Source organism: Xiphophorus maculatus, chromosome 20, assembly GCF_002775205.1.
Source record: "Xiphophorus maculatus strain JP 163 A chromosome 20, X_maculatus-5.0-male, whole genome shotgun sequence".
Classification (NCBI taxonomy): Eukaryota; Metazoa; Chordata; class Actinopteri; order Cyprinodontiformes; family Poeciliidae; genus Xiphophorus; species Xiphophorus maculatus.
In genome coordinates, this window is record NC_036462.1 from 8,966 (window position 1) to 81,054 (window position 72,089).

A 72,089-nucleotide genomic window follows, 5' to 3' on the forward strand; every position below is an offset into this window, starting at 1 on the left:
GAAGCATGGTGGTGGAAGCAACATGCTTTGGGGGTGTTTTTCTGCAGATGGGACAGGACGACTGCGCTCTATTGACCAGGACCATGTATTGTGAGATTTTGGGGAACAACCTTCTTCCTCATCTTTCTTAGGATCATTGATACATCATACTGTGAGATCTTATGCATATTTACGTGTGGCAGGACCAGTGCGATGAAAAATGGGCAACTAAAATTTAAAACCACTATTTTAATGTAGGTAGAATAAATTGCAACAACACCATTTTTAAAGTTACCTTGAAGGAACACAGATCCGCTACAGATGAGGCTCAAGAAAATTTCACTCAATTTAATAATTTTAATTACAATGTATCCATGCTTTAGTCAGTATGAAAACACTTAAGACAACTCACATTAAAGATAGACAATTTACAGCTCAGCTCGGGATGGCAGCACAGATCAGGATAGTGACCTAAACGAAAGAAAACACAGCAAACAAGACAGCAATAAAAATAAAGTTGTGCACCAAACCAGAAAATAAACCACCACCCGGAAAGTCCACCACCAAACACAGAGAGCTGGCTTTTTTCTGACAAATATAAAAGAAATAGGAACCACAACCTTCAATTTATGTAAATGAATTAAATCACAACAATTACAATATATTCCAGTCCAAACCACGATAAATAGTCAAGCAGCTATAGTGTGTATTAAATAATGGTCTGTCCGTAAGCTGGGACGAACCACCAAGGCCGCAGCAGAAGATGACCCACACTGAGCAGCACTAGTGTCTAATCAAAAATAAATGTTAGAAACAGGCACTGGTGTGGTGCATTCACAACCTACAAGGCATACACACAGTGGAAATTGAGCTAGGATATGTAGTCTTCCTTATCTCTGCTACAGGGTAGCTAATCCGCGACAAAGCAAAATAAATGGTGCTTCTGGATTGCCTGCTTTGCAAACACCAGCAAACAGCATGCTAAATAGCCTTTTAGGCTATGCCAGCTTCCCAAACTCTATCTTACTTCAAATATTTTAGATATATTGTCCAAAAAGAGTAGCTGAATATTCTGCAAATGACCTGGAGTTAGGGCTTTGCAGAAGAAATCTACAGAAAAATCTACAAAGAGGTGAATCCAGACTAAATAGATGTAGATCCTCTATCTCTAAAGCAGAGAACCTTGACTTCTGTTTTACCATACGGAGGTAAATACTCAAGACTGTATGTCTTGAGTATTTTATTTGCTTTTTGTTACAGTGATTATTGTGTTTATCTTTTAGTGTTTTCTATGCATTTATGACATCCCACTCATCTTGAACACGATACAGGATGAATAAAATAATGTAACTTCTATAGCTATACAATGTGGCTAATCAGCTATGCAAAAGGACGAAAGCCCAATGATGTTTTAAAGATGTTGTGAACTCGCTATGTATGTGGGATCATCAAAACTAGTGTAATGATGATTGGGACCGGATGCCTGGGGTGAAAAAACATTTCTGAGTGTCTTCTTTGCTTGTATGTATTAGAAGTAGAAAAAAATAGTAAGCAATATCATAGAATCAGTTGTACCTTAAAAGCTTTCCATCCATGATCTGAACACGCTGATCCTTGCAGAGTGGTGAGGGGGCTGGTGGTGCCCATCTCCAGCAGTCATCAGATGAGAGGCGGGGTTCACCCTGGACAGGTCACCAGTCCATCACAGGGACCTGAAAGCTGACAACGAATAAAATGTCTGAAAGAGAAATGGTAGATTAACAATTCTGTTAAATTATTTTTAAATCAAAAACATGTTTATTAAGCATGATGAACATGGTATATCATGTTTATCATGCTGGAGACGCTGCGAAGTACACAAAGGTTACATCATGGCTGATGACCCTCAGAGGAACTTTCGTTCTGCGTGTGTGTTACCATCATAAAATTTGTGATGGTAACAAGTTTTGGGTGTTGTTAAAAATGTAGCCAGCTGCTCAGTGTAAAAAAAAAAACAACCTTATACCATGAAGATGATGTGGGGGTTCATCCTCCGAACTGGTTGGTGTTCTGGTGGAGCCAGTCCTCTTCTGAGACAATAAAGACTTTAGGTTTTCTAAGTCTGGGTCCCTGTCTTCCTCTTTCATCTTAATTTGCTTAGACTGCAAAAATATGTTGAAGATAAAAACAAGGATGAATGAGTAACAGCCTCACAATATCAAAGTCTCTTTGACATACTGAGCTTAATTAAAACCAGGTTACATTTATGAAGAAAACTATATCAAATTGCAACAAACAGAGCCTTCATGCAGTTATAACATGAAGTTAATATTAATAAAAATCACAATAAAAATGATAAAATAACTATTTATGAAACCAATGTAAGTTTGTTTATATATGTACTGCACTGTTTATAACTAAATGAAGAATAATTAGCATTTTGAAGCAAACTTACCACCAGCTAGCAACACGTTAGCTGCCTTCCTGCCTTCAGTCTCCTTTCGTGACCCACATTTCATTTCCATCTGTTGAGTTGTCGTCTAACTCGGACTAGAACATCCATCCATCCATCTTCTTCCACTTATCCAGGGTCGGGTCGCGGGGGTAGCAGCTTCAGAAGGGACGCCCAGACTTCCCTCTCCCCGACCACTTCTGCCAGCTTTTCCGGGGGAATCCCAAAGCATTCCCAGGCCAGCTGAGAGACATAGTCCCTCCAGCGTGTCCTGGGTCTTCCCCGGGGCCTCCTCCCGGTGGGACGTGCCCGGAATACCTCACCAGGAAGGCGTCCAGGAGGCATCCTGACCAGATGCCCGAGCCACCTCAACTGGCTCCTCTTGATGTGAAGGAGCAGCGGCTCTACTCTGAGTCCCTCCCGGATGACTAAGCTTCTCACCCTATCTCTAAGGGAGAGCCCAGACACCCTACGGAGAAAACCCATTTCGGCCGCTTGTATCCGTGATCTCGTTCTTTCGGTCATGACCCAAAGCTCATGACCATAGATGAGGGTGGGAACGTAGATCGACCGGTAAATCGAGAGCTTCGCTTTTTGGCTCAGCTCTCTCTTCACCACGACGGACCGGTACAGCGCCCGCTTGACGGCAGACACTGCGCCAATCCGCCTGTCGATCTCCCGCTCCCTTCTTCCCTCATTCATGAACAAGATCCCGAGATACTTGAACTCCTCCATTTGGGGCAAGACATCCCCCCGACCCGAAGAAGGCACTCTACCCTTTTCCAGCTCAAGACCATGGCCTCGTATTTGGAGGCACTGATCCCCATCCCGGCCACTTCACACTCAGCTGCGAACTGCTCCAGCGAGAGCTGCAGATCACGACCTGATGAAGCCAAAAGGACCACATTGTCTACAAAAAGGAGAGATAAAATCTGTTCATTACTATGCAATAGTCAGCCCCGCCCACTCCTCACAACTCCTCTGGGCTGACTACCGACCAGTTCTCTGTCTAACAGGTCCAGAATATCTCTAAGACCTGGGTCTTACCCTAAAGGAGGTCTATGAGAGATAATCTGTTTAAACTGGTGGCGAGAGAGGCTCGTCTAGCTCTAACTACCTTCGATCCAGAAGTTACGACCCTCTACAGTTAAGGAACAGTCAACTAAGTAGCCCTCACAGCTGCGTAGCCCCAATAATCACTTCTGTTAATGGTAGCCCTCCCTCTAAAATAACCTGCACTTGGAAACGGCTAGATTAGATTTAGTGACTTAGATTCAAGTCCCAGGGTCGTTATTTTTATACTCACTAAAGGAAAGCCTAAAGCCACCACATTACCAGAATCATGTACACCAGGGGTTTTCAAAGTATGAAAGGGTGAGCCCCCCTCCAAGGAGCACAATGCCTGCTGTGCCCCCCCAATAATCAACCCACACACAAACAAATGCCACTACAGAACACCTTCTAATTGCTTTTATTTTAGAACCATCTCATCTTTTAAAATGACACTTTATCTGAATGAAATTTAACACATTTTTTAAAACATTTCCTCCCATTTTAATTATTTTATCAGGGCCTTTGTATGGCAAATACGCCCTTTTTTCATTTTTCAAATGATAAGAACAACCCCAAACTCATTTTTCAACCGTTTTCTCAAACAAACGTTACATCTGAGATTCTGGGTTTAATGTTTGAGATACCAACAGTGTTTTCACATCTTAACAAAACATTATGATCAGATCTTTGGAACACATCTGTAAATGTTGCACATTTCCTGGAAATTAAAAAAATAAATCAAAAACCTAAACAGTTGCAAAATCGTGGAGCTCTTGTTGTGGCTCATCTAAACAATTTATCTCAAGCTAATAGAGCGTGCTGTATGAAAGAGCGGGCATACAAAGGAAAAAAACAATTACGCACGCTATGCGCACCCTTTCGTTTTCTATCACGGTCCTGAATCATGTGTAACTCATTTTATTTATGATTTTAACTAAATTGGCAACATTACTGTTCAGCTCACCTTAGTTTTAGTGGGAACAATGTGCTTGTGCTTTTGATGCGCGAATCCGGTTAAGCTTCTTTTCCGGTTTATTCTTTCCCTCGCATCGCGCCTCCCCTAAAGCGCTCTGGCGCCCCCTAGGGGAGGTGCGCCTCACATGTTGAAAACCGCCGATGTACACTAACTTTACTTTAATTGGAGAAACTAAAATAATCAATGACTCAATTAATTTCAATGTCCACCAACCTCTACAGAATTTTAAAAAGATATATTTATTGAGCAAGCTTTAGCAGGGATAAGTGACATACAGATTAATTATTAGAGATTACAGTACTAATTTAGAATAATAAAATCACCATAAACCAAACATTCTATCCTAACTCCTTTCCCTGACCTTTTGTTTTTGCTCTGTTTTTGGGCTGCACAGTGGCGCAGTTGGTAGCACTGTTGCCTTGCAGCAAGAAGGTCCTGGGTTCGATTCCCGGCCGGGGTCTTTCTGCATGGAGTTTGCATGTTCTCCCTGTGCATGCGTGGGTTCTCTCCGGGTACTCCGGCTTCCTCCCACAGTCCAAAAACATGACTGTCAGGTCAATTGGTTTCTCTAAATTCTCCCTAGGTGTGAGTGTGTGTGTGCATGGTTGTTTGTCCTGTATGTCTCTGTGTTGCCCTGCGACAGACTGGCGACCTGTCCAGGGTGAACCCCGCCTCTCGCCCGGAACGTAGCTGGAGATGGGCACCAGCAACCCTCCCGACCCCATTAGGGACAAGGGTGAACAGAAAATGGATGGATGGATGGATGCTCTGTTTTCTGCATGTACCTGGAAAGATCTCACAACCCTACGCCAGTTTTCACGACAGATCCTAAGGCAACCAAAACAGATCCCCTCAACACCTTGGCTGTGCCTAGAAATTCTGTCCATAAAAGTAATGAACAGAATCGGTGACAAAGCGCAGCCCTGGCGGAGTCCAATTCTCATGGGAAACGAGCCCGACTTACTGCTGGCAATGTGGACCAGGCTCTGACACCGGGCATACAGGGACCTGACAGCCTGTATCAAAGGGCCCGGTACTCCCAGAGAACCCCCCACAGGGCTCCCCGAGGGACAGGGTTGAATGCCTTCTCCAAGTCCACAAAACACATGTAGACCGGTTGGGCGAACTCCCATGCACCCTCCAGGACCCTGCTGAGGGTGTAGAGCTGGTCCAGTGTTCCACGACCAGGACGAAAACCACACTGCTCTTCCTGAATTCGAGGTTTGACTACCCGACGGACCCTCCTCTCCAGGACCCCTGAATAGACCTTGCCAGGGAGGCTTAAGAGTGTGACCCCTCTATAATTGGAGTACACCCTCCGGTCCCCCTTTTTGAACAGGGGGACCACCACCCCAGTCTGCCAATCCAGGGGAACTGCCCCGATGTCCATGCGATATTGCAGAGTCGCGTCAGCCAACACAACCCTACAACATCCAGAGCCTTAAGGAACTCCGGGCGGATCTCATCCACCCCCGGGGTCTTGCCACTGAGGAGCTTTTTAACCACCTCGGCAACCTCGTCCCCAGAAATTGGAGAGCCCAAACCCAGAGTCCCCAGGCTCAGCTTTCTCAATGGAAGGCATGTTGGTGGGATTGAGGAGGTCTTCGAAGTATTCTGCCCACCGGCCCACAACGTCCCGAGTAGAGGTCAGCAGCACACCATCCCCACTATGGAAGGAAGAGGAAGGAAGCCACACAGAGATAAATTAACCCCCGATAAACTCCCGCTTTCTGTGAGGTAAAAATATTTGTCGAGGGAGTCCGGCGGCTTTGGAGAGAGCATAGATGGAGGCAGTAACCTCGGTCAGTTCTCCGTCGGTAAATCCCACATAGTGTTGGTGCCGTACTGTTTCCCACCCCTGAGACGCCAGATGGTGGACCAGAATCGCCTTGAAGCCGTACGGAAGTCTTTCTCCATGGCCTCTCCAAACTCCTCCCACGCCCGAGTGTTTGCCTCAGCAACCACCCGAGCCGCATGCCGCTTCGCCCGCCGGTACCCATCAGCTGCTTCCGGAGTCCCACAGGCCAAAAAGGCCCGATAGGACTCCTTCTTCAGCCTGACGGCACCCCTCACCGAAGGTGTCCACCAATGTGTTCGAGGGTTGCCGCTGCTACAGGCACCGACAACCTTGTGGCCACAGCTCCGATCGGCCGCCTCGACAATGGAGGCACGGAATATGGTCCATTCAGACTCCATGTCCTCCACCTCCCCCGGGACGTGTTTGAAGTTTTGCCGGGGATGGGAGTTAAAGCTCCGTCTCACAGGGGATTCCGCCTGAACATCATCAGCTTGAATTTACCAAAACTACTAACTATTATCAAGGCCTTCTTTACTTTTAAGGCAATATTATGCAAGTAAAAATGGTGAATTTGAACAACATCTGTTATCTTCACCGGCTTGCTATTCTTCTTTTTAGATAAGATAAGATAAGATTTATTTGTCATTGTCATCAACAGATTACAACGAGATTGAGATTTGCTCGACTCGAGTTAAGATGCAGGTTATGTGTATATACATAATATACCAAGATAAAGAAATGAATAGTACAAAAAGAGAAATAAACTTAGACATCAGAAGATGGTTGAAGCGCCTGGAGGTGTCGCAACAGAATTTACATTTATAACAAAGTGGTGTCAAGATCAGAAGTTCTTTTTCTAGCGCTTTTCAAAAAACTGAAAGTGTGCATTACAGCCACAATCTGGTCTAGAGTGTGAACTGGAGCTAATGCCGTTCACTAATAGATCTTATATCATACACTCGGATGTCATTTAAAACATACTAAAAGTATATTTAGTAGTTTATTTTTCAAGTAAGTGTTAAGTGAATTTTAAAAAATTCTATTTTGAGCATATATTTTAAAATATACACAAAATTTCTTTTAAAGCATATTATTTCATTGGTACACTTGAGCATACATAATTTGTTCACTTGAAGTATACTTTTATTTAATATATTTCTTAAAAGTGTATTTTGGTACAATTACATTTAAGTGTTTAAAGTTATAATGTTCAAAATTGGTACAAGCATGCTTTTAGTTTACTATGTATATATTTATAGGTACTACACTTAATACACTGCTCAAAAAAATAAAGGGAACACTCAAATAACACATCCTAGATCTGAATGAAAGAAATATTCTCATTGAATACTTTGTTCTGTACAAAGTTGAATGTGCTGACAACAAAATCACACAAAAATCATCAATGGAAATCAAATTTATTAACCAATGGAGGCCTGGATTTGGAGCCACACACAAAATTAAAGTGAAATAACACTACACGATGATCCAACTTTAATATAATGTCCTTAAAACAAGTCAAAATGAGGCTCAGTATTGTGTGTGGCCTCCACGTGCCTGTATGACCTCCCTACAACGCCTGGGCATGCTCCTGATGAGGTGGCGGATGGTCTCCTGAGGGATCTCCTCCCAGACCTGGACTAAAGCATCTGCCAACTCCTGGACAGTCTGTGGTGCAATGTGACGTTGGTGGATGGAGCGAGACATGATGTCCCAGATGTGCTCAATCGGATTCAGGTCTGGGGAACGGGCTGGCCAGTCCATAGCTTCAATGCCTTCATCTTGCAGGAACTGCTGACACACTCCAGCCACATGAGGTCTAGCATTGTCCTGCATTAGGAGGAACCCAGGGCCAACCGCACCAGCATATGGTCTCACAAGGGGTCTGAGGATCTCATCTCGGTACCTAATGGCAGTCAGGCTACCTCTGGTGAGCACATGGAGGGCTGTGCGGCCCTCCAAAGAAATGCCACCCCACACCATTACTGACCCACTGCCAAACCGGTCATGCTGAAGGACGTTGCAGGCAGCAGACCGCTCTCCATGGCGTCTCCAGACTCTGTCACATCTGTCACATGTGCTCAGTGTGAACCTGCTTTCATCTGTGAAGAGCACAAGGCGCCAGTGGCGAATTTGCCAATCCTGGTGTTCTCTGGCAAATGCCAAGCGTCCTGCACGGTGTTGGGCTGTGAGCACAACCCCCATCTGTGGACGTCGGGCCCTCATACCATCCTCATGGAGTCGGTTTCTAACCGTTTGTGCAGACACATGCACATTTGTGGCCTGCTGGAGGTCATTTTGCAGGGCTCTGGCAGTCGGAGGTAGCAGTCCTGCTGCTGGGTTGTTGCCCTCCTACGGCCTCCTCCATGTCTCCTGGTGTACTGGCCTGTCTCCTGGTAGCGCCTCCAGCCTCTGGACACTACGCTGACAGACACAGCAAACCTTCTTGTCACAGCTCGCATTGATGTGCCATTCTGGATGAGCTGCACTACCTGAGCCACTTGTGTGGGTTGTGGAGTCCGTCTCATGCTACCACGAGTGTGAAAGCACCACCAACATTCAAAACTGACCAAAACATCAGCCAGACAGCATAGGTACCGAGAAGTGGTCTGTGGTCCCAACTGCAGAACCACTCCTTTATTGAGTGTGTCTTGCTAATTGCCAATAATTTCCACCTGTTGTCTATTCCATTTGCACAACAGCAGGTGAAATTGATTGTCAATCAGTGTTGCTTCCTAAGTGGACGGTTTGATTTCACAGAAGTTTGATTTACTTGGAGTTATATTGTGTTGTTTAAGTGTTCCCTTTATTTTTTTGAGCAGTGTACTTAGTATACTCAAAATGTATACTACACATTTGTGAAATATACTCATGTTTCACAAATGTGAGTGTATTTGAAATATACTAAAGTAGCCTATATTTCTTTTTTTCCACTAGGGTCTTCACCAGTGTTATGCCGAGAAACGCATGCCTGCCGAGAATTGCCTGCCCTGTCGCGGGAGCGCGCATCGCTCTAAACTCTCGCATATTGATGAGAAAACGGACTGAAATATGACCGAAGAGGAAACTATTGCGAAAGATATTCGTAATATTATCACGTTTCTTAGCCCTAAAACGGTGGGTTTTATTTCGCAGATTAACTGTGACTACGTAGAAAAAGTTATTTCAATCGTAACTGTTTGTTTCTTCAAGTTTGGAGGGGAGGCACTTTTTTGGCAAAGCCTATTATTAGCCTTCCGATATCTGCATGTCCTCTCTATTTTCCTCAGTTATTATCCTATTGATGTGAAACTCATACCAGTAGCTCAGTGGATAAGTGGAATTATGTAGAAAAGATTATGTCACTCTTAACTCTTTATTTCTTCAAGCTAGGAAAGGGATGCATATTTTGACAATATGGATTTTGAGCCTGCCGATATATGCATGCCCAGTCTATTTTCCCCAAATATCATCCTTTTGATTGAAACAGTACCAGTAGCTCAGAGAACAGAAATTATTATGTAGAGAAGTGAAATCCTTCCTAACTCTGTTTAGCTGAGTTAGCAGGGCATACATGTTTTGGCACAGCAAATTGTGAGCTGCCGATATTTGCATGCCCTGTTTTTCAGTTGAAAATGTTGTACAGATATGAAAGTCACTCTATTAGCTCAGAGGATATGTGTCATCCTCTAGAATATTTCATATAATACATTACTATCCAAAATCTTCAAATTGCAGGAAAAGCATTTTCTGGCAAGGGGCATTTGGAGGCCTCTGGTGACCTTCTTCACCTGTCAATGGACTATTTGATCTTATGCATTCATTATTTCACAACACAGTAAGAAATATTCATAAAGAACCCACTTTACTCAAATCTAACTCTTAAGTAATTCACATTCATCAATCTGTGTCAACTGGGCGTTTCTTGACACAATGATGGTGGTACCACTCTTACAAAAAAATCCCATGAAATTCACATGTGACCACATGTGGTTCCCATTTTCCACATGTGATAAAGTATTTTCTTCATGTGATCCATGGTTTATTCAACATGGGATCACATGTGATCACATATTTCTCACGTGTGCCTTAGTTCATGTGCCTCTGGCATAACTTAAATGAATGTTAAGTTATGCCATAGGCATAAACTTCAACTTTAAAACAAAGTGACACTTATATTTATGTGTTAATAGAAATATTTGATAATAATATAGTGTATATAGTTAACTAAAAAAAATAACCAACTGGTGTGAAATAAAAGTATAAAATGCTTTATAAAATAAAATAATACAAAATAAAGGGTTTAAGCCTGAGCTATTATATATATTTATGGATAAAGTGGACTTGAAGAGTTGGCTTTTTTTTCCTGAACAAAAGGTAAGAAATGTTTTAGTTGATTTGAATCTCAAGGTATATCAAAAATGTTTGCACAGAAATACAAATCTGGAAAGTAATGCGTACTGATAGTGATGTACCGGTGAACTTTTCCTTAGTGCTAAAGTCATGCTAAGCTAGCTAAACGTTAACTGAATGCTGGCCCATTTTACAGTTTGAAGGCATTATCTTGAGTCCTACAGGTCCCAAAACAAATTAGTGTGGATTTGATGGTTTGATGCTTCACCACTTAAACTTTACCCCGACTATTTTTTTAATGGAGGGCACAACAGACGGCAGCTGTTTTTTCAGTCAAAATTAAAGTTGAGGACCGTTATAATAAAACTGTCATTTCTCCACCCTCCCTCCATGTCTGGAGCGCGTGCAGATGTGTGAGCTCGCTATTATGATGACATTCTTCCAGTAGAAAAATAGAAATTGACCTGTTACTGTTTGTAACACTGCATGATTTTTCTTTTAATTGCAAAGAGAATCATAGTTTATCAACTGAAGTGTTTTTTTTAGCCTGACACAGGATAGTCACCAAACAACGTCACGTTATGCTGCTTTAATAATAATAATTTCCCTACTGGGATGAATAAAGTAATTCTATTCTATTCTATTCTATTCTATTCTATTTACTTAGCAGATCAGAGCACCCCATGTCATTCTGGTAAATTACATACTGATGTAAAAGTAGGACTTTGCTGTGTGTGTGTGTGTTGGTGTGCGTGCGTGTGTGTGTGCACATAAAATGTAGTCAAGATCATAGGAGCTTTCTTTTATTTTACATTTTGTTCAAGGCCAGTGAAGCTCAGGTGAGGAATGAATGAGGCAACACATCAGAACAGCCAAAGGACCTCATCACCTTCAGCACTGGAGTAGGAAAACTCCCCACCTGAGCATCACCACCCTTGTGCCAGTAACCACAGCACCTTCACCTGTGGTTACTGGCACATATAAGAAGACCCCTATACAAGCCACCAATGCCAACATGTGTGTGTTCTAACCACCCTTGAAGACATTAAGGAGACTCAGAGGGTTCACAGTCGAATGCTACAGTCTCTCCTGAAGCAACGTGAAGGACCAGTCGCTGAGGTTTTACCCAAGGTTTTGTTTTCCTCTCTGGACTGGCACTGATGATATTAAACCCGTTTCTAGACATCTGATTTTGACACGTTTATTGTCTGGGCCTAATTTTGGGCAAATCTGTATGGAGTCATACTCAGAAGTTAGAAGTTGTTTCTGGTTCTCAACAGTGTCAAACAGAAGTAAATAACATCACATCTTTCACACATCATTCACGTGTAAAAAGTTGTGTGAACCACATGTGACTTTCACATGTGATTTTCATGGGATTTTTTTGTAAGGGCACTTATTGCTGTCTTGCCCTTTGTTGTGACATAATGAATTCATAAGATCAAGTAAAAACAGGGCATGCAAATATTGGCAGCTCATAATTTGGTGTGCCAAAATATGCATCCCCTGCTAATTGAAGAAACAAACAGTTAAGAGTGAAATAACTTTTTCTACATAATCACATGAACTGCTGGTATAAGCTTTATATCAATAGAATAAAATATATAGGGTCTGCATGTATTGGCAAGCTAATAATTTGCTATGCCAAAAAATGCACCCCCCTGCTAACTTGAAGAAATTAAGAGTTAAGAGGGATTTCACATTTTCTATGTAATGACACTTGTTCTCTGAGCTAAAGCTATAAGTTTCATATCAACAGGACAATAGACAGGGGATGCAAATATTGGCAGGCTCAGAAATTAAAATGCATCCCCCCTACATTAATAGACTAGACAACTAAGGATGCTATAAAATGTTCTACATAATGGGCTTTTGTTTTGTAATGCTTTAAGCTATTATGGTGTTTAAAAAATCGGGGAATTTGAAACCATCTGCCAATAACATTTTCATCACACACTGACTGAAAAACGTTCGACTCATAAAGGTGTAAAAACCGTATTTATTTAAATTAATCTGCAAAATAAAACCCTCCGTTTTAGGGCTTACATTGTTAAGAAACGTGATAGTGTTACGAATATCTTTAAAAGTTTCTTCTTCGGTAATATTTTCTTTCTCATCGTTTTCTCATCAATATGCGAGAGTTTAGAGCGATGCGCGCTCCCGCGACAGGGCATGCAATTCTCGGCAGGTATGCGTTTCTCGGCATAACAGGATTGTCGCCGAGATTCGCTGTGGCCGTGGAGGATCAGTCGGCCGGCGACGGGAAGGACTGAGCGGCGGAGAGGAGAGGTTTTGGGGGGCCAAAGGGGCCCCCCAAAACCCCTTTGGGCTAGCTAAGAGTCCATTCTTCCTTATACAGACTTATGCATTGACTCTGCTGCTCATTACTGCCCCACATCTTTTTTTTTTTAGTGATTCATCTTTTGTAATAAATTATTGTTAACTTTTATTGGCTCGTTTTTAAAACCCTGCCCACAGTTCCTGCAGTTTTTATTTATCAAATCTACCACTCGGGTCCCACATTAGCATGAAAGTCCCACGACATTAACTTTATCTTTTCTGTCTGTGACTCGGCACTGAGCTAGTTGCTAACAACATTAGCACTCTGAGGACAACCACGCTTAGGGGATAAAAATAATATATCTTACCTTACAAATGAATGCTTGGCTTTCTAAGTAACTGTCCAATAAAATATCTGAAAATACAATTTAAACAGTGGATCTTATCTGTTAGAAAATGGCGCTGCAAACTCTGGCGTTGTTAGTTTCCGCACCTCCTGTTTTTAGCTGTAGATTGTTGATCCACTTTTCTCCTCTTTTTTCTGTACATTTTTTAAAATTAACTCCCTTGTGACCAACTACCTTCGAAACACGAAAATAACATTTATTTTTCTTTCAGAACGGTTGGAACAACCATACAAGCCACAGACTTTAGACATTTTGATGCTGGATCAACAGAAATAAATGGGCTGCATTTACTTCCTGCCCTCCATCTGCATTGGGTGACATCGTGCTACCTCATCTGAAACCCAGCAGTTACTGACAATTAAACAGACATCATCTCCCGCTCAGAGAAAACCACTGTGCATGGGGAAGGCGATGGGTGACAACAGACACATGGAATTACTAAGTCGCGTTAATGGCTAGGATTTGATAGCGCCACGTCAAGTCCCTGAACTTCACATTTTAACGGGAAAAAAAGCGTAATATGACTTGGATGTAACGAGTAACGCTATGGTTTTGTAAAAATGTTGTGAAGTATAAAGTACAGATACTTACTCTAAAATGTAGTGGAGTAAAAATCGAAAGTATCCATTATTAAATCTACATAAGTAAAGTACAGATATACGAAAATTGTACTTAAGTACACTAACAAAGTACTTGTACTTCGTTGCTTCCCACCACTGCGTTTGTGATTGCTCTCGCACATGAAACACGTTACACACATAGTTGGTGACAAAAAACACTATACATTATATACATAAGCTAAATATTGGAAAATCAGTTCATATTTTTAATGTCTTTAACCATTTTATTGGATACGTACAGACAGGAGGAACATGCTCTCATCAAATATCAGCCAGCTCAGTTACAGAGATTACGCAATTGAAGGTGAGGCTCAGCTCGCTACTGCCTCACCAGATGCGCTTCCGAGCATTTGAATGGGAAATTGTGAAAATTTAGCATTTTCAAGAAAACATAAACAAAATTGGTTAAGCTAAATGAAAAATACTTTATTGTACAAACCACAGGTTGAAAGTACCAATATAAATGATCTTATTATTATTCTTCCATGATGACAGGTGAGACTCTGCCTCACCTTCCTCCCCTGACTGCACATCACTGACATACAAAAACTTGCATTTTTAATGTTTTCTTTATGGAAATAGTGTTGTTTATTCAACAGTTGCCCAGACAGGAGTAAAGGCAGAGATAGAAGGGGAAGACATACACCAAATTTTTGACAGCTGTTGTTCTCTATATATTAGTAGAGCTTAAACGTCTACAAATGTCTCTTTTACGGTTGTTTGCTCTTTAAACTTTAAACTTTTAATCGAATATGCTTAAATAATATCAATCGAGTTGTTACAAAAGCACCTGAGACTCTTGAGGGTTTCGGAGCTCTATCTCACAAACTCTGGTTGCATTCAGCCGCTCCCATCGTCCCCCACCCCCGGTAGAGAAAACTGGCTATCTTCCACGAGCGCAACCGTCACGTGCCACACTGAGTTGGATAATGGCGCTGTTCACGTGTTGGGTAACAGATTCAAGCTGTCACTCCTCCTCCCCTCTGTGGGTTACATGATATAACCGAAACCTCTGGACCTCCAGCAGCCCGTAAACCCTCCGTGGTTGTCAGCTGCAGAAACCGACGTCCCGCCCATAAACGGTAAATATGCTGCCTGACAAAGGTAAGTTCGTTACTTAATTTTTTTGTACCGATAGGTTAGAGTGGTTAAAGGAGATAGCGAGAGAATCTCAGTACTCTTTACTCTCTTTACCAGTCCAGATAGAATCCAGGCTGTGTTCAAGTAGAAAACTTCTGTCTCATCTCAGGGAGCTTCTTATGATGAGTAAAACTTCAATAACAGTTGCACACTCACCGTAAACTTGGCTGATCACTTGCAATGCAATATTTACATTTGCATTTCAATATTTTTGTTTATTGTGCTGATGAGTATGTGTATAGACTCACTAATCACCCTGGTATTTATATCACTTAAATAGATGTTTATACTTCTTTTGTAACTTCAACATTCATTGAAGCATTTTAGAAAATCATTTAACCTTTTTAAATGATCACAATGCTTTCATGTTTTAAATTAGAATATCTTGTTTTGCATTTGTCTACATGGGTTTGACTTTTTTTTTTACATTAACCATCTCGTTCTAATATTCAATTTCTGTAACTTGTTGTAAATTATGTTTTATATGTTAATTGTTTTTTTATTTTTACCATCAACCTGCCAGAGGACTATAAATGAAAATTAACCCTGGTGGTTAAATCTGGGATATTTACGTGGTTGATTTAATGTACACCTGTTGATTATTATGCACTGTTTATTACTGAATAAGTTCAAATCAAAACAGTTTGATGCTTGGCTGCAGAAATGAATTGCAGAATGGAGCAGAAGTAATTTCCTGGTAGTTGATATATTTAATTTCCCGTTGGGATCAATAAAGTATTTTTGAATTGAATTGACATGCTCTTGTGATTGTCCCAGTTCCTGACACCCCTGTGGAGGTCATAGTGGATCTGTTGACAAAGGCTAAGGGCATAGCTTCAGCATGTGCCACCGTTCCAGAGGAACTGAAAAGCCACCTGCAGAAGGCTCTCGACATTGCCAGTGGACTGGATAACTACCTGGAGAAAATTACCACCAAAGAGAGCGAACCTCTGGCGGAGCTGTATAAGTATGACTTTGCTTTTTATTCTCTCCACGAAATCATCTGATAATAAAAGTGTTTTACTGTGTGAAATGCAGTCCCTTGTTGAAGCGTTCATACTAGAGGTGTGCCAATTGATCGGCCACAGATCATAATCGTCCGATTTCCGTAAAAAAGTGTATGATCGGTGATCGCCGATCACTGTCTCTTGTTGCCAATCACCTGCATCTCACTTCGCAGCCTGCCCGTACAGCTCATCTCCTCTTTCCTTCACACTGTGCAAGCGCGCAGCAACAAATCCTAAGCAATGTCGCGAGGAACTATAACGTTCTGAGAGTGAATGGGGAAGTTTGCGTGTTCCGCTGAACCTCGGAGGTGAAGCACATCAAAATGGATCAACACAACAAATATAATATGACGTTTAAATAAACAAACACTTGAGGGAGTTTGGCTACATTGGCTACAGGAAAAAAAAGGGACATCCGGAGCAATCCGGTAGCAGGTAAAGCAGTGCACAGCTACCAATACTCACCCGGAAGAGCATAATTTTCAAAAAGCTAAAAAATTACCCGAAAAATACTTTATGTCAGTGAGCTAATGTTGTAAGATGCTGGTTCTGCTCCCGCTTCACAGACGAAGCTTCGCTTCTGCTCCACACGCAGTGAACTCTTACACCAAACATCTGCTTAAAGCTGCAGCTTGTAACTTAAATAAACAAACAAAAAAAAGATTTTACATATGTATTAAAACTTTCGCTATGTAATAACATCAACTAGATAATCTCTGAAAAGAAAATTGATCTCCTCCCTGTGTTCTGCAGAATTACTCCGCTCAGTCAGAACCAGCCAATCAGAACCAACATTATAATCAGCTAGACATGCTGTCAGGAAGTTTTGATTCAGAAACTCGGGATTCTTTATTTTGATGCAACCTACATTTGACTCTGAATTAATATTTCTTTTTTATTTTATATAGGCAGTGTTGTGAGATTTATTTGACTCATGTATAATTTATGGTACAGAGAACCTGACTGTTAAATATGTATTGTTTTACTGATTGTAGGTTTTTCCATTGTCGTTTTGACTGAATAGCTGCTGTATTCTGCCTGAAAATATTCTGCATGTTTATGTCCAAATCAGGTGAATTTATTGCCAGATTATTTTTCCATTTTGTCAGATTACATAGCAGCATTTATGCCTAAAGCAAAAAATTAACAGCCAATCCAGGTGATAGGCAGAGAACGGTGATCGGCAAAGATCTTCCTCCTGGGTGACCGGTATCGGAATCGGCAGCAAAAAACCTGATCAGAGCATCCCTAGTTCATATCCCTGAAACTAGTTCTTTACATTATTATCACAAACGTTTGTGTATTTTAATGGAAACAGAATCAACTTATATGTTATTGATCCCCAAGGGGAAACTGCTAATTTGTTGACAAACTACTCCCAGTTTCAATCAATCAATCAATCAAATTTTATTTACATAGGAAATTTCAGCAACAAGGCATTTCAAAGTACTTTACATCATAAAAACACAAACTTATGCATAGAATCAACAATTGAAACACTGCATTTAGTCAAGTGCCATTGTTAAATTCTTAATCGATTATGCTTAAGGCAACTCGAAACAGGTTGGTTTTTAGTCTACATTTAAAGGAGCCCAGTGTTAAAGATTAGCAAATATAAATTAAATAATTAGTGACATAAAATTTATAACACATGTTAAATTATAAGTAATTTAAATATAACTGAAATATTAAATGAATTAAAGAAATAAAATCAAAGGATAATAAACAAGTATGTATATGAAAATATGTAAATCTATAAATGTAATGTGCAAGATCAACATAGATTTTTTTTAACATAGAACACATGTCACATGTAAAAAAAAAAGTGTTTCACCAAGACAGAACAGAAAAATTAAACAACAAAAACAAGTGAAAAGGCACATTTAATTAAACACAATAGTATGAAAATAGAATAAGTTGTAGATAATCAAAGTGGTACATAGTTTACAAAAGTTTCTACAAAAGTTTTTATAAATAAAATCTGAAAAGTCTTGCATTCATCTGTATTCAGACTATCTATGTTAATAAAACCTCATTCAGGATTTCCCTGGTGTTTAGCTCCACCAATCTTTAGCTTTGACCACCTTCCATGTTTCCCCCTTCTAGGGGCACTCTGAACTAATTTGTCTGGCTTTTGTTTAGAGGTGTTAAAGAGGACTGGATGCAAATGCATAACACATATTTCAGATTTTGTTTTGCTGAAAACCATGTGTACATTTCCATGCAGCACAAAATGATGCACTGCTTTGTGTTTGTCTGTTTCATAAAATACATTGATATTTGTAGTTGTAAGATGATATAATGTTTAAATGTCCCAGGGGTGTGAATATCTTTACTCAGCAGTGTCCCAAGATGTAAAAACAGTCATGCGTACTTATTGGTAGGAAGACCATGTCTCACAACTGGGACCAAGTGTTTGAGGAGGGCAAGACTAAGTTCCGGCTTCCAAAGGAGTGCATCACTGGCCATGTTGAGGGTGGGACATTTATATGCACCTTTTATTATTATTACATTTCCTTTGTTATGTGTTTCATTATGATATGTTATTGGGCGTGCTTTTTGGCAGGTCAGACCCTTCAGATGCTGATCCACATGAGTCAAGCCAAGAGGGTCCTGGAGATTGGGATGTTCACCGGTTATGGAGCTCTGTCCATGGCAGAGGGGCTTCCAGAAGATGGCTGCCTGGTGGCCTGTGAGCTAGAACCGTACCTTAAAGAGTTCTCTCAGCCCATCTTTGAAAAGTCTCCACATGGTAAAAAGATAACTGTCAAGATTGGATCTGCCATGGAGACCCTTAAGGTGAGAGACAGTTGGTGTCAGAGTGATCTAAGTAACATCTCGCATTGACTTCCTGAAGGATAGCATTAATATACTACAGACCTTAAAGGGGTCCCACTGGTCTGCATGCAGATGACTCTATTTGCGATTTGTATGATTTGTGGACACAACAATGTTTCTATCACTGGTCATGTGAAGGAAAAGTTAAGTACGTTGCTGGTACCATACAATGATTGTGGTAGGGGTTTGTTCCACAATCAGCGGTGTCTTGAGCAAGACACTTCACCTGCCTTACCTGCTGGTGGTGGTCAGAAGGCCCAGTGGCACCAGTGCTCTGTCAGACTGCCCCTACAATGTAATACTCACCACTGTCTGTGTGAATGTCTGCATGGATGTGTGAATGACTGAATGTAGTGTGAAGCACTTTGGTGTCCTCTGGACTTGGTAAACGCAACACAAGTACAGGCTATTTACCATAGGACTTAACAGGAAAAGTAGCATCCAAGTGTTCATCAACACACATGACCACCTTTATAAAAAGGGGGAAGTATTGACAGTTGGCTGCTTTAGAGCAAACAAGTCTATGTTAACATATTGCCAGGGATGAGAGAGATCACCTTAGAGAATCAATTGTTGATGGCTAATAAACCTGGACCTAAAGAAGCTTTCCAAACAATTTGAAGCCCATCATTCTGCATCGACAAAGATTATTGCATGAAGCAGTCTTTCTCAAACAGCAGTCTGACGGTTGCAGGGAGGAAACTGTTTTTCAGCCTGTTGGTCTTGCTCTGGATGCTCCCCAGCCTCCTGTCTGAGGGAAGGAGATGGAACAGACTGTGTGCAGGATGGATGGAGTCTTTCATGATGTGCATTGTAATGTGTAGAGGTCCATGATGGAGTTTTTGTTTCATTATTACGGTACACAGGCATGCAGATCTTGGTCTTGGTCTGCGGCTGTGCTGAATGCAATATGCCAGTGAAGAGGGGATGAACAGTGTTGCGCCCCACACTGACTAACTGCATCTTAACACTTAAAATAAAATTATTTTACTGACCAGTGGCTGAAAGAAAATGTTTGTTTTTGTCCATGCAATTTAAGTCAATTTGTCTTTTATTCTTCTAAATTTCAAATATCCCTAAACTGTTGAAATTTTACACACTTAAGGACTTTTTGATATCCATGTGTTTTCCATATGTTTTCTACTTCAAGTTGTGGGGACAACTTGAATTTGGGTGGTCTGTGAGTTTTTGTTAAATGGTAAAAGTTACGGTGGCCCTGAGGTGCAAACCACTTCAACAAATTCAAAAACACAACAACATTAACGAAGCACAATTACAAATTCAAAAGCACAACAACAATAATGGGACACAATTACAAATTACAAAAACACAACAACATTAACGAAGCACAATTACAAATGACAAAAACACAACATTAACGAAGCACAATTACAAATTACAAAACACAACAACATTAATGAAGCACAATTACAACTTACAAAAACGCCACAACAATAACAAAACGGAAGAGGTATGTCCCAGTGTGAGACCTGAGAGATCGCTGATTGGACAATAGGCATGAATATGTATACGCTGAATCCTACTTACGTCACCGCCATCTTGAAAGTGGCAGTAGAGAGAACGTGCTGCATGGACTAATTTCAACCGTTTTACAGTACAGTGTGGACCCACTGCCTTTACCTTTCACAGGTAAGAATTAAAGATAATAATAACTTAAATTTACGAGGAGAATTTCTTGATTTTGTGGCCAGTACTGTGCATTTTCGTGGTGAAACAAGCTTCTAAACAACAGAGAAATATTTCCTTTGTAACTAAATTGCCCCAGTTAACTACTCTGATTATTTTCTTAGCTTAGCTAACTTTTTTTTTATAATGTGTTTTTCTAAAGAGGGAGAAGCAATGAGAAACCTGTAACAGGCGCTTTTGCCGTTTATTTATTGTTGCCATGGTTACCTAAAAGGTCACAAGACAAGTCGCTGTTTGTGGTCAAACATGGTTACTTTAAGGTACGTCAGTTGTCTGTAAGATGTTTCTTATAATTTATGTAGATTAAAATAATTTGTTTGATATAACAGCGAACCTGAAGTGTACTGAAAGTACATTAATCCAGAAAGCAGCGTGGAGACCGGAGGATTTCATCAGGACAGGTCCATAAAGATCAGACCTGGAGCTGTTTTTCTTCAGACTTCTGTTTTCCAGCTCATCTCCACAATGTCTGTGTTTAAATGCTAAGTCAATATGGTGAAGATATGTTTTTTTTTCCTGAATGTGAATGAATCAGGGATGTATTTTCTATTACACTGTTAATTTTTATCATTAAGATAATTTTTATCATTTGTTTTAACCTGTGACTAGCCAGATGTCTCAGAAGGCCCGGTCACCAAACTGCTCCCAGCTTGACCAGCAGACTGAACCCCTGCCTGTGCTCTGTGTTGCCAGTATTACTATACTGGCAACAGTATAATATACACAGTATAATTACACTTTTTTCTTTCACTTTTTGTGTATTTTAAGTGAAATACATCAATTTGAATTACTAGGGTATTATGACAGTTTATGTCAAGAAATTAAAAATAATTTAATCTGTTAGATTTTGTTCACATTGCTGACTATAGCACAGTCAACATATTTAAAGTAAAATTATGTAGCTAAAGTTTGACAACTATTATCAAAGTTTGTCTTTACAATAAAATGCCTAAAAATGTTAATGAAGTTACGGTTTTTATTCATATCTTGAAATAGCAAATGCCCATTGAATTATGGAATTGTGTTAATATGTTCATGAATACACCACTGTAAGGGTGTGTGTGGGGGTGTGCGTGTGTGTGGGGTTGTGCGTGTTCATCAACAAAAACGATTTATCAGAATCAGCTGTATCAAATGTAATTATTGTACCCCAAAACAATTAAAAAATCACATCAAAAAGTTTGAAACATTATTTTTTTTTGTTTGTTTTTTTCCATTCCTAAATATAATAGTGTGTGAGAGATTGTGTCAGTGACATTCATTAACATAAAATACTTTGCAGAACGGCACTTTACGAAGTTTGGCCATTCACTTGTATTAGCTTGCTGGTAGATAAGCCACTAACAATATGGCGGAGGCTATAGCGTATTGACATCGGGGGCAGTTCCCCTGGACTGGCAGACCGGGGTGGTGGTCCCCCTGTTCAAAAAGGGGGACCGGAGGGTGTGCTCCAATTATAGAGGGGTCACACTCTTAAGCCTCCCTGGCAAGGTCTATTCAGGGGTCCTGGAGAGGAGGGTCCGTCGGATAGTCGAACCTCGGATCCAGGAAGAGCAGTGTGGTTTTCGTCCTGGTCGTGGAACACTGGACCAGCTCTACACCCTCGGCAGGGTCCTGGAGGGTGCATGGGAGTTCGCCCAACCAGTCTACATGTGTTTTGTGGACTTGGAGAAGGCGTTCGACCCTGTCCCTCGGGGAGCCCTGTGGGGGGTTCTCCGGGAGTATGGGGTACCGGGCCCTTTGATACGGGCTGTCAGGTCCCTGTATGACCGGTGTCAGAGTCTGGTCCGCATTGCCGGCAGTAAGTCGGGCTCGTTTCCGGTGAGAGTTGGACTCCGCCAGGGCTGCCCTTTGTCACCGATTCTGTTCATTAATGGGGCGACTGTGGCTCTTTGGTAGAGTAGTCGTCTTGCGATCGGAAGGTTGTAGGTTCGATTCCAGCTTCCTCCTGCCACATGTCGATGTGCCTCTGGGCAAGGCACGTAACCCCAAATTGCCTACCGATCTGCGTATCGGTGTATAAATGTGTGCGTGTTTGTGAGTGTGACTGGGTGAATGTGACTCTAGTGTAAAGCACTTTGAGTGGTCAAAAATGACTGGAAAAGCGCTGTATAAGTTCAGTCCATTTACCATTCATTACTTTCATGGACAGAATTTCTAGGCGCAGCCAAGGTGTTGAGGGGATCCGATTTGGTGGCCTTAGGATCTCGTCTCTGCTTTTTGCAGACGATGTGGTCCTACTGGCCTCATCAGGTCATGATCTGCAGCTCTCGCTGGAGCGGTTCGCAACAGAGTGTGAAGCGGCCGGGATGGGGATCAGTGCCTCCAAATCCGAGGCCATGGTCTTGAGCCGGAAAAGGGTAGAGTGCCTTCTCCGGGTCAAGGGGGGTGTCCTGCCCCAGGTGGAGGAGTTCAAGTATCTCGGGATCTTGTTCACGAATGAGGGAAGAAGGGAGCGGGAGATCGACAGGCGGATTGGCGCAGCGTCTGCTGTCAAGCGGGCGCTGTACCGGTCCGTCGTGGTGAAGAGAGAGCTGAGCCAAAAAGCGAAGCTCTCGATTTACCGGTCGATCTACGTTCCCACCCTCATCTATGGTCATGAGCTTTGGGTCATGACCGAAAGAACGAGATCGCGATACAAGCGGCCGAAATGGGTTTTCTCCGTAGGGTGGCTGGGCTCTCCCTTAGAGATAGGGTGAGAAGCTCAGTCATCCGGGAGGGACTCAGCGTAGAGCCGCTGCTCCTTCACATCGAGAGGAGCCAGTTGAGGTGGCTAGGGCATCTGGTCAGGATGCCTCCTGGACGCCTCCCTGGTGAGGTGTTCCGGGCACGTCCCACCGGGAGGAGGCCCCGGGGAAGACCCAGGACACGCTGGAGGGACTATGTCTCTCGGCTGGCCTGGGAACGCCTCGGGGTTCCCCCGGAAGAGCTAGAAGAAGTGGCTGGGGAGAGGGAAGTCTGGGCCTCCCTTCTGAAGCTGCTACCCCCGCGACCCGACCTCGGATAAGCGGAAGAAGATGGATGGATGGATGGATGGATGGATGGATGGACGTACAGATAGGAGGAGCATGCTCTCATAGAATGGCAGCCAGCGCAGATAGCGAGAGGTTGCGCAATCGAAGGTGAAGCTCAGCTCGCTGCTGCTTCACCAACTTCACTTCCAAGCATTTGAATGGGAAAATGCGAAGATTCAGCAATTTTTAAGAAAAAATAATCAGAACTGGTTAAGCTAAATGAAAAATAGGTACTTTATAGTACAAACTACAGGGTGAAAATAGCAATATAAATTATTTTATCATTGTATGTTATCTTTCCTTTTCCTCTGTGTTCTGGACTTTTGGATTTTGGATTTGCATCTTATTAAATCATCTAGTTTATCGCTACCTGGGTTTGCTGCCTCTGCCTCACCACCACTCACACCGCAAAACCTGACAGGTGGGCTGTAAAAAACGCCTCATGATCCCTTGATGAGGGACAGCATTGATAAACTAGAAAGGAAAAGGACAGAGAAATGATCTGTAATCACCACCTGCAAAATCACGCTTTTATAGGTGTTGTCTTGCGAATTGCCTCTCATCAGCAGCAGGTGAAATTGATTCACAATAAGTGTTACTAACTGGTGGCATTGATTCTACAAAGGTGTGACTGCATTACATTGTTTTTTTAAGTGTTCCCTTTATTTTTTGAGCTGTGTATTTCTCTAATATCATGGACATACTTTTATTTTTTGTTTAAGATCATGTCCTTATTTAGCCCTGAATTTATGTAGAGAACTGGTCTTATTTAGCCTCCATGTCCTTTCTAAAATTATCTTAAATAAAGACATTGATAGTTAACTTTAACAACATTTAGCTATAGATGAACATGTTCATCTGGATGGTGTGACATCCTCACAATTACAGGTGACTTATTAAATTCAATTAAGCAATTAGAATACATTCTTCAGATATCCTTTTTGTAGAGTAAAGCTGCCCTGATACGTGGAGATAATGTCATGATAACCAAGTTCTCCATACTGTATATATGAAATGCCTGAATAGAACATAAGTGGAAAAACTCAACTTACCTTAATATAAAATTCACTTACTCTACTGACTTGAGAAATATTGCACCCCTGGTTAACATCTGCATTTTCTATTTGTTAATTAGTTTGATTTGTTTTCACCCAGTTGACAGGCCTATTTACAGACTGGCAGTGTGCATGTTGTAAAGATCACTTCAGCTCCCATATTGCCAATTAGTTCACGCACATCGGCAATGTGTTGCATAATATTTATTTGCAGTTGCAAATATATTAATGTGAATACACACATGGCACTGCATTGCATCAGCTAAAATACACTAACTCTGTGTTGGCAAAGACGTTTGTGACATCACGTTTTTAGTCAGATGTACTACATTCAAGTTTGGGTTCAAAAACCATTCGACTCAGAGGTTGTGTTTGTCTTTGGTACACATTCTATGGCTGCAATGTATAAATACCATGAGAAGCCTACAAAGGTATCCAACAGATATGCAGAAACCTAAGATCAACATTTTACAATGAAAAGCAAAATGTGATTTCAAAACCTAGGAAATTAAGCAACTTCAGTGTACAAACAGCCTTGATAAAATGACCCCTCATATGTGGTTCATGCTTTTTACCTCTAGACTCTAGAGGCAGTGGCTGGTGTGTAGATTCAGCACAATCTGTGGCAAAGGTTCATCCGCTGCCAGTTGACTATACACACAACTGCTGCCAAATTAAAGAAATTAGTGTGTTTGCAAGAAATCTGTGCTTAAACTAAGAAGTTGTGGAGTTGTAAGTAATTCTTAAATGAGAAATAATTACTCTGTGTTCTTGTCAGCGACAGTCCAGTGAGACAAAAAAACATATGTTTTACATATTTCAAAAAATCTTCTTATTTGAATATTCTGGAAGGTGACCTGGTACAGATTGACCTGCTGCACTTCTTCACCTCTTTACTTTTCCTGTCACTGTTTGTGTCAGTTTGTTTTCATAACCAGACTGGTCAGTTATTAACTGACATTTTAGTGCACACTTGCAAGTTTTGTAATTATGTCACGTCCCTTTTCTTTTTTTTCCCAGGAATTAGCCGCCACCGGTGACCAATTCGACATGGTCTTCATTGATGCAGACAAGAGTAATTATATCAATTACTACAACTTTATTATGGACAATAACTTGTTGACATTGCAAGGGGTTATATGTGTAGATAACTCACTCTTCAAAGCAAGGGTTTATCTTAAAGACACTACGGATATCAACGGCCTGGCTCTTCGAGATTTCAACCAGTTTATTGCGAATGATCCCCGGGTAGAGCAGGTACTTCTCTGACTTCATTTGGGTTTTTGATTCCTATTCCCTTTTAATGTTAATGTCACCCTTTGTGTTTGAAAGGTCATCATCCCTCTCAGAGATGGCATCAGTCTTATAAGGCGTGTCTCTCTGACCTCAGCATATTTGCTCTCTCAGGTACAGTTGAAACTTGCTGACACTTTCCTCTTGGTATGGTTATCTCTGAATAAGCCTTAAACAAAGACATTGATAGTTAGATCTTGTCCATTAGGATGACATTACGGACGATGAAGTCTTTCGAGGTGTCAAGGGGCGTTTCATCCTGGATCGGATGCGTCTGGATGGGAAGGTGGCCTATGTGACAGGTGGCGGGCAGGGCATTGGCCGGGGGTTTGCTCATGCCCTGGGTGAGGCTGGTGCCAAGGTGGCTGTGGTGGACATAGACCAGACCAAAGCTGAGGCAGTGGTTAAGGAGCTCCTCCTCAAAGGTGAGATACATGGTCGCAAAAAGGAACTGTCTTGCATAAATAAAGAACTTTTTTACGTTTAGTCACATTTAGCTAAATTTATTAACATTTAGTCATGTTTAGTGACATTTGGCCACATTTATTAAAATTTAGCCAGATTTAGCCATTTTTAACATTTACAGTGAACCCTCGCTATATTGCGTTTCACCTTTCACGGTCTCGCTGCTTCACGGATTTGCATCGTGCATTGTGTTCTGCATTCTGATTGGCTAAACAGTCTCTCCGCTTCTTCTCTACCTGTGTGTCAACAACGTTGCGGTTTAATATGTACACGTACGTAAAACAGCTTGCCATATTTAACATAATCGATGGTGGCATATCGGTTTATAAAAATCTTTTTGCCCAGAAGAAAAAAGAGCGACAACTACCAATAACTATGTTCTTCTCTCGAAAAAACACACCTGCACCGCAGGCTTTAGAAAAAAAAAATGCTACAGAGTGGAGTCAGGATACAGCGGCTCAGTCAGAAGAGCAGTGAAATCAGGTGACTCACCATTTGTCCTACTGTACTTTTTTATTTTTTCATAATCATTTTTTATTTTCTCCCGCTCTAATCCAACGACTCAGGTCGCGGTGGAGAAAGTTTTGGCACATCCACACATTTATCTGTTCTAAGCATCTGTTCAGTGATTGGATAGGCTCTGAGTCACCTGGTGACATCGTAATGAGCTGTGTGTCATCTGCATAGTTATGGTAGCTAATATTATTTCCTGTTAGCACCCGAGCTAGTGGGAGCATATAGATATTGAATAAAAGGGGTCCTATGATTGAACCTTGGGGTACCCCACATGTGACCTTTGACGTCTTTGATGAAAAGTTTTCAATTGAAACAAAGAAATCCCTGTTCTTTATGTAGGATTCAAACCAGTTAAGCACTTGACCGGAGAGTCCGACCCAACTCTCCAGTTGATTCAGTAACATGTCATGGTCAACAGTGTCAAAAGCTGCACTGAGGTCCAACAGAACCAACACTGTGGTTCTCCCACAGTCCGTATTTATATGGATGTCATTGAACACTTTTACGAGGGCGGTCTCTGTGCTGTGGTGAGCACGAAAACCAGACTGGAAGGAGTCTAAGAGGTTGGTTATCGTTAAGAAACTATTTAATTGTTTACACACAGCTTTTTCAATAACTTTGCTGATGAATGGGAGGTTGGAGATCGGCCTGTAATTCTGCATTAGTGATTTGTCCAGACTGTTCTTTTTTATAAGTGGTTTGATTACTGCTGTTTTCAAAGCCTGAGGGAAAACGCCTTATGAGAGCGATGAGTTTACTACTTGGATCAGGTCATTAGCAATAACAGGCAGGACTTTCTTAAAGAAATGTGTGGGTAAAACATCTAGACAGCAGAAACTGGAGCTTAGTTGACTTATAATTTCCTGTAGGGTTTTATAATTAAGTAGTTGAAATTGGGTCATTTTTCCTGTATTTGTTTTGTTTGGGCACAACATTGGTACTGACTTTATAGTGGATGTACAGATTAATCCTCTGATTTTTTGAATTTTCTCTGAAAAGAAGCTGGAAAACTGGTTGCAGGCGGCAATACATTGGAATTCAGGCGGTAACGTCACAGGAGAGTTTGTGATTCTGTCTACTGTTGCAAATAAAGCTCGAGCATTGTTAATGTTTTTGTTTATGACATCTGCAAAGAAAGCCTCTCTTGCATGTTTTAGTGTTAAATGATAGTTACGTAGTCTTTCTTTATAGATGTCACAATGAACGTGGAGTTGAGTTTTACGCCATTTTCGTTCTGCCCTACGGCAGAGTTGTCTTGCAGATCTAACTGTTTGTGTATTTCTCCATGGAGATTTCTTTTTACCAGACACAACCTTCATTTTAATTGGGGCAATGGAATCAATAATATCTGAGACTTTAGACTGAAAATCATTTACCAACTTATCTACATCATTACAGCTTAAGGGTGAGGATGAAGAGTAGATTTGATTAAAAGTTTCTGCTGTGTTTTCAGTGAGAGAACGTTTTGTGATGGTTGCTGTTTGTATAAGTGGGTTAAAAGATAAAGAACTTTCAAAGATAACAGCGAAGTGATCCGACAATGTGACATCAGTTACAGAGACATTGGAAATATTCACACCCTTACTGATAATCAGGTCCAGTGTGTGTCCTTGAGTGTGTGTTGCTTGTTTGACATGTTGTGTTAGACCAAAACTCTCTAAAATATTAGCGAGCTTTTTTGCCCCTCTGTCTTGGGGGTTGTCAACATGAATGTTGAAATCACCGACAATTATTAAACAATCATAATCAATACATATGAGAGATAGAAGCTCATTCAAGTCAGTAAAGGAATTTTCAACAAAAGTTGGAGTTTTGTATAGAGTTACAGTCAAAGTTCGTTTGTGGCCTTTAACCTCAATTCCAAGATACTCAAAAGAGGTGAAGTGACCCAAAGAGATTTTACTACAATTTATGGTATTCTTAAATATTGAAGCCACGCCTCCTCCTTTTTTGTGTTTTCTATTCTCACTGAAGAAATTGTATTTGGGAGGCGCAGATTCAGTTAGTACGATCGATTCATTATTATCATTCAACCATGTTTCTGTCAGAAACATAACATCGATATTATGCTCAGTGATGAAATCATTAATTAATAGAGCCTTAGCACAGAGAGATCTTGTGTTTAAAAGAGCTAGTTTAAGTGACGTGGAGGCCAAGAGTTCTTCAGTCTGAGGTTCCTTTAGGCAAGGGACTGATGTTTGAATTAAAACAGCTGTATTTTATGTTTATGTTTCTTGTAAATTTTCTTGTAGTGATCCGGACAGGTAATGTCCTGTTCTGCAGTGCCGGGGGGCCAGACACATTCTGGAGTAAGACGGGTGTAAAGATAAAGTCTGGACCCCGGCCTCAGAACTCAGAAACGCAGAGTGATGGATCCTCTGGGAAGTTAGAGTCCGGTGGCTTAAATGAAGTGAGCGCTAAGGAGAGACGTCCCAAGTACAACCTGTTGATTCATTCCATCTGTAAATTGAAGAAACTCCGGTCCAGAAGACATTTCTTCATGTGTATCTTGTGAATCCTGTGAATAAGTGGGTGAGCAGAGAGGGGGGGAAGAAGGAGGAAGGGAACCAGTCGCTCCGTCTCCAGTCGATGTTGTATCAGCTTGTTTTTGTTCCTGATAAGCCGAGTGTTTCTTCCTAGTCAGAAGTCCTTGAGCCTGTACTTCTGAGATTGCGTCCACCTCTTCCAAAAAGGTGAAAGCGCTGCCAATAGATCCAGAGGTTATCGATGAAGGTCACTGAGCTGGCAGAGCAGATTTTAATTTGCCATTTGTTTATCATGTCCAGCCTGGAGTGTTTTTCATCTCCCCATTGATGTGATGGAATTGGACCACTGAGAAATAACTTCATTTTTAACTTTCCCATAGTGTTCAGTAGAATATTAAAGTCCTTTTTCAGAATCTCAGATTTCTGCTTTGCCACATCGTTGGCTCCAACATGCACAACTAAGGACTCAATATCTGGCTGATCAGCGGTTAGCGAAAGAACTTTACGAGTTAAATCAGATACAGTGTCACCAGAAAAAGAAAACACTCGTTTTCTTGGGATTGCAAACGTGACTGATTCCATTTACTGCCTCATCCCCAACAATAAGCACTTTTGGCATACCTTTTATTTTCCTGGTAGCCGCTTTGTCCTTTGGGGCTTTGGGGGGTGGATGTGTTGGTCTTTCCTCATTGTTGATGTTTGAAAGCGAGGTTTCACTCAGAGGCTCAGGCTGGAGTACAGAAAATCTGTTTTTCAGTGGAACTCCCACCTCAGAATGTCTTGAGGCTCGGGCTGGTCGCTTTGTCCTTGGGTGTGGGGTCGGTGGAACCGTTTTGGTTTTAGCTGCTTGTTTGTTTTTCTTTGGTGGAGTAGGTGTTGAGGTTGAAGGTGGGTTTTGGCTCAGAGCCGGCCACACTGATTCGTCCAGGTGAGGGGTTCTCCCAGTCAGTCGCCTCATCGGATCTGCGGTGTGAGACTTTTGCTTCAGCTTGGCACCCAGAGCGTTCCAGGGTGAGCTGCTTGATGCGAGTCGTACAACCTCTCCGTTGATTTGAGGAAGAGTTGTCTGATTTCCACAGTTAGCGTTGATTTCAAAGTTCACCTCCAGCTGTTTGATCTTCATTTCTATAGCCTGAAGTCGTTGCATAATACTGCTTATGTCCTTGGGGTCGGCCGGAGGCATTTTGTCCTGGTTCAACTTGGAGATGAAGAAAAGTAAGGTAAAATAAAAGTAAGAAAATCCCCCAGTCCTTAGGTTTGTAGTAATCCAGTTATGATGTTGAAAATGTGAATATAACTATAAAACTGTCACTTTAAAAATAGCTCAGGCAAAGTTATCAGTAAAGACGGAAGAGAGCAGGACAAGCTGTTCCTCCTTCAGCTGCCACACAAGAGTGAATGATAAGATATGCTGTATTACACCCTTATTACTCAGTTTCAATCCCACATAGTATTGCTACCAACATCTATTTAGCAAGGTTTAATAAAAAAAGTATAATTTAACTAAAATATTTTAAAGTATAGGGACAAAATAGCCCACAAAACAACATATTTTGTCCTGATTAACCGCCAAACAATGAGTTGTTTACAGTAGTAACAACATTGCAGACAGCAAACTAAATCCATTTATAAATATATTTACAAGCTGCCTGTCATGTAAACTAAAAACATGAAGTAGTACAGGAGCTTATTGAAAGCCAGGTATAAAATAAATTAAAAAAAGCTTACCATAATCTTCGATGAAATGAAACACATGAAACGAAGCTTCCATGTGTGATGGACCGAGTTAAAAACAGGAGGAGTCACAGGACATATTAGAAAAATAGGGTTTTTATTTTAACCCAAAGATTATAAATAAAAAATAAACTGAGCTCATAAAAGAGGTCAAAGAAACAAAACTGAACTCAGGCAAAAAATGTAAACAAACTGGCTGCACAAACAAACATAACAAAGAAATGACACACAGGGGTTTATATACTGGCTGATCAGACCAATTAAGACACAATAGGGGTAACTAAACAGAATACAATTACAAATAACACAAAACAAATAACAGTACAGCTAAGTTTGGCTAAACTAAAGACCCAAAACTGAAAATCAAAAATATGAAACTTTAAATACTAATATTTACTTAAATACAAAACTTATCTAAAGAAAGAAACTACAAATTCCCCTGCCAGCAGGAACTAGTGGTGCAGTCCAATCAGCATGTAAGCCTGCTGAGCCCTGGCCCCCATCCTTTGTCTGGTAACTCCAAGGCAGGTAAGTACCGGTGGGAAAACAAACAGAATTAATCTTAAGCAAACAAAATTAATTTCAAGTTGATATAAATACATATGTTAACTAAATGTGCGCGCTAACAAATAGAACAAATGCATTCAAATCAACTAATAAATGTTTTTATTGAAACTAAAGTGTTGTTGTGTTTGTATGAAAAAATAAACTGTGCATAAAAAGAGTTACCGACATCAGAGTGTGGCCATGGATTTGGCCATCACACATGGTAGGATGAATTTATAAGAAATCTGCTGGGCAAGCAGTATGTGACGTAGCGATCGATGTGCCCATGCACATTACATCCGTCCTACCTTGTGGAAGGACAGATTCATGGGTAGCACAGATAAACAGAACACCGGGACTGTACACTTACTTCGTCATTTGCCTCTCTATTACCAAGATAAATACTCTGGCAGCACACGCAAGCTTATTGGCAGATTCTGATATATTTTATTTGGTCAAAATACATTTGATTGTTGGTCAAAAATGCATTGATATAAGTTTACTGGCAATTGAACTGATTCTCTCTTTCTAAAGTAAAAAACAGATAGTAAAAGGATACTCAGCAATTTTAAGCTCAATACAGTAGTTTGACCACTACTGCTTGACCAAATATAAAGTCTAAAAAACAAGTTTTGTTCTTCATGAACAACTTAGTACATTGGTGCAACAGTTTGCCCTGAGTTACAAAAATAAATGAAAATTATCATTTCCACATCTAACTGATAACTCAGTAACAATAACTTGCCAAACATGAGCCATGACTCTCAATGAGTCCTAGATCTCAAACACACACTGAAGCAAAAAAGCCTAAATGTTTTTTTCTCCAGTTATTTTCAGCCACAAACATTTAATTAAAATATCTATTGTTATTTGTTACTGTGTCTTACCTGCTGGTTTGCACCTGTCTCTCCTTCACTCTGACTCTGATTTCCCTGCATGGCATTCATGTATTCACAATAGACAATACAGTAATGTACAGTATCAGAATGTGAACCAGAAAGTATGTTTTTATTAGAGAATATGAGAATTTTAACAACTGATGTGCTGATGTATACATTATTAAATATCTCAACTCTATTTACTGCATAACCCATTTCTTATAACAAAAAAAAAAAAATTCATTTATTGTAAAACCTCTCTTCAAGCCCTTTTCTTTTCATATCTCCTAACCATTTCCCTTACAAATAGTGTGGAAATAATGAAAAAAATGTTGAAAAGTTTAAAAAAAATAAATAAACCTGACCTCAGTCCTCATCTGTTCCCCTTTCAGGTTCCATTATAATTAATATAATTTTTATACTTTTACACCCTGAAGCTCCACCAGGCTCTCCTATGTCTTCCCTGACCTGCTCTTCTCATAATAAAATTGTTTTAGAGGAAAGTGTTGAAGGCACTGTGTTGCACCTTCAAAATAAGAGCACGAGAGTGGAAGATTTCAAAATCAAATATCTTTCACAACTGGGGTGAACTTATTGGACAGGACTAATGCCCATTCCAAATCTACAAATTATGGATCTGGTTAACTGGTCTCTCAATGTAATTGATCAAATTTTCTCGGCAAGAAGACTGAGCACAGGAGAGCCCTTTTGTCCTGTGGTGACATACCCATTAGGATACACCCTAAATGTATTCATAACAACAAGATTTCTGCTGCTTGGAGCTTGCTGTTACCTGGCATATCAACAAATTTGTGACGGATTTGGCCGAACTACTGAACACTCAGACTGTTGTGGTGTGGACAGAGATGCGAGTCTGGCTGAGACTCACAGCCCAGCTGAGGACTCTAATACTAACGGGATGGAATCAATCTTGGAGAAGTTGCAAGCTTCGGTTCAGTGGAATGGCCACTCTAATTTGGATAATTGGGATGAACTGAGTTGTATCAGTGAGGCTTTAGGGGAGATTGAAATTTAAAATCTACCCGACCTAACACATTCTGTATCCGAACTGGCTTTTCTGTGGTAGCCTTGGAAGGGCTGCATATTTCAAATCTCCTCAAAGATATGTAAACACAATGCTCATTCCCATTTCACCCCTTCCTATTATCATTCATGTAGCTGTGGAGTTGAGCGCCCCCAAGGACATGCTCCTAGATAACACCATCATATCAAACTCATACAGCGACACTGAGCTACACCAATCACGGCCATATAAATGCAATGCACAAGCACAGGAAGCACATGCATTCCTTGATGTCACTGCCTTCCACTCATGTCTGTTTTCTCTGAAAGTTGCAATACTTCCTTAATGTGTCCTTTCCTTTTTTATGGTATTACTTGTTAGAAATTATGGAGTACTCACTACTAACCCAGAAAAAGAATTAGAACAAACTTAGAATCCAGAGACTCACTGTTACATCCCCAAGGCAGTCTAGGGATTTTAGAGGGGGGCTGTAACAATAGATAAACCAGGAAAAATTAAGAGACAAAAAGGAGGGTAAAATTAAAGGGTTTATTCTTTAAGGGGGATCCAGAGAAATCTCAAAGATGAAAATGAGAACCTACAAGAAAAGAAAAGGGAGAATAACAATGAAAACCAGGGTTTCTAGTAGACCAAAATCCTCATTCACAGCACCACAAAGCTACAGCACACATGCTGCCCAATTGGCCAAGAGGCACTGAAAGTCAGTTTCCCAGCTAGTCTTATACTCTGCTCATCAAGAGGCAGAGTGAAACCAGCTGGGCCTGCTTAACCCGCCGGAGCTCAGCAGCAACCTGAACTGGGGGGGAATCCCACATGCAGCCACCACTGCATGTAACACTCACTATACTATACTTTTTAGATTATTCTAGTTTATTAGTATTTTTAGAAATTGTGGCGTACTCACTATTTAGACTAAATTATACGTTTTAGACACTTTTTAGATTACAATGCAGAGAAACTCCTACTATTGCAACCCAGGAAAGGAATTAGAACCAACGTAGACTCCAGAAAATAATTCTTCCAGAACAGGAACACTTAGTTTTTATTATTACTTAGAAACTGTGGAATACTCATTACTTTCACATATTTAGAGCATACTTAGAAAGTCCAGAGAATACTTACTTATACTTATCCAGCAACCCAGATCAGGGGTATCTAGTTGATATACTTTAGCTTCTTTTGCTCTTTCCTCTGGTTTGTTCTCTTTCCTTTGGTTTATTATTTGATTTGTATTTCCTTTTAATTCATGTAAGGCACTTTGAATTGCCTTGTTGCTGAAAAATACTGTATAACAGCATTAATAACCAACAGAGCCGCTATCCAGATGCAGTTTGCATTATTGCCGGAGATTTTAATCATGTCAACTTAAAGGTAGTGCTCCCCAAATTCCAACATGTAAAGTGCGCTAATGTACCTTATTCAATACATTGGATAAGGTCTACTCAACATCATATTGGGTTATAGAGCCAGGCAGTTACCACACCTGATGCAGGTTGACCACATGTCACTGTTTTTGATTCCTGCATTAACCCCCCTGAGGAAATCTGAACGTACCACGATAAGAACCATCACAAGCTGGCCTAATGATGCCTCTCTGCAGCTGCAGGATTGTTTTGAAAGAACAAACTGGGATATTTTTGAACATACAGACCTGAAATTATTCACTGACAGAGTTCTATGTTACATCAAGACCTGCACTAACAATGTTACAGTGAAAGGACGTATCTGGATCTTCCCAAACAGAAAGGCATGGATGACCAGAGAAGTCCAGCGGCTGCTTAAAGAAAGGAATGCTGCTTTTATGTCTGGGGACAATGACCTCTACAGCTTGACAGGGATCAGAAAAGCTAAAAAAGACTGTAAGGAGAGGATTGAAGAGCATCTGGAGAACAACAACAGCAGGCAGGTTTGGATGGGAATCCAGCATATCACCAACTACAGAACCAACCATGGAGCAGCCAAAGGTGACATCTCGCTAGCGGACAAGTTGAACCACTTCTTCGCTCATTTCAAGTTGGAGCCTCCAATGCAACTGTCCAGAATGAAGCAGTGCAACTAAGCATCTCTATCCTCAAGGTAGAAGAATATGAAGTGAGACGCTCACTATATTCTGTCAACCCCAAAAAGCTGGACCTGATGGTATTCCTGGACGTGTGCTGAGGAACTGTGCAGAGCTGTTGGATGGGGTCTTTACAGAAGTCTTTAATCAGTCAAGCCAGAATCCCATCCTGCCTGAAATTCTCCGTCATTGTTCCCATTCCTAAAAAATCACCCATCACCTGCCTGAATGACTACCGACCAGTGACTCTCACCCCATTGGTGATGAAATGTTTTGAAAGACTGGTTCAGAGTCATATTCATTTATTCATTACTTTGGCACATGCCAGTTTGTTTATAGAGCTAACAGGTGAACTGAAGATGCTGTTGCCACTGTCCTACCATCGACATCAGTACTGGCTCTCCTCAGGGCTGTGTGTTGAGCCCTCTGCTCTTCACGCTGTACACACACAATTGTGTTTCAGTCCATCAAAGTACCACCCTTGTTAAATTTGCAGACGACACAACTGTAGGGGGCCTCATCTCAGGGGGGGATGAGTCTGCCTACAAGAACAAGGTGGAGCGACTGACACCATGATGCACAGACAACAAGCTGATCCTAAACACAGCCAAAACCGAGGAGATCATAGTGCAGTGGTTCCCAAAGATTTTCTTCTGGGCCCCCCCAGTGGATCACAAAGATTTTCTGCCCCCCCCTATGGATTACAATAAAATCCCCCCCAAAAGAGAAAAAAAAATCAACTGGGCACACACATCGTTCAACCAGACATAAATCTATACACATATTTTGTTTTCAAACTACACTGAAGTTTATTTCACACTTCAGGTTGCAACAAAATACACTACAAATAATCTTTATAGTGAAACACTTTTGTGTAACTTTTTTTTTCTTTCATCCATACTGCTTCCCGCACCCCCCTGCAATGGCACTGCGCCCCCCCCCCCCCCCCCCCCGCCCCCTAGGGGGCACACCCCACACTTTGGGAACCACTGTCATAGTGGATTTTAGGAGAATTAAAAGAAATATTCAACCACTAAAAATCTGCGGAGATCCAGTGAAGAGGGTGTCAAACTTCTGTTTCCTGGAAGTTCATATCATGGATATGATGTATCCTGGCTTGGGATGTAAACACCACAGAACTGTCAAAGAACGCCCAGCAGAGACTCTATTTTCTGAGAGTCTTAGAAGGAACAATATTTCTCAAAAACTGCTGGTGTCCTATCGATGTTCTATTGAAATCATCATCTGCTATTGTCTCTGTGTGTGGTTCCCCAGCTGCACAGCAGCACAGAGGAAGACTCTCCAGAGAATTGTAAAATCTGCTCAGAAGATCACCAGCTGCTCTCTGACTGCTCTTGACGAACTCCACAGGTCTCGCTGCCTCAGGAAAGCCAAGAACATTTTAAAAGACTCCTCACACCCCGGTCACAATTTGTTCCAACTGCTGCCATTTGGCTCAGATACAGGAGCAATAAAGCAAGGACAAACAGACTGAAGAACAGTTTATACCCGGTAGACATTAAATATCCACTAGTGCTATTTATCACCCAATTTTGTTATAATCCATGTAACTTTATTGCATGGTTTCTATAATGACAATAAAGAATATTATTATTATTATTATTATTATTATTATTATTATTATTATTATTATTATTATTATTATTATTATTATTATTATGTTCTATATAAATATAATTACCTTACCTTACCCGGTTTCTATCCCTATGCCTGTGGCACATCTAAAGACTGCAGGACAGTGGCCCTTGAGGACTGGAGTTTGACACCCCTACACTAAGATGTAGAAGAGTCTTTTAGGCTATTTTGAATCATCTTAATATTTGGGAATTGAGGTAAAAGGCCATAAATGAGCTCTGACACTAACTCTATGCAAAACACCAACATATGTTGGAAAACTAGTTTTTTGTTGACTTTACTGAGCTTTTATCTCTTATATGCATTGATTATGACTGCTTAATGAGAGATTAAGCAGAGTGAGAGATTTCAACATCCATGTTGACAAGCCCAAAGACAGAGGGGCAAAAAAGCTGTGTGATATACGTACTTGAAAATATTCATCTAATTCAGCATGTTAAACAAGTAACACACAATCGAGGACACACTCTGAACTTGTTTATCAATAAGGGTGTGCATTTTTCCACGGTCTCTGTAACTGATGTTGCCCGTGCTGATCATTTTGTTAGCTTTAAAAATACCATCTCCATTGAATGAGAATGAATGAATGAATGAATGAATGAATGAATGAGAAAATGTTAAAAATAGAGGGTTAATCTGCACATCCATACCAAATCCAATATCAATGATATGCCCAAATGCAGAAAAAAATGACCCAAATTCAACTATAGAAGTATAAAATCAGTAATGCAGAATGACAGGCCAATCTCCAAAATTCCATTTGTCAATAAAGTTATTGAAAAATATGTGTTTTAATAGCAGCTACTTAACGATAACCGACCGTTTTGATGTCTTTCAATCCAGTTTCTGTGCTCACCGCAGTTCTGAGACGGCCTCGTCACAATGTTCAATGAGATTAACATAAATACAGACCGTGGAGGAACCACAGTTCTAGGTCTCAGCACTTGACATTGTTGACCATGTTCCATGTTTTTGCTTTTGTTCCAAATAAATAACTGAAATAAAATCCTGCGCCTTAGAGTTATTTACTGTAAGGCGCAGTAAATAACTGCGCCTTACAGTAATAATAAATAAATAATAAATAATAAAATAAATGAGAAAATAACTTACTCATTTTGTCTATAAGAAACTTGACATTTTTTTAATAACATTTCAAAAGGAAAATTTAGCACATGAAAGTGTCTTGATAGGTCTGAACTGGTTGGCTCCACTTAAGAATGTGGTCATGATTTTTACCTTTTGCAGAAAATAGGTTAAAATGTATACTTTTTATCTTAACACATTTTCTTGATAATTGCACTTTTAAAATTTCATTTTTATTCATGAATTGTGTTACCATATTCAGCGTCTGGCCACCAGATGGCAGCATGCTAAAGGCTAACTTGCATAGCAGTTTCCTCCTGCCAGTGGTGGAGTAATATGTATTCTTTGTAATATGAACTATCACAGATTTAAAACAATGAAAACTAACTTATTCCACTAGCAGTTATAGTTTTAGGTTTTAATGGTGAGGTCAAAATGATTTTTTATTTATTTTTTTACCTTTTCCAGGCATCAACGCCATTCCTATCCCAGCTGACATCAGCAATTTGGACGACGTGCAGAGGATGGTTGACACCATTGTGTCAAAATGGGGAGCAATCCACATCGCCTGCAACAACGCTGGCATTAACAAGAACTCGGCCAGCGAAGACACCAGCTTAGAGGAGTGGGACCAGACCTTCAGCGTGAATCTGAGAGGGATGTTTATGTGCTGTCAGGTGTGTGGGAGACCAACCGAGTTAACCTGCTTGGTTGTATCATTTGATCTTGAGAGCAACATTTTAGCAATTCTGGTTGTTGAGTTAATCACTCGGCACTCAAAAACTAGATTAGTGACATAAATTGGCAGAAATGTTTGGGCTTAGATGTCAAAAAACTATAACAGAGAAGTTCTGACATTTAAATTCAATTGCATTGGAACCAAAAGCAAACAGCAGCGTGTCATGATAAATTTTGCTGAATGATAAATTGTACCAGAAGTTATTCAGATAAACGATAATATTGTTTGTTCTGAGACCATTTTCAAGTAATATAATGGTATTGGCAGAATAATGCCAGAACACATTAAGATTAATAAACTTTATTTTCTAAATAACATTTTTAAATGACTTTTTAAATATTCCAAAAAACTATCAAAGCAACAAATGTAGGTCGAAGACCTCAAATCTAACAAAATTGGTCTCAAATGTGTGGGCTGGTTTGTGCAGCAAAAATTTTCATTTGCGCCGCTATCATTTCAAAGATATTAAGAAATGTTTCCATAGGTCACGAAAGGTCAATCAGCTCCCTCACTTTCTTCAAATCAGACAAAATTGGTGTCAGTCAATTAGATAACATTTTTAAATTACTTTTTAAATATTCCAAAAAAACTATTAAAGCAACAAATGTAGATCGAATACCTCAAATATAATAAAATTAGTCTCAAATGTTTGTGCTGGTTTGTGCAACAAAAATGTTCATTTGTGCCACTATCATTTCAAAGATATTAAGAAATGTTTCCAGAGGTCATGAAAGGTCAATCAGCCCCCTCACTTTCTTTAAATCAGACAAGATTGGTGTCAGTCAATTAGACTACATTTGTGCTGGTTTGTGCAGCAAAAATGTTTGTGCCAAACTTAGTTAAGTTTATTGACACCAAATTTATTCATTTTTGCAAAGGTGAATGGGGCTGGGTTATTGGCCTTTTATGACCCGTGGAGAATATTTTAATTACCGTAATATCTTTAAAATGACAGCAGATCTCAAGATGGCGGCGCACGCAGTTGCAGCGGCTCATTGCTCTCTCGGTCGGTGCTATGTTTGGCTGTTAGTGTACGTGTTGATTTGTGTTCCGTACTCGTTATGTTGGACAAACAAAATATACAGTCGGGACGATCTCCTGACGATTGGTGCCCGCTACGAACCAGATGTTACAGCTGATTTTCAACGCTTGTTCAATATTCCGGGGGACATAGCGAGGAGCCCCGGCGCGCCGTGGATTACCATCACAGCAGGGAGGAAGCATCAGTGGCGTAGAGAAAGAAGGCAGAAGTGGGGCTGCAGGGCCAGCGTGGTAGCTAGGCTACGGAGGCAACCACACAAACCACAGCTCCCCAGCCTGTTTCTCTCGAACGCCAGATCCCTTGCAAACAAGATGGATGAACTGAGACTACAGGCTGCATCTCACAGCGCAGTGAAGGACAGCTGTATTCTTCTGATCACGGACCTCCAGCCAGGTGGCTGCGTCCAGACGTAGCAGACTCTGCCATCGAGCTAGCAGGCTACACAGTACAGTGCCACGACAGAACGAAAGACTCCAGTAAGAGCAGAGGAGGGGGGCTCTGTGTGTACGTGAACAACACCTGGTGTACTAACACAGCGACTGTCATCAGCCATTGCTCCCCAGACCTGGAGTATGTGACTGTTAGATGCAGAGAGACGGTGAACTCCCCAGAGAGTTCACCGTAGTCATGGTAACCGCTGTTTACATACCACCGGATGCTAATGCTAAAACAGCTATTGGACTTTTGCATGGCAGCATTAGCCATCTGCAGAGCATCTATCCAGATGCTGTGTACATCATAGCGGGGGACTTCAACCATGCAGACCTGAAGATGGCGCTCCCCAAATTTCACCAGCATGTAAAGTGTGCTACAAGATAGGCTAACACTCTGGACAAAGTCTACTCCAACATCAAGCTAAACCACTTCCACACCTGGGTCAGTCCGATCACCTGTCCCTGCATTTAATTCCAGCTTATGCCCCCCTGAGGAAAACTGCTCCAACCATCACCAAAACCATCAAATCCTGGCCTGAGGATGTGACACAGCAGCTGCAGGACTGTTTCAACAGGACAAACTGGGATGTTTTTGAACATCAGGACCTGGAGGTTTTTACAGACAGTGTACTGTGCTACATCAAGTACTGTATTGACACTGTAGCTGTGGATAAACGCATCCGGGTATTCCCAAACCAGAAGCCCTGGATGACTCAGGAGGTCCAGCGACTGCTAAAGACCAGGAATACCGCCTTCAGGTCTGGGGACAGGACCGTCTACAGTACAGCCCGAGCTAACTTGAAGAGCAGCATCAGAATGGCCAAGTCCGACTACAGGAGGAGGATAGAGTGCTACCTTGATAGCAACAACAGCAGGCAGGTGTGGCAGGGAATCCAGCATCTCACCAACTACAGGACCAACCTCGCAGCTGCGGAAGGTGACGCCACGCTGGCAGAGGAGCTGAACCTCTTCTTTGCCCACTTTGAGGTGAAGCCAACAGAGGCAGCCACACTACACCAAGCGACCCATAACACCACACTCCTCGTTGTAGAGGAGCACGAGGTGAGGCGCACACTGCGGGCCATCAACACAAGGAAGGCTGCTGGACCTGATGGCGTCCCTGGACGTGTCCTGAAAGACTGCGCCGATCAGCTGGCTGGAGTCTTCACCAGGATCTTCAACCAGTCCCTAGCCCTGTCTACAGTCCCATCCTGCCTGAAATCTTCCACCATAGTCCCAATACCCAAGAAAACTCACATCTCTTGCCTCAACGACTACCGGCCAGTGGCGCTAACCCCTGTGGTGACGAAGTGTTTTGAATAACTGGTCTGGGGTCACATCACAGCACTTCTCCCTCCTGGCTTTGACCCCCACCAGTTCGCCTATAGAGCCAACAGATCCACAGAGGACGCTGTGATCACAGCCCTCCATGCTGCTCTGTCACATCTGGAGCAGCAGGGGCGCTATGTGCAGATGCTCTTTGTAGACTACAGCTCTGCTTTTAATACCATCCTCCCTCACAGACTGGTGGACAAATTGGGGGATCTGGGTCTCCCTCACTCCACCTGCATGTGGATTATGAGCTTCCTGACCAACAGACAGCAGAGAGTTAGGGTGGGAAAACATACATCCACTGCCCTCAGCCTTAGTACTGGCTCTCCACAGGGCTATGTGCTGAGCCCCCTGCTCTATTGTCTGTACACATACGACTGCACCTCTGCCCGACACAGCAACACCATCATCAAGTTTGCTGATGGTGGGGCTCATCTCAGGAGGCGACGAGTCCGCCTACAGGGGTGAGGTGGAGCGGCTGTTGGTGTGGTGCAGGGAGAACAATCTGCTCCTCAATAACTCAAAGACAAAAGAACTCATAATAGATTACAGGAGGAAAAAAACGGACATTACACCACTAACCATTGGGGGAAAATGTGTGGAGAGGGTAGCTGATTTCCGTTTCCTGGGGTCAACTTGAGCAGGGCCTCACATGGAACATGAACACCTACGAGCTGACAAAAAAGGCCCAGCAAAGACTGTACTTCCTGAGAGTTCTCAGGAGGAACAACATCAAGGAGAAACTGCTGGTGTCCTTCTACAAGTGCTCCATAGAGAGCATACTGACCTACTGTATCTGCGTATAGTATAACAGCAGCACTACGGCTCAAAGGAAAGCTCTCCAAAAGGTTGTGAATACAGCCCAAAAAATCATTGGCTGCCCTCTCCCCTCACTGGAAGACCTGCACAGCGACCGCTGTCTAAGAAAAGCACAACACATCACAAAGGACACTTCTCAGCCCAGACATTCTCTGTTTACACTGCTGCCTTCAGGCAGAAGATACAGAGCAACCAGAACAAGAACCAACCATCTCAGAGACAGTTTTTACCCGATAGCAACAACAAAACTAAATGCAATCAAAAACAACCATTAATCATCATGAATGATGAATGTGAAAATGTGGCTATTCTTATTTATTAGGTTTTTTGTTGTTGTTTTTTTGTGTTTTTTTTCCAGTTATTTGTTATTTCTTACATTGTGTGTGAATTGTGAGACAGTTTTTTTTTGTTTTTAAGCATATGCACTGACTGATGGCACTTTTTAAATTTCGTTGTTCTTGTAACAATGACAATAAAGATTTATCTATCGATCTAAAATGATAGCTGCACAAACAAAAATCTTTGCTGCACGAACGTAGCTGAGTTGATTGACACCAAATTTGTTTGATTTCATAAAAGTAGGGGGTGGAAGGAACCTTTCATGATCTCTGGAAACATTTCTTAATATTTTTTAAATGACACAAACAAACATTTTTGCTTTACACACCAGCACAAATGTTTGAGATCAATTTTGTTAAATTTGAAGAAGGTGGGGGAGCCAACTTTGCTCAGGTCATCCAGTTTTTGGTAAAGAGGGAAATACAAGAAAAACAAACAGTCACGCACCTGGAAATTAAGATCATGGAATTACTATTGCTTAAAAGTAAAATTGAGTATGATGTGAAAGAGGCACAGATACAAGACCTGCGGTGTCCCTTTGAGCATTTTAAACTATAGATTACTAAAATGGGATGGTGAACAAACAGCTGCTGAGATAAACTATGCTAGGTGATGGATGCAAACGCCAGTTTTTCCCATTGATCCTCAAGGAAAGGTAATTTTATTTATAGAGCACATTTTCAGGAACATTTCCGGCAGTTCAAAGTGCTTTACAAGGAGATAGAACAGAACCTAAAAAATAGAGTACTAAATTAAATATAGGTTCCCCCCATGAAGTCCGTACTTCATAAACAAATAAGAGCTAGAGAGTGTTGCCATTGAATTGCGAATAAAGGGAGCTGAAGGTGGCGATGAGTGAACGAATAGTGAAGGATATGACCCTGTCGTGAGGATGAGAAGATTTCCAAACTGCACCGAATTTAGTTAAGGCATACCATGCTGAGGTGAAGGACTTGAGAAATAACGTTGATTGGATGTTGGAATGACTTGTGAGGATAGCAGAGTTGATGGTGACTGCTAGATGACAAGAAGGAGAAAGGCTTGACTTGTGGATGAGAGGAAGCTTAAAACGCCTGTGCAGCGATTCGTCAATAGTAGTGGTCAAATCAGGGTTTCATTTGTAGCATGTAGTACATTTCAGCAGCGGGGTAGCCCGAAGTGCCCCGAATCATGACATAAAGGTGACATCCTTTCCAAGTGCTGACATTACGCATCAAATGCTGGTTAATGATTCATAAATTATGCAACAAAGTTGCTATAGATAGTGACTTTTAAGCGAGATTTAAAGGACTTCTGATTCTTCTGTTTTACAATATTTTCAGAAGTTTTTCCCGGGTTTGTGGTGCACAAGGCTGAATGCTGCTTTTGTTTGGTTCAAGGGGAGGCAGAGCAGATCAGAACCGGAAGACCAGAGTGGACCAAAAGGTTGATACAACAGATCTTTAATGGTTTGAGGAGCTAAACCATTCAGAGATTTATGAACCAACAGTGTTTTAGGTCTGTTCTCTAAGCTATGATGCTAATGAGAGGACGTTAGGACTGGGGTGATGAGCTGCATCTCCTTGGTTTTTATCACTACCGGGCTAAAGATAAATGCGTGGATACGTTTTTATAGATCCTGAATTGTTTTCAAATTGTAATGAGAGTGATGAGATGAAGTTTGGCTCGCTATGAGATAGGTGTGACTTAATGGAATGCAGAGCACTTAAATAATAGGGCCGTTCATCTGTCTTGTAAACCCCCCAAAACTGAGAGCAGGATGCTAATCTGAAACTCCCTCCAGCCCCATGCTACCACTATCACCATCGTCGTTATTCGTAAAAAGCGGATAAGGCGGAAAGAGGGGCGGAATAAGTCAGGTTTCTTGCCGAAGCAGAAAACCAGTCTCACGCGTGGAGACTGAGTCCACGTCGGAGGGCTGGTGTTCTGGTGGGACGCCAAATGTCAGATCGCCATACATGCAACACCAACGGACGGCTGCAATCAACAAAAATTAGCTGTGGTTATGCTGCTATTTAATTAGCCGCATGACAGAGAAGTTAGATCATCATAAACCTTATTGCCAGCGACGGCCAGACTTAGCTTAGGAGTCGGACTATCGGAGAACAGGAGATTCTCTGATAGTCAATTACAAGTGTTCTTTGTAGTTGACTGCTACTAGCTCCAGCAGCAATTATATGTAGAAACCACAACGAGCATGTGCGGCCATCCAGTTATCCGAAGAAAGCTGACTCATTTGATGTCTCACGTTGTCGCATGTGCTGAACTGACAGCTCCTCTAAATGTCGTGGTTCTCTTTAATGCGCATGCCCATGTACTCACTGCGTGTATGCCACTCTGATATGAGTTCGAGCTGACAGACAACGAGGGAAAGGAGGAAGGGAAGTTGTCAGGATGAGTGACGCGGCAGACTGTGAACAATATGGGAAGCGGGACGCTTGCGAAGTTCGGATCACTGTGCAGGTGCGAAAGCTGACTAGAAGAGGCAGAGTTGACACGGGAGACTGGGAAATATGCGGGCGTGGGATGATCTGCCAGCTGCGGTGAGACGATGGATTTGGAGAGAGTCAGTGAGCAGCTTCAGACAATGACCAGAACCACTACTTGGCCCCAAAAGTAGTGGTTCGTTGACGGGCGCGCCCTTAGCCTTCTGAGACAGGTGCGACATTAACTTAACATTTAAAGAAAAATGGTGCTGCGTTTGAGAAACCAGAAGGCAGCTTGGATTGGAAGGCAGAATGTGCGCAAGACACAAACTGAGTCAGTTGTGGATGCCTGACGGAATTTAGAGCAATTTAAAGAGATGGAGGGAAGAGAGGGCTGGGGCGGAGAATACCAAATGAAGCTGGCAAAAGAGCAACTGCCATTAGAAAGGCGGAGCCGGTGAAATTTAGATCAGCTTAAAACTCTGCGAACCTCACAAACTGAGCTAATCAAGACCCTAAAGATGTTAAGACTGACCAGCCACAGGAGGGCAGATAAACTAGTGCTCTAACCTTGACATCATGTAAACAGAAGATGAACGAGTCAGGAGCAGGTAGGTCTTACCTATACAACGCCCCACGGGTGCGGCAAGGTTGCTGGTTGATGAGGCTGAAAATCCAGCTGCAAGATGAGACACGTGGAAGTGAGCGTGGCAGTCTGATGGCGGCATTCTCCTGGAGGTAAGCTGGGAGAGACAATCTGGTCGAAGGAGCAAGTCCACAACGAGAGCAGAGGAGGGCCGATGAGCATCAGTGGTGGGAAGAAAAGAACGGTGGATCATGGAGGGGGCTGGCGCTCGGCAGCAGAGCCAGTGAGCCTCAGCAACAATGTTGAGCCGGAGCAGGGAATTGGGCGGAGGACAGAGGACACCCGCAACTTGAAGGAGAAGATGGAAGACTTCCAGGTTTGTCGCTGCTGATGGAGGCCAAAGGAAGGCATGATGGGCATAGGGAGATCAGTGAGGGGTAGCTGAAAATCAACATGAGCACGGCCGGTGGCCGAGGGATATTCCCTGGATCTGAGCCATGAAAGAAGGGAAGGACAATCGAAGGGTCCTTCTGTGGGCTGGACCAGGGACGGAAGAACCGGGATCGCTGATGGAGAGGACCACCACCCCTTCCGTGTTTTAGTTAAAAAAACTGAAAACAGCAGATCATATTCGGAGAGATGTAAAACTGAAGATGCCTGCTACGTTTAGTGTTAAGGAAAAGTATTGTTTTTGTTGTAGCACCTGTCACTAAAGTGTCAGGTGTGAACACATTATTTACTTTGTTAAACAACATTACATCACGTTCCATTATAATTACTGTTATTTTTTTATTCTTTGCCATTTTAACAAAAATAGTAAAAGATTATTAAGGCACCTAAAAAGGCATGCTTTATTAGCCTAATGTCAGTGTATATACACTGAGATGTAATTTAAAACATAGTGAAATTAAGAATTTAAAGTAAGCGTTAGGTAAATTTTAAGTTAATTTTGAAAATTCTATTTTGAGCATATATCTTTAAAACATATATAACATACAGTACAGACCAAAAGTTTGGACACATTGTTGTGTCCAAACTTTTGGTCTGCACTGTATATTTTAAAGATATTTAAAATATCTTAACTATACACTTGAGCAAGTGTATATTTACATTTGAGAAAATACATATTTTGTTCACTTAAAGTATACTTTTATTTAATATAATTCTTAAAAGTGTGTTTTGGTACAATTATATTAAAGTATGTTTAAAGTTATGTCAAAATTGGTACAAGCATGCTTTTAGTATACTTCATATATATTTATAGATAGTACACTTAATACTTAGAATACTTAAAATGTACTTACACAAATGTAAGCATATTTGAAATATACTAAAGTTTTTTTTTCACTAGGGCACAATAGACATGGGCCAGTTATCAAGCTATATGGAGGTTGTAAAACGTTAGGGCGTTAGAAAGTGTTGACTGGAAGTTTTTTTAGACTGTCTGAAGCATAGAGTAATACACCGGTGCCCCTCGTCAATGCGGAGTAAATATTCTTTTACTCTGGGTTATCACACATAAGTCTGTACAACATCAGAAATCAAAGATGAAAATGGATTGTATCAGCATTAGGATTGTCATGAGCTGTGGTGGTGGAAGCGGTGAGGGAAACGCAGCAGACCCAGATGAGATGAATGATGGAAGTTTAATGATGAAAATAGGCTCAAATAAATTCCAAAGGTCCAAGAAACCTGGCAGCACAGTTAAGCGGAAGGCTAGGGCTCAGCACTGGTAGCAACAGGCTACACGCATGGACAAGAACATATTGACAAGGATCCGAAAAGGATGCAGACACACAGGTGACATTAAATACACAGATGGTAATCACAGAAACGAAACACATCTGGGAATGATCAAGGGGAGACAGTACGGCTCAGGGACACAGAAAACTCAGAAATAAATACACAGAAAAACACAGATCATGACAAGGATTGAGCAATGTATAATTAGTTTTATCACAAACTTTTGTGGTACAATCGTGCTAAGGATAAAAGTGACAGTACTCCTCTTTTATTTGTCTTTTGTTTTTAGGTAACTGTGTAGCATGACACAGTTATAGCCCCACAAACACAAATACTGCTCTAGAAAAACATTCCAATTTGTAATATGCATCTTTAGGATGCCAGCCACATAAGAAGTGATTTGGATCACTAATATTTTTACATTTATTAATATTTAATGATTACCTTGTATATGATGGTGCATTAGGTCCAGTGTACTGTAGAAAAAGAAGGAAGAATAAATTTCCATCAAAAAAACATTAATCTCAGAAATCCTATAGAAAAAATATTTGGAAATTTCCAAAAGCCTAAAATTTCCGACTTTATGAGCTCCGAAAATTTCCAAATTTTTCTAGGAAGTTTAAGAGATTAATATATAAATTTCTGATTTTTTTCTCTCTCAAAGTTTCAACTTGAAGCTCAGAAATTTCCTAATTTTTTTGAGAAAATTTCTGAGATTTTTGGCGAAAATGTACTCCTTTTTTCTTCTATCTACAGCGGCCCTACTTCCCTGTTGTACCTATGGAAAAAAAAAGTGTGGAGAAAATAGCAAAAAAATAATCTAGACAAAAACACATTTTGGGAAATTTTAAACCTTGTTAAGTGGAATTTATTGTGATGGCGATATATCAAAACTTATCACAATGAGACATTTATCACAATAAAAGCCCACGTCTAATAAACATACTCACATATTTCATCTTTACTTATAAACTTTTAGCTTTGAAAGTTAAAACCCACAGCTGCATATCTAAATGCACAACTTCCAAATCCTCAGCTCTCCTTGGGCACATCCGATACGCTCCTATCTCCGGTGATCAACTACACGTTTTCCAGCCTCTCAGTGCGGTCTGTAGTAATAACATGTCTCTTCCCTCTGAATCCTCACCTTAGGTGGCTGGTCGAGTGATGTTAAAGCAAGGATACGGAAAGATTATTAACACAGCTTCCATGGCCAGTATAATAGGTGAGTAATGATTGCATTCTCCTCTCTTTCTCTCTGGAGCTCCTCAATGTCAGCATTTAATCTCTTGATTTGGCGTGAGCCATTGGGCCAAGAAAAGGAGGGGAAAAAGGGAAAGGTGTACACTTCAAACTCAGTAGAAAGGAGGTATTTGTTGCAGGTTTTTTTAGTATTATTATTTACAAGGTTCTTGTCGCTAACAAGATTAGGCAGCTTTCACTTAAATTCAGTCGCTCCATTGAGATCCAAAGGCATCTACCGCCGCTTCCAGCGAAAAGCACAAAGTGTCGTGATTGCATTTCTCCGAGGCACTTTTGCATCATAGCAAACATCCCCTCTCTCTGGAGCCTTGCAGCGGATGAGGAAGACAATCTGAGGTCCAACTTGGGAGGGGAGGGCTCCTGTGCAGAGGCAAAAAAAAAAGAAACGCCAATACGAGCCCTGCGGGCCTTGCATGAGCAGCGTAAGATACTTTGAGAGTTTTGGTGAGGGCCTAGCAAAAGTCACGCCTGGTGCAACAGTTCATTGGCAGTTAAAATTAAAGGTTAAAGGATTGGCCCCGTAAAATGGTGTGCCATATGGGTCCCCCCTCCTTCACTTCCTCTACCAGTCCCTATTTGCAGGAGGCAATCTGTAATACATGAGCATGCTGGTAAATAGAGGCTGCTTTAAGAAAATGATCAATTGCCCACATTATGTCCAGCCCTTCAGGAATTCACTTTATCGCTCCAGACATCTGTTATAATATTGTCATAATGTGTAATCAGATGGGAGCCGAATGAACCGAGTGGAAGCTGGAAATGCAGCCGTAAACGTCCAATTAAAATGCACAATGACAGCTTTTTGTCCATCTGCTTCAACAAAGGGTGTGTATGTGTGTGTGTGTGCGTGTGTGCGTGTGTGTGTGTGTGTGAGGGGGTGGGCGTGCGTGTGTGCCCTGGTATCACCACACTTGCACACTTTCTGACCATCACAGTTTTATTCTTCCTTTCCTCAGTCATGATGTATCTCAGTCATGATGTATCTAATGTGATGCACAATTATTTGCCCCTTTAAAGACTTCTGCTTTTTATATGCTTCAAAAAATGTTTTAATATCAAGCAAAGTAAAGGGGAAAATGTTTTTAGATAATGATTTCAAATAATAAGAGGAAAAAAAGACCAAACCAAACTGGCCCAGTGTGAAGATACAATAGAATGAAGATACAATGACAACATGAAGTAGGTGAAAGTGTCTTGGAAAGCGACACATTGTGCCCTGATGTACTACACAACTCCCTTCGATTCTCATCTCCCTTCAGTTCTCTGTCTGGAATCTCTCCCATTGAGCTGAATTACTCCAGTGGAATTTCAAGGTGTTCTACTAATTTTCTGCGCTGTTTTGGAATTGCAGCATGCTTGTAATTGAAGCAATGGTAGCAGAGGAAGTGAATGAAATTATTCAATTCGTTCAGTTCCATATATTAGAGTTCTCATTAACAGCCGCATTGTTCGGCTTTAACTTCTCTTTTCTCAGTGGGGTATGTGCTGTTGTTTACAGCACAGAACTGGTAAGCTTCATATTGCAGCCTACTTCATGGTCGAATATGTCACGGCCAAATGTCAACTATAGACCCTTGGCTATTGAGAACAAGGTGTAGAACATTGAGCTAGTTTTTACCAGGCTAGCCCTGATATAAAAGAATTAAAAAACAAAAACAGATTAGAAGCAGAATCATTGATATCTATCAGTCTGGAAAGGGTTCTTTTTTAAGCTTTGGGACAAACAGAGAGAGATACTTTTTTTAAAAAAGAAAACATACAACAGTAATAGATATTCTCATGGGTGGCTGGTATACAAAAATTACTCCAGGACAGCATTGTTTGATGAGTCCAGTAGATTACAAAAGAATGAAAGGTCTCATTTGCTGCATAAAAGGTCAGAGTTAATGATTGAGCAATAAGATAGAGGAAATGGGCAAAAATGTCAAGCACTGATGACATCCAAACCACTGTTGACCAGCACAAACATAAAGGTCCAGCTCACATTTACCAGAAAGCATCTTGGTGACACCCAAGAGTTGTGTAAAGAAATATTCTGTAGACTGTTGATTCAAAGGTAGAACTTTACATACTGCCTGTCAAACATGGTGCTGGAAGAGTGGTAGTGTGCACATGACATGCTGCATCGGGGTTTTAAAGGTTTACTGTGATCAAATGAATGAATGACTGATACAAAACACAAAAGCAAGTCCTCTTCTGAAAAAAAACTAAATGTAGGTTTTGGAATGGTCTTGTAAAAGTCTTGACTTAGATTTGACTGCAAAGGCTGCAGTCTTCAAACTTCAAACTTCACTACTTCAAACAGACTGTTCATGCTTAATTCTTCTCCACCAACGTGGCTGAATTCAGTCCAATTCAGTTATTGCTACCAAGGGTGGAACAGCTAGTTTGAAATGTCCATGCATCCTTAAGAAACCTTAAATTCATGTATCTAAAATTATGGACTTAAAATGTTACATTCATATAAGAAATTTAAGTTGGCCTTAAATACATTGATCACATGTTCTTAATTTTAAGGCAGGACTATGTAATCTCGCCTAACATTTCCGTAGACATCTTGCATTCTGTGAGGCAGTTGAGGTTATCTATAACTATCTGCTAATATGCCTTTGCTAACTAGTTAACCAGCTTTGTTGAGCTGGTTAACTCAACAAAGTTAAATTTGGGTTAAGTGCAAATTTATTGCCAGTTGGCTGGGCAACGTTCATTTTTACCCCTCATTCACTATGTTGCCAACCCATACAAGACTAGGTGCATTCTGAAAGTCTAAAAATACTTTTGCCATTATATAGGTTGTAAATTTCATTCATAATGCTCTTAAAAAGATCTTTAAAAGTCTTAAATTAAACTAGTAAAACCTTCAGAAAGCCTATAGTTAATGGGCTTGTTAGCAATCAGTTTCCTCCACAAGGCCTATTTCATTTGGTTTTTTCACCCACATTAGACTTTCACATTAAAACTGTCATGATTTGAGTTTTTCCTGTGTGTTTTATTTTAAGTTTCTGTGTCTTCTGAGTCTCCGTGTTGTCCTGTCTTCCCCTTGATTGTTTCCAGGTGTGTCTCGTTCCCTGATTACCTCCTGTGTATTTAATGCCACCTGTGTTTCTGTGTCAGTGTCGGGTCCTTGTTGAATGTGTCGTTCCAGTCTGTCTTGCTGTCCATTCGTTTACCAGCAGCTATTAGTGTTGAGCTCATCTGTGCTGGCTGGGATTATTGGACTTTGTATTCCTGGAAACTTCATTAAAATCATCATTTCACTTCCTAAACCTGGGTCCTCTGTGTCAGCCTCACCACTCACACTGCACTTTCTTGACATAAGGACCCGACCACAAGTAACTACGGTGAGGCACGCAAAAGAGAAGGAAATTATATCGACAACATGGACTCGGTACGTTGGGAGAAACTAACATCTACAATGAAGGACTATAGAGACTGTAGCGAAACCATATTTCGGGTATAGACGTCTCGGGGTCGCCATCAGGCTACTCCTGGTGCTGGAGGACTGGTCCGCCCAACTCAGCAGCAGTTGGGGGTTGGTGGAGCTGCAGCAGGAGGCAGAGTGGGAACACCAGACAGCTCTAGCTGTCATGACTGGCAACCCTCTGCCTCCTAAGCCGGACTTCCGCTCCATCATCTCTGGAACCTGCCACACCTCTCGCCGACACTGCTTCTCTTGTCTTTGCCCCTCTAAGTGACTTCTCTGCCCCCGTTAGCTGGTCTTCTGCCCAGTTAGTGGCTTATCTGCCGCCGTTAGTGGGTTTTCTGCCTCTTCCTGTGGTCCTCCTGATCCCTCTCCCTGTGGTCCCTCGCTGCCCCCCAGTGACTCTTCGTTGCCCCCAGTGACTTCTCGTTGCCCCACAGTGACTCCTCGCCGCCCCCTAGTGCCCCCAGTGCTCCCTTAGAGTCTCCTTCCCCTAGTGCTCCCTTCAAGTCTCTGTCTCCTAGTGCTCCCTTCAAGTCTCCGCCTCATAGTGCTCGCTCTGAGTCTCCGCCTCCCAGTGCTCCCTCCAAGTCTCTGCCCCCAGTGACTCCTCGTTGTCCTCCAGAGATTCTTCGTTGCCCCCTAGTGCTCCCAGAGACTCCTTGTCACCCCCTAGTGGTCCGATAGCTCCCTCATCGTCCGCAGGTGGTCCCAGAGCTCCCTCGTCACCTCCAGGTGGTCACAGAGCTCCATTGTCGCCTCCCGGAGGTCCCAGGGTTTCCTCATGGCCTCCAAAGGTCTGGCCCCTGCGCCGACATCACCCGCCGGACCCGCCTCCAGGGATCCACCTCCTGCACCCACGTCGCCCTCCGGACCCACCTCCAGGGAGCTGCCTCCAGGGAACCGCCGCCGTCGCCCGCTGGACCTCCACCAAGGGGTCCGCTGCCGCCCTTGGTCGGGGCTGCTCCGCCGACACCCGCCGGACCTCCCCGTGGGGTCCACTTTCTGTGCCACAGACTCCCACCGGACCTCTCATGACAGTCCACCTCCTGCGCCTCCGCCCACCCTGGTTGGGTTGTTTTTTGTTGATTTTGGACTCTGGCCCCCCATCCAGAGCTCCTCCACCTACCCCTGTTGTTTTTTTGTTTTTGGATTTGTCTGGGCATCTGGAGCCAACCTTGAGGGTGGGTAGTGTCATGATTTGAGTTTTTCTGTGTGTTTTATTTTAAGTTTCTGTGTCTTCTGATTCTCCGTGTTGTCCTGTCTTCCCCTTGATTGTTCCCAGGTGTGTCTCATTCCCTGATTACCTTATATTTACCTACACAGGTGTTTAATGTCACCTGTGTGTCTGTGTCAGTGTCGGGTCCTTGTCAAATGTGTTGTTCCAGTCTGTCTTGCTGTCCATTCGTTTACCAGTAGCTACCAATGTTGAGCTCAGCTGTGCTGCTTGGGATTATTGGACTTTGCATTCTTAGAAACTTCATTATTTCACTTCCTAAAACTAGGTCCTCTGCGTCAGCCTCATCACTCACACCGCACTATCCTGACAAAAGCATTTTTTGGTAATGTTGTATTTTTGCAATTCCTACATTATTTGTGTTCAATAGTAAAATTTGTTTGAGCACAAAACATTCATGCAACAAAAGCAAAAAAAAAAAAGAAATCTATTATTTTAAATTTCTACAGAATTTAGGCAATGTGTTGATCTTCATGATGGATTTGTGGCTCGCTAACTCTGACCTGCACAAATCGCCTCCATTTTAATACGCTCTACAACAGCAGCTTCATTCTGGGCAGATGAGTACATCATTTGAACTTCTTATCTGCTTGGAAGAATTCAAAATGTAAGCGTGCGCGATAAAGAGCGTGTTTTTACCCAGAAACGGATCAGTAAGTAGCTGGGTGAATGTTAAAGAGGGCTTTAGAGAACGCGCTGCCTTTGGCCTCCTTTTCCCTTCTTTGGGGGATTACTGTTCTTTAAGTCGGTGAAAAACATCAATGCACATTTATTTAAAGGATGAAGGCATTTTCTGAATGATATTTTGGAGCCGTATCATCAGGTCTTGAGCTAGGATTAGTGCTGTTAGGCATTGCGAGCTCTCTTTCCTGTCTTGATAAGTTGGATTTCTCCTTCAATATGCATGTAAGCTGTGGGCTCTGCTCTTTCTCGCCTGCTCCTCTCAGGTCCTTGCCCAGCCTCATCTGGCCCAACCCGAACCCGCTGCTACTATTCCCTTCGACATTCCCCACGCAATACATCTCTTTTTTCATCATCCTTTCATTTATTTCTTCATCGCTTCAAAATATTTTACTTCTAGCATGCACATTTTTTGATTGAATAATATAAGCTGAATGCTCCCAACCATTTATTTCCCAAGACGGGTTTCTTTTTTACCTCTCCACAGCTGGCTGGTATTTATCATCCCGGTCTCACACTGAAACCATTTGGCAGTCAGATCAGTGGGTGATGAGGTTAACTACTAAAGTTGTATGTAACTTGGAGCCTTCCTTGTGATGATTAATCAACCAGCAGAAAATGAGCTCCTGTCCCGGCATCCCATGCAGTGTGCAGCATCTGTGATGGTCAGGGCAAACAAATGGCTCCCCACTTTTGTTGCTGAGGACATAGAATAACTGGGCATTATGAGCAATTAATTTTACATGACTTCATCCACAGAGTTACCATCAACAAATGAAAAAACTTTTCATGTAATGCCCAGAAGCACCAGCATGCTGTTGGCTCTCTTTAGAAAAATATTTAAGTCTACAAAAGATTTGAAAATCAACTGTTTTTGTGTTTTGTAAATCATTGTAAATCTCAATGTGTGTCATGAAGAGCCTTTGTATATTCAAAATTAACCTGGAAATAAAGAAACTCAGTCCAGACTCATTAAAAAAACTGTGAAGCTAGTTTAGCGCTAGTTGAAAGCTATGATGCATATGTTAGATTTAGTGTTGTTAGCAACTGAAAGTTAGCCAGTACTGCAGCTGAAAGCTAAAATCTAGAAATATATGGGACCGCCACTAAGAACATATTTAACTCCCTGGTTTGCACACCAAAAATGTCTTACTATACACTGAACAAAAGTATAAATGCCCCATGTGACATCTAAGAGTTTTATGAACATTTGGGTTACGCAATATTTAGAGAAACTCAAAATATATTTTCAGTAATTACTGATCTTCATATCGGCATTGATAACATTGTGGTATGGCCATTTGTAGCGGCTTAGCAGTCATTTGAACATGATAGGGGTCAGGTTGAGGAATTTGATTTTGACCAAGTTGGCTTCTCATACAGTACGTAGCTATGGACAGTCTGACCCTAACCCAAACCCCTTCCCTGTGATGCATCTGTTGTGCAGACCAATAGTCTCATCAACTGTGTGTGTTGCTGGTCTTAGCTGACCCCAGAGATGGACGAGCCGGATGTGGTGATCTTGTACTGGAGTGGTCACACGTGGCCGACGAGAATGAGGTCGATTTGCAGTGTTGGAAACAAACTCTTAAATGCCCTATGGTCCGATAATGGACATTGAGCCATGCAGCTACTGCTCTGGTGGACATCCCTACATCCAACATGCCAATGGCATGCTCCCACAGAACCTGCGACATCTGAGGCATTATGACTTGTGACAAAATTTGACATTTTGGGGTGGCCTTTTACTGTCCCCAGTCCAAGGATTGTCCAGCTGTTGCTCATATTGTCATTTTGTCCCACTGGACATGCACTGAGTAAAAAAACAATTTACTGTGTAATGCTCACTGACAGAAAGTTAAATAAAAAATTATACACAAATCAAGAGAAATATTACTTTTGTACAACAAAATGTCAGCAAATGCTCATTTAGAGTTGTTAACTCCATATGGCAACAATATATTATATTGTGTATTTATATTGCATTTATATTTTATAATGTATACATTAATATGTGTAGTAGAAACAAGAAGAAAAAGCTAATATCTAGTTTTCTCTCAAGTTGGCCAAATCTCAGGCATAGGTAACAATTTAATTTCCTGCTGAAGTAAGATGTACTTGTTGCTTATGAAGTGAAAAATAATTTCACCCACATATTTGGCACTGACACCATCTTTGAATAAATGCTGGGATCAAACAAATCTTCCGCTTTGTCTGGTTTCCAAATTTCAATTTACCATAGTCTAACACAGTTGTGGCGATTAGCATACCTATCAATGGGGGAATGTGCTAACATTAGTATAATATTAGAATCCCATTCTCTTTAAAAAAATATATATTACGTTGTGTTGGTATTTGTCGTGTTGGATTAGAGCTAAAGATTATGCTGAACAAAGTGTTCTCTTAGCAATCGAATAAGACTTTATCAATGGTGTACTTAAGAACAGAAAATAATGGAGGACCCAGTTAAACAACTCCAGATTTTTTCACTTTAAAACCCCCACCAAAAACAATGTGTTGTTTGAGTGATTCCAAACAAACTAACCAAGCTGCTCCAGAAAGTGGCAACAATGTTTTTCTTTTGTACTGCAAAAGGGGCTAAGCTCGGTCCTGGCTTCAAAGCCGGATTGAGCGTTTTTGCATTGGCCTGGTCCCACCCTGGAACATCAAGAGCTGTGGTTCCAATCAGGATGGCCAGACAGGGCTGGTTTGGGGTCAGCTGTTGATTGGTTGCTTGTTGATTGGTGCATGGCTGGGGGAGCAGGACAGAGACGAGTTTTGAATCTCTAGGTCAGAGGAGCACTAGAGTTTCTCGATGTCCTGTCATATTCTTATCCATAACCTTTTAAATGATAATAATGATATTTATTTGCATTTTCTTTTCTTTTCAGTTAAAATAATATTAAACAAGCTGAACAGAGGATCCTCATTGTGCCATCACACATCAAGCAGATAAATATATGTGAAAAAAACATACACTGCCTGTGGTCCCAATTAACTGCATATGAATAATAAAATTATTTATTATAATTGCACCTAAATTATGAGATATTCATCTGTGATACACTGAATGTACAGTATATGTCAATATGATTTATCAACATGAGGTTGATAAATCTGCGCTTTGTGCTACACTGGGACTAAAGCGTCACTTCTCCAACTGAGCTGATCAGAAGTCAGCAACACTCTGAACAAGGTCTTGTTTCCGCATCTGCTTCGCTTCAGCGAGGGAAATCATACAAGCCGCAGCAGTAGTTCAGCAGGACCAAACATGAGTCCAGCTCATAGAGAACACTCAGATGAGATTTTTTTTTTTTTTTAGTTAAACACAAAGCTGAGGTGAATATTTCCCTCAGCTTCCTCACTGACAAGTGCGTACAAAATCAGCTAGACGTGACAACCAAGAGTGAAAATATTCTAGGTTCTCTGGGGAGATCTCCTCGGCAAGTTTAGCAGGAATTTGATTAACATGACGGTCCTGTCCACCTTCATAGTCATGCTGTGTGCAACCTGCAAGAAAATACCTGATGTAGTTAAAGGGGTCTTTGCAAGTTGTTTTGAGATTTTAATGTGATTTAAACAATTTTCGGATTCTAGAAAACGCTCACTGACCAAAACAAACAAAACCTATTTTATTCATCAAGTCACTCAAGTTTTATTATAACCTTTGATTAGACATTCATTGGGCTTGATGGCTGGAATTGGCTATAAATTAATTCAATTAAAAAAAAAAAATTCCCAGTCTTTCCTTGTAAAGACTTAATTTTATAAACATTTCTTTCCTCTCTGCAGTGCCCCATCCTCAGAAGCAGATTTCCTATAACACATCCAAAGCTGGAGTCGTCAAACTGACCCAGACTTTGGGAACTGAATGGATTGACAGAGGAGTGCGTGTCAACTGCATCTCACCGTGAGTGTTTGCCACTCTTCACCTCACATACTTGTTCACCTTGTTTGATTGTCATGAAGAATTGGGTGGTTAAACAAAAGCTGTGATTAGTGTTTTTGCTATCAGAGGACAAAGCTCTGCTTTGAGAGCGATCCGCTAATTTATGCCCTCGAACAACACGTCGCTGCTTAATTAGACGAGGTCTTGAGGGATGAGTCGACTGAGAGCTTGCTCTAATTTTTCTGCTCAAAGCAGCTGCAACAATGGAAACTTGTTTGAATAAAAAAACAGCAGAACACAGTTTTCTGACTTCTTCATCTGTGTGTTAAAATATGAGAGCGGAAGCCCCTGCTTCCGTTGACCCTAACCGGAGCATCCTCAGCCCAAATCCGTCCGACCGCTCTGGGCAAACCAGGCCCAGAACACTTGGCTTTATTTATCATTGGCTTGTTTGCTAATTTTAATTTGCAGAGAAGCAATTCTGTCTCTCTAATCCAATTCTCCCCACGCTCTCCACCCTTTTGCGAATAGGGTGTCTCAATGGCCCGCTGATTTCTTTGAAGTGATGGTTGGTAAATATGCATAAAAAAGGAAGGGGTGTGAGGGGCAATTAGCGTTCGTGAGGCAGACTGGAGCCCGGTTCTATTGCCAACTTTTTTAGCCGCAGCGGTGATAAGCTGCATTATCTAGAAAATTGGCTGAGGGAAAACAGCACCTCTGATTGCCAGGAGAGGTTCCAGATAACAGGGCGGTTGAAGAGAAATATAATTGAGGTGGAATACGTTAACCAGGGGTGTCACACATAATCCTTGAAAGTGCTAATTTAACCATACGTTTGAATTCTATATCCATGGGTTGAAACAATGATTCAGTCATTGTCACATTAATTGTGCCGGTTGACATGTTTTTTCAGATGGAAGCTAACAACACACATTTTCTGGTAAATTTGTACCTAATTTTAGTTTCAAACTGAGAAATGTATGCCTAAGCATAAGTAAAAACGGATGCAAGCAACTTACTCCAGATTTACCTGTGGGCTCCTCAGTCAATAAAACACCCCCCCATACCTGCGGTAAATATCAATGGTGCCATGTCATCACACATTCTTTGTGGGATAATTGGTTTTATTTATATCGCCGAAGTGATGCCTCTGAAACAACACTGTCACTCCTGGCTCTGCGCTGTGATGCCTTCTGATTTCATTGTAGATTTTTTTTCCCTTTCCTTCCCCTCTCTCTCTGTTTCTCTCTCTATCTATCTATCCTTCTTTGGCTTTCTCTGTTTTTCAGGGGGATTGTTGACACCCCTCTCATCCACTCGGAGGATCTAAGGCCTCTGGTGCAGCGCTGGCTGTCAGATATTCCTGCTGGTAGACTGGCTCAAGTGACAGATCTGCAAGCTGCAGTGGTCTACTTGGCATCTGATGTCTCCGACTACATGACAGGGCATAACTTAGTCATAGAGGGTGGGCAAAGTCTGTGGTAGAGGCAGTACATGAAACTTTTTCCTCACTCTTTTAGAATTAAACTTGATATTTGGAGTTTTACAAGATGCTGCTTCTCTGTTTGTTGTCTTAAATGATACAACTGAACTTTTAACAGATGAAAATTGTTAGCATATTTTGTTACACTCAAATCCTTGTATTCTATCTTGATATATGTGAGACTGGTGTAAAAAAACAAATAAAAAATCTGGAAAGTGAGGCATGTTTGTATTTACCTAGACACTACTTAAAGGATTTAAGACAACCTCCAGCGAGGTTGACAGTTTCCATGTCAACCCCGCTGCTGTCTTTGGGTCATGTGTCTCGTGCGGTTTGAGCGTTTCAGTCCAATTCTCCCTCTGGCTTTTTCTTGCTACAAGTCAACCTACTCTTCACTCTGCAGGAAGTGGCGCTGTCGTTCACCTTCTTAATTGATCCATTAACTGTTTGTGAGCTGGGGAGAAAAAAACATCACTCAAAGACAGGGTCAGGCGTGGACGCGACCCAGGCTGCTGCAATTATATGAAAAGTAGCCGCCAATTAGCACTCTTTGCGTTGTTGACACCATTGGTGTTTATGCACGTGACTTCAGGTTCCGGCTGGTAGTGACCGCTCTCTGATTTACATAATTGGGGGTTTGGTCATTAATGGGAATAGCGTGTGAGAGGATCCCATTAAGATATGGAGTGTGATCTAATCTCACTCCACATCTCTTTGCTATTTATCTCCGGTTGGACTGGCAACGCTGGCAATTATTAGGATGCTTATCATTTTTTTATTTTCTTTTTTTTTTCATTAAAGCATATAACTTTGTCACAGCATGGGTGTGCAAGACTTTACAGAATTGGTTCACAGGAACAATTTGTCAAATCTGTGCTATTTTGTTGTTTCACCACTGAGCGGCAGCAGTAAGTTAGGCAGCTGCAGCACACAATGAGAAAGTTATGAGGTGATCACATTATCTCCCCTCATATATACGGTAATCTACTTATCTATATGGATAGATAAGATTACCACAATATTGGGCAAATAAATATTAATATGAGGTTTCAAACTTCAGCTACATACAAAAAGTAAGTCAATATACGGAAATCCCATCTCATTATTGGGGAAGACAATAAACAGGGATTTTTTTTTTTGGAGGTGGTGGGGGGGGTCAGCAAAGTTACAGTGAAATATAATGTAAAATATGGTTTAAAATGTGTTTAATATGTTCAAGTTGCAGGACCAAAAATAACTAGTAAGTGGTGATGCACATCAAATGTGTGTTTTTCTCAGGTCAGTAAACAAACTACTGAGCACCATAGAAGTCAAACTAAAATTCAGATTTTGCAAAGATATAAGTTTAATTCAGTGTCACTAACCTAATCTCTGCTACACCTTTACAAAAACTTGAGGCTCTAAATAAAAACAAGCTCTCATGAATAATTCCACTTGATAAAATTCCTCTTAAATATGGATTTATTGTAGTGGCTCACAATGCAATTTGTGTGTTATTTAAATTATAACATGTAAATTGTTGCTTTATTTTTAAACCTCGTTTTGTCCATGTCCAAAATTGCGGGGGAGGGACGGGACCCCCGCAACCAACCTGGGATTTCCGCCCATGCATGAAGTATAAACAATTGACTGGATGTAAACTAAATTATTGAAGAGTTATAAAGGTATGAAAAATGTGTATTTATTGGGTTTTAAAATCAGATTTGTTTTTGTTTTCTTTCAGGTCATGAAACTGCTTTGACATAAGTCAAATATAACCTCAATAAACACAAAATGCAGTTTTATTTTATTTTTTATATTTATAAAGGGGGATAAACATCGTATGTGAAAAAGTAATCGCCACTAAATGTAAAATCTGCTAATGCCACTTTGGCAGCAACTGCTACCATCAAGCAAAGCCAAATCATTGTAGTGGAATTTTGGTTGAATTTGCTTTAATTCAACCACATTGGAGTGTATTTAAGCATAAATATCCTGTTTGACCTAAAATTTTAACTGATTTTAGGTCAGGACTTTGAAAGGACCACATCAAAATCTTTTTTTAACCATTCAGAGGTGGATTTGTTTTGCATTATCACAAACTGATGTGTATTGGTTTGGTAGATACAAAACTTTTTTCTTTTGTTTACATTTTCTGATATCAAAATTAGTGTGATGATCTAAAACTTTATGACAAAAAAGCAAAATCAGAAGACCTTTTTTTATTCACAGCAATATACAGTATATTGAAATAGGAACCAAATTTTATGGAAAATCAAATTTTCTAAGATGACGGGCCACAGCCCAGAGGCTTATTAATGCAAACACAATAAGTCATTAGCCTCCCATCAAACAAATGCAAAGCAGTCCCAAACTTTCAGATTACAATTATGTTTTTCACCCACAGTTATTTTTCCATTTAGACAAAGTGTCTAAACTGTTGTTTTGACGACATGTTTTGTACCACATTACCCCCTTTCATGGCCCCATCGGAGAGGTCCTTGTTTTGCTTTCTGACTGCCGCCAAAAGAGCCAGATTTGTAATTTGAGCAGCAACACACGATCTCTTGAATGCAGTAACCCGCTCCACGAGGTTTAAGTGATCTTCAATCCATTATTTATCACCTCCTTTCAATGCCATTATGCTGAAGAGTGGGGACCCTGTTGTAAAAGTGCTGTTGTGCTAAACAGATCGGCGGCGGCCAAAAAAAGGCCCTGGCTCTTCAGCTCAGCTTTGATTAATGTTCCGCTCTGTCTTTGCACGAAATGTTTTACAACGGCGGCCGCAACAAGGTAGACCTGGGTCGATGGCGTACAACATCACAGGGCTGTACGTGTCCAGGTGACCCAAGGGTTTATGGATGACATATTAACATTTGACAATACCAAGAGTTTATAGACGGATTAGCGCATTTTTTTTATGAACCCACTCAGTAACTGTTTAAAGATTAAATGTTATCCTCTTATAAATTGAGCTGCACCATGCTGATGCTATCATTGGTGGTAAAACTGTGGTACAGCAAAAGAAGAAGAAAAATGTCAACATTTATCCTTGAAGGAGGATACAGAATGGAGTGAAACTCCAATTTTATGATGTAGGATTTTGACTATAAAATTGTAGGGATTTGAGTTTTTGTGTTTATTTGAGGTTTCTGTGTCTATTGCGTCCCGTGTTGTCCTGTCTACCCCTTGATTGTTCCCAGCTGTGTCTCGTTTCCCTGATTACCCTCTGTGTATTTAATCCCACCTGTGTTCCTTGTTCCTCGTCGGGTCCTCGTCTTGTCTTGACGCATCTAGTCTTTTGTCAGATGTCTCTGGTTTATGGAAGCCCGTTTCCGCCAGTTTGTTAAAAAAAAAAAAAAAAAAAAAAAAAAAAAATATATATATATATATATATATATATATATCATTATAATGAGATAGTATCTCAAAATAATGAGATAATTATCTTGTAAGTAACAACACTTTAATGTAAAGTTGGCACTTTTAATGGAACTTTTAGAGCAACTTTGCATTCCAAATCACACTTCATGACATCAGTGATAGACATTCATAAAGACTCCTTCATGTTCATGACAGGTGTTATGTCATGTTTATGACAGTGTCATGTCAGTCTTATGCACACCTTGTCAAATAAAGCGTTACCTATGAAATTAATAATATTTAAGACTCCGTCAAATGATCACTGATGGGCTGGGGGAATAGTTTCTCTAAATCAACCAGGTCCACAAAAAACATCTAACAAGTCAGATATTATTTCAGTATGTCCTGTGTGATTGTAAAACTAAATTGCATGAGTTATAATTTGTTTCAATGGTCTACTTAAAAAGACTAATACAATTTAGTTTCTTTCAATCTATCTATTTCTATGGTCAATCTATTGACCATAGATAGAAATAGATAGACCATTTCTATGGTCAATCTATGTCTTTAATAGACATAGATTCATAATGGGCGCCCTGGATTAAAGACACTTCTGTCTTTAATCTTATTCATTATTGCAAAATAGTAGCATCTTGTTCAAAACATCACTGAATACTGCCAACACGTTCAGGTTCTCCATTTTCTTAGATTACTTGTTCAGGGAAACGGTTGATATATGGACAGGAGTGTTACATGTACAAGCAGTGTTTTAATCATGTTATTATTAACAGATAACCATTTGTGACAGTTTTCCTAACAATATGCTATTGTTTGCAGTTATTAATTTGATAAGAGTACAAATGTTGTCATTACTCTTGACATATATTTCAGTGTTTTTCACTATTATTGCCAATGAATTTATTTACACTGCAACAGCAAATCATAAACATGTTGGGAACCGGGTTTTTGGTTTTCTTTATGCGGTTTTTCCTCTGTTCGCCTGCTGCTTCATCCTTTATCCAACCAGATGGGTGTTAGAGGTTGCACACCTGGAGGGTCATGCCCGCTAACTCAGTCAGCGCACCTGTGACTCATCACCCAATCATCCTGGAGCTTAAGAGGAGTATTCCTCTTAAGTGCTGGCCGCACTTACGCGGCTCAGTGATTACGTGACACGCAGCGCAGTGCCCTACAATGCACTGTAAGCTATGTAATGTGTTTTGAGGCAGTTGACCAAAATCCCGGACGATTTTGAAATTCCCCCCGGAATTAGGTCTGAAAAGTAGGACATGTCCGGGAAAAAGAGGACGTCTGGTCACCCTATTTGAAGGGTATTATGCAGCTCTGTACACACACTACCGGACAAAATGGATAATCAAACAATTAAAAAATTTCTTAACTCCTTGGATCTTCAATCTCTGGGAAAAAACCAGAATGACAGTACTGGCATTCCTGATGCTTCCAATGGGGTTAAATTTTGAATGGTGCAATGAAAAAGAAATTGTCCCCTTACAGACAAATACATAATTAGAAGAATCTCAGATAAGCAAATAAATAAATACTAAGGATAAAAAAGCTATCAAGCCAACTTTCCCTAATGGGAAAACTTAATCAGTGTAACAACTAGTTGTTACATTCTTGGCAGCAGAATTTGTAGCAACTAGCAATAAGGTACCACCCACACAGAAATGATTTTGTCGATTAGGTCGATTAGATCCAGCATTGTGGGAGACCATAAATGAAATCCAAAGTCCCAGAGTGGATATATTTCAAAACATCTTAATTTCTCCTACCATGGGTCCACCGCCTGTGAGAGGGGCCAAAGGGGTCGGGTGCAGTGTGGGATGGGTGATGGCTGAGGGAGGGGGCACTGGCGATCTGATCCACGGTTGCAGAAGCTGGCTCTTGGGACGTGTAATGTCACCTCTATGGTGGGGAAAGAGTCGGAGCTAGTGTGTGAGGTTGAGAGGTTCCAGCTAGAAATAGTTGGTCTCACCTTGACGCATGGCTCTGGTTCTGGAAACAGTCTCCTTTAGAGGGGCTGGACATACTTCCACTCTGGAGTTGCCCATGGTGAAAGGCGCTGGGCAGGAGTGGGCATACTTGTTGCCCCCCATCTCAGTGCCTGTACGTTGGGGTTTACCCCGGTGAACGAGAGGGTAGCCTCCCTCTACCTACAGGTGGGGGGACAGGTTCTGACTGATGTTTGTGCTTACAGGCCGAATGACAGTTCAGATTACCCACCCTTCTTGGAGTCCTTGGATAGGATAGGGTACTGGAGAGTGCCCCTCCTGGGGACTCCCTTGTTCTTCTGGGGGACATGTGGGCAATGACAGTGAGACCTGGAGGGGCGTGGTTGGGAGGAACGGCCACCCCGATCTGAACTCGAGTGCTGTAATGAACACCATGTTCAGGCATAAGGGTGTCCATATGTGCACTTGGCACCAGGACACCCTAGGCCGCAGTTCGATGATCGACTTTGTCATTGTTCCGTTGGATATGGGGCCGTATGTCTTGGACACTCAGGTGAAGAGAGGTGCGGAGCTGTCCACTGACCACTACATGGTGGTGAGTTGGTGATAGGTTTATTGTAATTCCTATCTAGCAAGGATTCAGACCAGTCGTGATTGTCTTTTCTGCAGAATAGGAGGGAAGATCCGAGACGCGACAAATCGCTGTAAAACACTGTCTGGGATCAACTCTGCCAGATCTTTCTCTGCATTTGGCTTTATTAGAAAATACAAGGAAGGAGGTTGGGCCTTCTCACATAGTCACACAAAGAATTTGACCAATGACCTTTTTCTACAGGGTGTCCTGAAACCTTCTGTGGGCATGCCCTTAAAAGGGCATGGTTGACCACAACTAATCAGTTACAGATGGAAGCTGATAACACAGGAATGTGCAAAGTCTCTAGCCTCCAGGCAAACATCCTACAAATGGTTAATAGTATTTCACAGAAGAAAAGAAGTCAAGTAACATCAAATAATAATATGAAAACATAACCTTTCAAATAAACTCACAAGTAAATGAAATTAGATAATTATTCTAACAGTTGGCTCCGTTGGTGGGGGAGGATGCCGGTCAGACCTGGCAGACCGAAACTTGTTGTGAGGGTCTGCTGGGAATATCTGGCAGAGTCTCCTGTGAGACGGAGCTTTAACTCCCATCTCCGGCAGAACTTCAAACACGATCCGAGGAAGGTGAGGGACATTGAGTCTGAATGGACCATTGTTGAGGCGGATTATCGGAGCTGTGGCCGCAAGATTGTCGGTGTCTGTCGCAGCGGCAACCCTCAAACCCATTGGTGGACACCTTTGGTGAGGGATGCTGTCAGCCTGAAGAAGGAGTCCTATTGTGCCTTTTTGGCCTGTGGGACTCAGGAAGCAGCTGATGGGCACCAGCAGGCGAAGTGGCATGCGGCTCGGGTGGTTGCTGAGGCAAAAACTCGGGCATGGGAGGAGTTTGGAGAGGCCATGGAGAAAGACTTCTGCACGGCATGGAGGCAATTCTGGTCCACTATCCGGTGTCTCAGGAGGGGGAAGAAGTGCAGCACTGCTTATAGCCTCCTGAGACCCAGAGAAAAAAAAGTTTTTGAATTTTTTTTTTTACACTACATGACTCTTTGGAGTGAAAAAACATCTCTACAATTGAAAAAATTTCAAAACATGTTTTTATTTATTTTTTAGAGTATGTCCTTTGGAGAGGACATCGGGACTCTCTTGTGGCAAATATGAACACATTTCGAGGCCCAGGATGTCCTCTCTAAGGACCAACAGGATTTAACACAGTGGCATGTATGGTTTCAGAGTTATGAACAAAAAACCTATGTCCTCCACAGAGGACAAAAATGTATTGCTGGGTCTCAGGAGGATAGTGGGGATGGTGTGCTGCTGACCGTGACTCGGGACGGTGTGGGCCGATGGGCAGAGTACTTCGAAGACCTCCTCACTCCCACCAACATGCCTTCCATTGAGGAAGCTGAGCCTGGGGACTCTGGGTCGGGCTCTCCAATCTCTGGGGACGAGGTTGCTGAGGTGGTTGAAAAGCTCCTCGGTGGCAGGGCCCCAGGGGTGGATGAGATTCGTCCTGTGTTCCTTAAGGCTCTGGATGTTGTAGGGTTGTGTTGGCTGCAATATCAGAGGCAGTTCCTCTGGATTGGCGGATTGAGGTGGTGGTCTTCCTGTTCAAAAAGTGGGAGCAGAGAGTGTGGTCCAATTACAGGGAGGTCACACTCTTAAGCGTCCCTGGCAAGGTCTATTCAGGGGTCCTGGAGAGGAGGGCCCATTTAACTCGGATTCAGGAAGAGCAGTGTGGTTTTTGTCCTGGTCGTGGAACACTGGACCAGCTCTACACCCTCAGCAGGGTCCTGGAGGGTGCATGGGAGTTCGCCCGTTCGGTCTACATGTGTTTTGTGGACTTGGAGAAGGTGTTCGACCGTGTCTCTTGGGGAGCCCTGTGAGGGGTTCTCTGAGAGTATGGGGTACCAGGCCTTTTGATACGGGCTGTCAGGTCCCTGTATGACAGGTGTCAGAGACTGGTCCATATTGTCGGCAGTAAGTCGGGCTCGTTTCCTGTAAGAATTGGACTCCACCAGGGCTGCCCTTTGTCACCGATTCTGTTCATCACTTTCATGGACAGAATTTCTAGGTGCAGCCAAGGGGGTTGAGGGGATCCATTTTGGTTGCCTTAGGATCACATCTCTGCTTTTTGCAGATGATGTGGTCCTGTTGGCTTCATCAGGTCATGATACGAAGCTCTCACTGGAACGGTTTGCATCTGAGTGTGAAGCGGTCGGGATGAGGATTAGTGCCTCCAAATCCGAGGCCATGGTCTTGAGCTGGAAAAGGGTAGAGTGCTTTCTCCGTGTCGGGGGAGGGTGGGTGTCCTGCCCCAAGTTGAGGAGTTTAAGTATCTTGGGATCTTGTTCACGAATGGGGGAAGAAGGGAGCGGGAGATCGACAGGTGGATTGGTGCAGCATCTGCAGTGAAGTGGGCGCTGTACCAGTCCGTTGTGGTGAAGAGAGAGCTGAGTCAAAAAGCAAAGCTCTTGATTTACCGGACGATCTACGTTCCTACCCTCATCTATGGTCATGAGCTTTGGGTCATGACCGAAAGTACAAGGTCGCGGATACAAGCGGCCAAAATGGGTTTTCTGTGTAGGGTGTCTGGGCTCTCCCTTAGAGATAGGGTGAGAAGCTCGGTCATCCAGGAGGGAATCAGGGTAGAGCCACTGCTCCTTCACGTCGAGAGGAGCCAGTTGAGGTGGTTCGGGCATCTGGTTAGGATGCCTCCTGAATGCCTCCCTGGTGAGGTGTTGTCGGGACATCCCCCGGTAGGAGGCCCTGGGGACGACCCTGGACATGCTGAAGGGAATATGGTTCTCGGCTGGCCTGGGAACACCTTGGAATTCCCTTGGAGGATCTGGAACAAGTGGCTGGGGAGAGGGAATTCTGGGCCTCCCTTCTTAAGCTACTACCCCCACGACCCGACCCCGCATAAGCGGAAGAAAATGGATGGATGGATTCATTTCTATCCCCAGGGATCCTTAAGATCCACAAATTCATATATCTAAAATTAAGGTGTTACAATATCTTAAATCTATGTAAAATTGTAAGTTGACCAACTTACTAGATTTAATTTATATTTAAATTAAATCTGTTAATCAAAGGTCTTAAATGTTATGAATAGGCTACATGTAGTAGCCTATTCATTATCAGACCTGGAGTGATGAGGAGGCTTGAACAGTTTTAATGACAGATTTTGATCTGCAGATCACCAGTCTATAGGCAGGGATGAGTTCAGCCGTGATGTGGTCAGACAGTCCCAGATGTGGACCTGCATCAGCCTTGAATGCCCCTTTGATGTTACAGTAGACATGATCCACAATATTTTTGTCTATTACCTTTGTAGGTAATAGACAAATCACCTTTTTTAGAATGCTAAAAAAGATGATATTACATAATACTGCCCCTTTAAATATAAGCTAAGTTGTTGTGAACATCTTGACTTGGGCGTGGCCCATGAAACCAAACCAAAAAAGTGTGTGAGATACTTTTTTCTTATCTTACACACAAAAGTACACCCCTGTGTACTTTTTGAAATTGTTAGTTGGTTTAGTTTTTTTCTTCTTTTAAATGAAGTGTTGTTTTATTTACCGGTAATCAGGTTTTCTTTTTTTCTCACAGTATTGTATCTCTGTAATATTTCACAGTTCAGTTCACTGTATACCCACACATGTTCACCAACGTGTGTGTGTTTGTTGATGCATTTGCATGACATTATTGTAGCTTTATTTTTTCCAGTAATAACTCAAGCTGTCTATAAAAACAATTCAAAGATCCACATCCTTTCTCCTTGTAAATATATCAGGCTTTTATTCAACATTAACACAGAGCTGGGGAAACATTGCACTCCAAGTTCTCTAATTACAATGCAACTAATGTATTATTTCATCCCCATGTGGGATTACTTTCATCTTTCCCATTAAGATGCACATTTTGTTTGGATACTCAAATTACAAACCCCATATTAAATCTGACTGCGCAAAAGACATTGATCATATTCCCGATAGCTGCACTCCAACTTTGATTTAATTTGCACTTCCATTAATATCTATGAGACGTCCAATTGTCGTCTTGGGCATATTGATGGTATTGTAAGCCTTGCCTTCATATAATGTTCCCCAGCGGCAATGCGGAAATGTTACAGAGAATTAGGCCGAGGAGCAGGCTCAGTGGAACTGGCACTGCAGTTGAAAATTCATTATCCTAATAAATAGAAGGGAAGAGGAAAAAAAGAAAGATTCTTAAGAGAAATTTCTTTCTCCTTTTTCCTCTGTTAACAAAAACACAAAAAAGCCTCTTGCTTTGGCTCCCATGCATATGACTGAATCGTAGCAGCTGCTTAGACTCTGACACTCTGAGAAATCTTTAGAATATTCTTGATGTTTCAATAAAAAAACCTTCTCCTGCTGCAGATTTAAACCCATACACAGGCCAGTCAGAAATTTACATACATTCCTTGCTGGCATGAATTGCATAATGATTTTCATGGGAAAGATGTACTGGCTGCATGAGTTAAAACTTTTAGTTCTAACCCACTCTGCCAAAAATTAAGCAAAAGGATGATTCTTGGGTGTTTGGACTTTTAGTTTCCTGATCTCCAACCACTGAGCTTAACATAAAGCCCAGTGAGGAGGAGCAAATCAGGGAAACTCAGGTTTAAAAGCCAAATGTGACAGCTCCGGTATGGGAGCATTTAGATTCAAACTGAATGACCGTGGTGAGCCACCGAACCTGTGGACCCGCTATGTTGTAAAAAAGTAGCAATTAAACAATACAACCAACACATCTGCACCTAAAATGCACTGATGCAGGTTTGCTTGCTTGGGTACTATCCTATTGACAATTGTTGAGGTGCAGTGGCATTTCTGATATGGGCAACATCTTATAGGGGATGGCCCCCTCTCCCACCTGCCATCAACTGGAGGATCTGAAAGTGAATAGTGCCTAATGTAACCGCCCTCCCCCAACGCTGTTTCCAATTTTTTATATTTTAAACGTTTTCCAGTTCCAGTGATGAATGTTCTTTCAAAATTAACTTATCCTACTGCAGGGGTCTCAAACTCCAGTCCTCGAGGGCCGCATACCCTCAAGGGTCTTTTCAGATGTGCCACAGGTACAAAACACTGGAATGAAATGGCTTAATTACCCCCTCCTTGTGTAGATCAGTTCTCCCAGCCTTGCTAATGACCTAATTATTCTATTCAGGTGTAGTGCAGCAGAGGCATATCTAAAAATTGCAGGACTGTGGCCCTCGAGGACTGGAGTTTGAGACCCCTCTCCTAGTGTTTATACTAGGTGAGAAAGACTCACCTAGTATAAATAAAATTTTTATCTATTGCAATTACACCTAAGAGAAATTAATTTAATCAAAAATGTCATGAATATGTGTGTATGTATTCCACCTTAAGTTGGAATGCAGTTGTCTGGCCATTCGCCGATTACCGATCTTTAAAAAGCCTGACCTGCCGATTCTGATTTTGGCAGATACCAATTTTTTTTTGACTGAAAGGTTGCTAAATGTAGCAAGAAAGTCACCAGAAAGTTGGCAACAATGGGGTGAATATTGTTAACTGCAAACATGCAGACATGACCTGGAGGGGCAGTCTGTCAATCAAACTTTCTATTGTGGAGCAGAAGAGGACACACTTTTAAACCTTTGCTGACAAAGATAAGATCAGTGGACAAGGTTGGCTTCATGTAAGTACGCTTAAAATGTGTCCACACACTATCACTACTGCTTCTACATTGTCATCAGTGTTTGTTTATTCTAAATTCATGTATGGTATGTTGGGGTTTTACGAGATTTTCTTCTGGAATCGCGATGTCTGTGAGTGAAATCAGTTTGTGTGTGGCGTGCTGCTCCTGCCGTGTGGCTGGACACACGAATTGATCGAACTTGTACTTTTAGCGGCTTGTTTGTGCTCACAGAGGTTTTGGAAATTGGCCGACAATTCTTAAATCGTACCGTGTGAACCAGACTTAAGACTCACAAGCTCTACTCCTCTCCTCTCATCTCGACCACTGCCATAACCCTCTCTGACTCTGGTCGCTATGGTAATGTTTAAACATCCCTTCAAAATAAGATACAGATACACAACAAAAACAAAAATTTTTACTCACGATAGGCCTGTCACGATAACAAATTTTGTTGAGTGATTAATGGTCCCAAAAATTATTGCGATAAACGATAATACTGTTTGAAGACCTTTTTACACTGATTTAATGGAAATTATGTAATAATGCACGTGATTTTCTGCCAAAGATAGATACACTTTATTTTCTAAAGAACACTTAACACTGGAACTGAAACAAAACAACCATAAACAAAAATAAAATGGATTCTCAGTCTCC

General features: G+C 41.5%; 1 protein-coding gene across 1 annotated transcript; it reads left to right on the forward strand.

The window, feature by feature from the left end:
* Positions 1–14,823: 14,823 nt before the first annotated feature.
* Positions 14,824–60,052, forward strand: LOC102222561. Its single transcript, XM_023325108.1, has 11 exons — positions 14,824–14,980; positions 15,794–15,983; positions 18,408–18,499; positions 18,590–18,822; positions 25,658–25,894; positions 25,970–26,044; positions 26,139–26,355; positions 38,867–39,075; positions 49,011–49,083; positions 58,253–58,370; positions 59,639–60,052. The coding sequence occupies exons 1-11, from the start codon at positions 14,965–14,967 to the stop codon at positions 59,832–59,834; spliced, it is 1,656 nt and encodes a 551-aa protein (XP_023180876.1). The 5' UTR covers positions 14,824–14,964; the 3' UTR covers positions 59,835–60,052.
* The last annotated feature ends 12,037 nt before the right edge of the window (positions 60,053–72,089 follow it).

Coding starts and splice junctions, on each gene's coding strand:
- LOC102222561 (XM_023325108.1), top strand. Junction 15,984..18,407: donor CCTCTGGCGGAGCTGTATAA/GTATGACTTTGC, acceptor ACTTATTGGTAG/GAAGACCATGTCTCACAACT. Junction 58,371..59,638: donor CGTGTCAACTGCATCTCACC/GTGAGTGTTTGC, acceptor TCTGTTTTTCAG/GGGGATTGTTGACACCCCTC.